We start from the raw sequence: 72,089 nt of genomic DNA, 5'->3' as shown, positions 1-72,089 counted from the left end.
CTGACACAAAATAACAGACAGGGGTACATGAACAATTCCATCTCCATTGCAAACTGAAGCTGTTGATATTTAACTAACATTTAAGTAAAGCAAGGGTGAGACACAATAATATATTTTTGTGAAATGGATCCAAATTGGAGTCCACCTAAGATTGCCTATCACATTAATGGTTAAACCTTTTAACAGTTACTAATGATCAACAAGACGTGAACGAGGATTTTGTTGTTGTGTTTAAACTATGCAATATCATGTGAACCAAAAGAATAAGAATGATATCCTTGGCTGAAACTGACAGAATATATATTCTGCCTATTTTACTCAGGATTACTGGCTGTGCCCTTTTCCATATTTGGCACAGAGAAAACTACCTTGAGTGGAAATTCTGTCACTTGTCCTTTTGATTATTGCATGATTTAGGGCTGGATTTACTATTTTATATTTTTTTGTTTTAAAACACACACATATATTTGTATGTTTACACATTTGCACACATAAACACATATGTGGATTTTTAATTATATTTTTGCGATCTATGGCTATACTCACGGGTATACACACACACACACACACACACACTATGCCTGAAGATGCTTACAGCAAATCAATAATTGTTTATATGGTAATATTGTTTTATTATTTTAATGCTCTCAATAAGCTGTTTAGGATCATTCAGACAATGAGGGATTGAATGAAGACACAACCAAACAAATCACAAAGAATAGAATTCACTTGATTTTTCTATTTGTGTCTTCAAGAAAATCCTTCTGAGATCGGAAAGATGATGACAATATTTAAAATATGAGCCATTCAAATACCATATGATTTTGCTCATCTGTAGAATTTAAGCAGCAAAAAAAGGAACAAAGAAAAAAGAAGACAAAACAAAACAAAGAAACAAACAAACAAAAAACCAGTTCTCTTAACTATAGAGAACAAACTCGTGGCTGCCAGAGGGGAGGTGAGTGGAGGGATGGGTGAAATAAATAAAAGAGATTAAGAGCTCATTTTGATGAGCACTGAGTGATGTGTAGAATTGCTGAATCTGAAACTAATATAATACCATATGTTAACTTCACTGGAACTAAAATTTTAAAATAAAATAAAATGAAGTATGAGCCATAACTTCTTGAAATCTATTAATAATCAAAATTAAATTGTTTTTGATGTTGAACCAAACTTGATAATGTTACTGTTTCTGTCTGATCTTGCTAAAAAACACAGGCTCTTAACATGGTTTCTCAAGCAGCAGTTTTCTAAGTGATTCTCTTTCCAAGACTTCTTTTTATGGCCTAAGGAAATGTTTAAGTTGTCTCTTTTGTTTTGAAGGATATGGCCGTACAATGGAAGCTATTTGGATTTCAGGAGGCAAATGATGATAAAAGTCAAAGAAACCATTTGGTTTGAGGGCCACAGAGGATGGTATCCCCTACTCACCTGGGCTATCTGGGCTGCAGTGGTACCCTGGGTGCCGAAATACACCATGGCCAAGGAGGTTGAGATGCCCCAAGGAGAAAAGAAAATATTTTTGCCCTCAGCAGATTCAGCTATCTTTTTGCTAAAATCCAGGGCAAATCGGTTGATTGATTTCACTAGAGAGTCCATTGGGAAAACCTAAGAAAAATAAAGTAGGGATGGAAAACTTGTTAATCGTCTCCACTTATTTTACTTCTGAAAAAAGGATTTGTTGGCAAACACAAATATCTCCCTTTAATCACCCCTTCCTGCAATGACAAAAAATAAATATTATCGAATTCGATTTTATATAGTATATAGAATGCATATATTTCTATCCATTATGTACACATATGTTTCCATTCATCCTTATATGTGTACCTATTCATGACAGCTGAATGAACTGTAGGAAAATTCCACACCAACACTATCCGTTTACATACTAGAAAACTGAAGTCCAGGGGCACCTGGGTGGCTCAGTGGGTTAAGGTCAGGTCACGATCTTGTGGTTCGTGAGTTCAAGCCCCGCGTTGGGCTCTACACTGACAGCAGGGAGCCTTGGGATTCTCTCTCTCTCCCTCTCTCTCTACCCTTTCCCCACTCATGCTCTAAATAAATAAATAAATAAATAAACTTAAAAAAAAAACAACAAAGAAAACTGAAGTCCAGAGAGTTTAAGAGAATTGCTCAAATTTTAGCATGAAGGCATAACAGAGAACAATAGGATGCTGTCAGTTGGCGGCTCCGTGTTAAGAAAACCACAACGAAAGAGGTAGTGGAACCAGGTCTCCGGCGCTGTTAGCCTTGTCCTTCTTTTCAATGCACCACGTGACTGCTGACTTTCCGCAGTAGATGAGAAATCATCATACACCGTTCCAAGACACTTTATGCTTTTTATCACTTACCTATCGCCCATATTTGTACACGTTTTAACCCTATTTACTCATTCACGCCGTTACGTGTGACATTCCCAGTTCCTGGAATGCCTTGACCCTCCTTGACTCTATTAAAATCCAATTCTGTTCGAAGTTTCTCTTTTTCTTCAGAAGCTTTAAGGGTATGTCCTACAACCTCATTTTTTGCCCCTTGCTTGACATTTCTCACACCACTAGCTCTGTCTTCGTATGTTCAGAGCTTTCCAACTCCAGAGGAAGTTCCTTGAGAGTGAAATTTTCTGTATGTCCAATGACACCTTGCTCCGGACTTCACACAAAATGGATGCTGACAAATACCTGTTTATTACTTCTTTACAATGTTCGTTGTTTGGCCTCCAGCCACCATACTTTCTTCATTTAAACTTGAAACCACACACAATTTAGTGGGAAATGCTCTTAGAGAAGTAAGGAACTCCAGGCTCTTTGCCTTTACTCCCACTCACTTGAGAGTCTCTGAAACTGGTCTTTTTGAACAAAAGAGCTCAGGTTTTCTCATTTTTTTTTTTAAATTACATTCAACCTCTAAATTTCACCTCAAATTATGCTGACACTGTAAGTCTTTTAAGACTTGGGTTCTATCAAAGAAATAACTACTTCAATCTGTTGTCATTTTATAGCCAAATAATTTCTCAAACTGGTTAAGTGATGAAACATAAATCAAATTCCTAGACCTAGAAATTCCCAGTAGTGCCAATGACTGTATAGAACTTCATCTTACACTAATATCACCTAGCCCTCAGAACTTTAGAAAGGCCAGGAGTTCTCGCTGGTCAAACAGCTGAATCAAGGGAGAGGCATGTGTAGGCAAAGTTTTGGTTTCATCATGAATTGGATTAACGGTGATCCCATTGAAATCCCTCCTAACCGTAGGCTTACATCTAATTCCAGACTCTGACTCCTGCCTCAGTTGTAGCTTCCGCTTACTGCTGAAGATGATGATAATCCTAGGCTAATATTACTTGACTAAAGAAAAAAACCACAACCTTGGGGTTGCAGTAATTCGAAACTTGCCAATGTCTATTTTTTTCTTGATAGATCCATTGCCATCTTGGAAATAACCTCCTTAGTCTCTTTACAGCTGTGTTCATTCAAATGATGCTCTGTTTACTGCCTCTATATCAAGCTTTATCTCTTCAAATCTCATGAATTACGTTCATATGAAAAATGCTTGAGTCTTCCAAAACGTACTGACCATGAAGACAGGAGAGAGTAATTATCTTTGGGCCTGAGATCTTTGTCTTTCTACCTATGGTTTACAGTTATTCTAGAGTTTAATTCTTTGTAACAAATTCCTGAAAACAATAATTTTATCTAATGAAAGAGCTAATTTCTCGTGCAAAGTCAATATCTAGTTATCTTCAGCTTCATTAATTCTCTTGTTAATATCATCATTAATATACGAGGTATAGCCCAGAACATAAAAGAACAATTCCTGCCATTTTTTTTAACAAAAAAACTTGTAGAAGTGGTAATCCATTAATGAAATTTGACCCAAGAGTAGAAAGTACCTTCTGAAGGAGGCAGAATTTTAGGATGATATTTTACAGGAAATAATTGATCCATACAAGGGTAGACAATGATTTTTTTCAAGGAAGAGTATAAACGTGTAGGTCGGAATCCTACTATGCTATTTTCAGAATAAATTATTCTTCTGCAGTTTTCAAGAGTTATAGCTGTATCAGCTTACATGTATATAAATATAGAAAAATGTAACACATACATTATATATGTTAAATATGTAAATTTCAACCTGTCAAGGGCTTAGAGAAGAAGCTGGAGAACTATGAAAATAATAAAAGGACAGTGTCATTCATCAAAATATCACATCATAGATACCCACAGTCCCAAAGAACCTCCCAGTCCCCTCTAATTCAATTGCCTTGTTTTATCTGCTAAGCAACTAAGGCCCAGAGAGGTTCAATGTGCTGCCCCATATGCACAGCCAGCTAAGAGCAAAGCTATCACTGCAACCCCATTCTCTGGACTCTGAATGCCATTGCTTTTGTCATCTCATTGTCTTTAAGATTTTAATGGTAAGGGGCACCTGGATGGTTCAGCGTCTGACTCTTGATTTCTGCTCAGGTCATGATCTCATAGTTCATGGGATCAAGCCCTTCATCAGGCTCTGCGCTGATGGCATTGAGCCTTCTTGGGGTTCTCTCTCTCCCTCTGTCTCTCTCTCTCCCTCTGTTCCTCCCCTGCTGTGCCTCTCTCTCTCTCTCTCTCTCAAAATAAATAAACATTAAAAAAAATTTTAATGGTAAAAGGGAGAGATTGTGTGATAAAAGAAGGTGAACAGGAGGAATAAAGGAGAGAAGATGGTGTGAAGGAGGACAGTGTGGGAGAGATCCTCGCCCTGTTTTCCATAAGAGGATACTCAACGCTCCTTGCCTTCCCGGTGATACTGATGATACTGCCTGCTTTGTGGGGCTGTGTCTACCAGAAGATAACATGTCCCTCCACCACTTCTATATTCACCCAAAGCCATTTTCTAGGGGAAGCAATAGTTTGGGGTGTTTCATGATGAGTGCGTAGTGGAAGATTGGGGCTTAGACTCTCCACGGAAGAGAAGGAAGCTAACAGTCCCTAGCGTGTGGTGATCGGGACAGGATGTCGGCTGGGAGATCAGGGACAAAAGCCAGACCGTTAGTTCCATACATTAATGAGTGGCCTCAAATACATGTTGCCAGGCCTCTCTTCTAGAAGGGTTAGAAGGGTTAGAAGGGTTAGAAGGGTTGGGGCTCAATTATTCTAACAGTACTCTATTTCTCTTTGCCTAGGTTGACGGATACGGAGGTCATCCATCTAGAAATGTGACTAAAGGAGATTCCGTTTAGTTTCACTGTTCCTGGTAAAACAGTAACTCCTTTTAAATGAATGCTCTCTCTCCCCCTTTGCCCTCTTTCCCCTACAAACTTTGAAGCAGATTGGGGTTAAATCTGACTCGCACAGAATTCTTGAGGGGATGAAGCTTTCTTTACTTATTATTTCTGTCTGAGGGAGCTCTTGATCATTTGTTACTTACCTAGGCACTTCAGCAAAGAAGGGGAAAATAAATAAACACTTTAAAACAAAGAAAGTTTTACCATACCTTGTTTTCTTCCACACAAGCAGAACTGGCAAGTGGCTCCTTCTGTAAGCGATTGTGGCTGAGTTAAGTAACCTATAACTGTAGAAATCTTCTTTAAAAATTCTAGCACCTCCCTTTTCTTAGCCCCACCCTCTGATTCACTCTCAGAAACCCAGACACTCTTCCTTTCAAGTTTATCTTGGCCTAGAGCTCAAATAAAAAGACAGAGCTAGATGATTATGGTTTTGCCTGAATTACTTAATTAGCCACATTTTCCACGTCTGTCCGCATGTAGAGACCTGAACGCTGACAAATTGTAACCCACACTTTCCTTGCTTAATCTCTTCTCTAGGCTGCCAATTGGCAGCAATTACAGTGGTTTTCCCCAGTAGTCTTCTTAATTAAAAAAAAAAAAAAATAGAGGGGCACCTGGGTGGCTCAGTCCATTAAAAATCCGACTTCAGCTCAGGTCATGATCTCGCGGTCATGAGTTTGAGCCCCACATCAGGTTCTCTGCTGTCAGCATGGAGTCCGCTTCAGATGCTCTGTCTCCCTCTCTCTCTCCCTGCCCCTCCCCGCTCACTCTCTCTCTCTCTCAAAAATAAATAAACATTTAAAAAATTGCAAGAATTAAAAATTTTTTAAATAGAAAACTCCAAATTAGTGGAATGGTAATGGGCAGTAAAACAGAAAATATTATGGGCGAAATATTTGCTGTTAAATCGTCAAAGCTGCTTTTTTTTTAAGGTGCCGTGTGTGAGAGGCAGCCAAGGAACATTGGTCCTCTTCTCCTTTGGTGTGTTGGTGTGGAACCCGGGCATAACTCCAACACGTTGGATGTCCATTCTCCCACCCCAGGGACAAGGGGACTGGATTAATGTTTTAGACACCGTCACCGAGTCAGATGCTGGTTCATCATTTTTTGATTATCTTTTACTTCTTCCTATGAATGTCCCCTCACTCCTCCGTATTTATTCCACAGGGAAAACAATAGTTGTTGTTTCATTTTCTACCGCTGTATGCCTGTGCTTGGCAAGGTGGTGAGAGGAACGGAGAGCAGGAAGGACAGGGGGAACATTCCAAAGGGATCGAAGGAGAGAAGGAGCCTCTCTACTTATGACAGATTTGGAACGTCCTTCATGCACTTTGCATCTGTATCTCCATGGGACACACGTCTCGTGGGAACCTGGCTCAGCGTGTAACATTTGAATGTTAGTGGGGAACCCAGCACCGAGTTTTTCTCTGGACTTCACTAGAGAATGTGACTTGCGGCGGGAAATTCCGTGGTGCCTGCCTGACATGTGCTGAGCAGATAGTATTATCCACTGGTGCCTCCAGACTATTTTCAGCTGAAAGTATCACATGGAGGCTGGAGATTAAGGGGGCTTCTTTACCTTGTAAATGCAAGAGGTAAGAACCCTTAATTTTCTTTTTTTTTTAAACGTTTATTTATTTTTTTGAGACAGAGAGAGACAGAGCATGAATGGGAGAGGGTCAGAGAGAGAAGGAGACACAGACTCCAAAACGGGCTCCAGGCTCTGAGCTGTCCGCACAGAGCCCGACACGGGGCTCGAACTCAAGGACCGCGAGATCTTGACCTGAGCTGAAGTCGCTCAACCGACTGAGCCACCCAGGTGCCCCAAGAACCCTTAATTTTCAATAATGTCTGATTTAGAGGAAGTAAACTACTGTTCAAGACTTTAAAACTTAATTTTTTATAATTTTCTGGGATTCTACATTTTTAAAATTATTTTACTGTATTTAAGTAATCTCCACACCCAACATGGGGCTCAAACTCACGACCCCAAAATCAAGAGTTACACGTTCTACTGACTGAGCCAGCCAAGCGCCCCTGGGATTCTACTTCTGACAAGCTGACAGTGTAACAGTTTTATTTCTGACAAAGGTAATGATCACCAACACTAGTATTTATTAAACACTGTACGCGATCTACATTATTTTAATTGCTTATGATGTATGAATTCATTTAACCATCATGGCAACCTTATGGGAAAGCCTTACTTTTTCTAGTTGACAAGGAAAGAAAACCAAAGCATATAGAAGCACCATTCCAGGCCCATGGTTAGATGAGTCATAAGTGCCAACACTGAGAGTTTAGGTGTGGACAGTCAAGGGCCTGAGGTAACCTGTTTAGCCACCATGTTCCAGTGGGTCATCGGTCCCTGTCTTCCAATACAAGCAGGGGGCTGCCTGGGAAACATTCCCAGGATCCAACCACGCTCCTGCAGCCAGACTCTGCCACCAGGTCAGACTCCCCAAACTAGACCTGCCTTAGTTCTCAGGACTTAGAATACATTCTGCTCTGAGTAAGACCCACTCAAAAGCTTTCAGGGCTATTTTGAAACAAACACCCCTAAAAGAAGCCATTTGTATTTCTCCTCCAGCCCATTTCCCCTCCTCCGAACTCTCAGCTCAATGACCTTGACCTTGGTTCTATGTCTGAACCACTGGACTTGGTGTTTATTCCTGATATCCTTGAGTTTAAATGTGAGTATCCCCTAAGCACCAAGCCTCAAACTCTTCTGAATCACTGTGCCTTTGACTGCTATGAGAAGGCATCTCAAAACCGTTTTTCACACGATCCCACCCCATTCCCAACAGTGGGGCTCCTTGCAGGATCAATTCTCCCCTTGTCTCCTTTATTGTGTGGGGTTTTTTGGTCCCCCAAAATGAGACATGATGCTTGATTCCTGGGAATTGAGGTATAACGGTCTTATGGTCTAAAAACCTAGTGGAAGGACAACAAACAAATGGTTGTGTGGAGACATGTTTATTTTTTATATATTTGCCATTTCACATAAGTTATAGACACAACCATGTGATACATTAAGGCTGGAAATGCACATAACATACATTTTCCTGTCGTTCACTGCTTTCTTCTGGGTATTTGTTATAAAGGGCATGGAAGGACTACTACTCATTCTTCATTATACAAATGAGCAAATCCATTTTTTTAGGTAGAAAAGTAACTGATCACCTGCTTCTCTAACTATATCAGCTTCAGCAACTGGCGGTGAACAATAAAAAAAGCCATTATATAAAATAATAAATAATACAGTAAAAGTCAATGTTACAAAATAAACTAAATAGTAAGGAAGAACTAAATGGAACATCCTTCCACTTAGAGACCAAATGGTTAACAGGGTTGCAGAGTTATGGTTGACAGTGGTCTAGTTATTTCTGTACTTATCATTAGCGTGTAGTAGAAGTTGTTCAGAGGGGAAAAAAAAACCAGAAATAGGTAGAAAAAGTCTCTAAATGTTTGGCAACTAACAGCAATTCCGAGGCTTACAGTTCATACTACAAAATCCTGTGCAGAAACAGAACTTTTCCACTTTAGGGTGAGACAAACCTGCCAAAAAAGAGAATGTTCTTAGTGATTTTGTGCAGGATAAAGAAGAGAAAAGGATGATCCGCCACAAACTGTGGGCCACCGTGGCCAGTTCTGCCTGACATTGTGGCCCCGGTGCCAGCGGCTGCCTCAGTGCCCTCCTCGTTCACATCCACAGTGGCCTGATGGAACACTTTGGACAGAAACAGGTCATTCCTTTCAGACATTCCAGAGAAATCGGCCTGGCTCTTGCTGAAGGCATCCTCTAGGCCCATGCTCCTGAGAATGGATTGGAGCTCATAACGCTCTTCTAATTTGAACTGGGGCAGGTACACTTCCACATCATCTTCGGCCATCGTGTCTTTGCTGGTCCACTTAATGAATTTATCATAGGTTATTTCCCTTTCGAGCTACAAATCCACACATTAAAAAAAAAAAGTCAGTAAGTGCTCGCAAAAGAAGGAAAACAACTTAAAAGTCTAATGTTAAAAATCAATGACTTTAGGGCACCTGGGTGGCTCATTGGTTAAGAGTCTGACTTTGGCTCAGGTCATGATCTCGTGGTTCATGAGTTCAAGCCACACTTTGGGCTCAGCTCAGAGCCTGGAGCCTGCTTGGGATTCTGTGTCTCCCTCTCTCTCTGCCACCCCCCCCCCCACCTCCGGCTCATGCTCTGTCTCTGTCTGTCTGTCTGTCTCTCTCTCTCTCTCAAAAATAAACAAACATTTAAAAAAAATCAATGACTTTAACTTTACCACATTGTGGGTGATATAAAAATTCAATACACTGGTAAAATTTTTGCAGGAAGTTAGCCTGTGTGACATATTTTAATGCTCTGAATGAAAGTTTGTGACGTGCACATTTATTACTAACCAATTTATGTGTCTGTGAGAAACTGTATACCACTTTCTAAGGTGCAGACATGTTTATCAGGGAAAGTAAGTTTAGCTCCAGAGGTTTAAACCAATACAAGCTGGAACAGCTTACCAACTCCAAGCCAGTAGACATATTCCCAATTTCATCTGGAAGCAACAGGAACATGCTAACATCTCCAGCGTATGGGAGTTCTAGAATCTGAGTCTTTAGGTCCCCTATGTATCCAATGTTCAGGTCTTCACGCAGGTACATCATCTGAACAGGTGTGCGCTGAGTCTAAAATTATTAAAAAGCAAAATAAGGAAGTTGATATTAAGATGTCAAGAGTTTTACAATTAGACATAAAAGAGAATAGATTCGGCTTAGGTGTTGAGGAGATATATTCTTAAAAGTCAACAAAACAAATTATTTGTATGCCCTTATAGTTATTTTTAAGATGGACAATAATAATAATTATAATAACACTAAAATATTTGTTTAGCACCTGCCATGGGCCAAGAATTCCTTGAAATCTCATTGAAACCTTACGACGGCCAAGTGTTATTGATCACAAAAATGGAACACATGGAAGATAAATAAGGTCTTGTCTGGTCAGTGGTAGAACCCTCGCGGCGGAGCCTACATCTACATCCACGATTGTATAATTACAAAGCCCATGGTCTCCACCACTATTCATATGGCCTCTCAGAAAATTACTGAGTGATACTCAGTAGTTTGAAAGAGTCAACCCACTGTCCAATGTGCATAATGTATGACGAGCAAGTCAGTGTCATGTGACCAGCTTCCAAACGTCCACTCAATATATCCCCCAGGCATCACCGTTCTTGGCCACTACTGAAAACTGCCAAGGCTTCACTTAACTTTGTGACATAAGTGACAGAATGAATGTGGTCATTAACAAATAAACAGAGAATTCCCTCAAATTATTATAAAATTGGGTAAAAAAAAAAAATCAGCCCGAAGGATGGCTTGGCACTGTGACGACATAATTCCTAGATTCACAGCCACTGAAGGCAATACTTGAAGAGAAACAGTTTATGCAGACTGTTCAGTTGATGCATGGTCTTTAACTTTTCTTCCTCTGTCTTGGCTAAGATCCTAAAACATATTTCAGGAAAATTCATAATTCATCTTGTCTCATACCGCATTCACACGGAAAGGATAAAGCCTGTTTAATTTCTTCTCAAACGGAGTTTTCCACTTTCCTTTGAAGTAGACAGCATTCACCAGGACCATCTTGGTGTCCCTGTCTACAGAACCTTCAGGTAACAAGTCTGGGATTTTGCCTATGGAAAACATGACACATGTTAGGTTTCATGACCAAGAAGCGTGACCTTACTATGATTTGAAGTCCTTGGAGTCACCATCAAACTCGTCATCTACAATTGTCAAACTCTGCAGAGGTGATGGCCTCAAGCTCAAGTTTTTCTCCCAATTTATTCAAAGCATAAATAAAGCAGACCACATTTCTCAGAAGGTTTGCAAATTCCAAGAGAAAATGGAGGAGTAATGCATCGAAAATTTAGAATGACCATCAAACTTGGAAAGACTTTCACCTCCTTTGTTCTCTCAAAGTCTCTCAAAGTTTGGTGCTCCTTCTAGATCTGGTCCAGACAATCAATGGGTCTGATCCATGGATCCATTCAAAAACTTTTTTTTTTTTTTAAAGTCCTGCTAGACCTTCACTAGGAGTCATACAGAAACAAGAGGAGAAAAAAGGAAATACTGCCCTGGTGGGGCTGAGAATATTGGAAGAGGCATTCAAAACCAGCTGTCAAACAATGTGTAAGAAACTATGAGATTGCAAAGTCCCATGGCAATGCAGAGAAGGGAATACAAGAGTGTGCCCGGGAAGGAAGGTTCTCAGAAATTGGAACATCCAAGGATGGCTTGGCATTGTGACAATGTAATTCCTAGATTCACAGCCACTGAAGGCAATACTTGAAGAGAAACGGTTCGTGCTCTTCCAAAAAAGCAAAACTTCCACATGTCTCCTGAATTCTGCAGTTTTTACTTTCATTTCTGTTAATCTTCACGTTCTCTGCTTCCTGTGTGTCCCCAGTTCATCACTATTTTAGAATAGTAATTTCAAAATCCACAATAGAAATGAATAACAGAAGTAGATGGACTATTTTCAGAGAAACAAAAATATTTTTGAAATCCTACAGGGCTTAATTCATATGCTTTCTCCCAGTATGGGAGCCGGGAAACCCAGCCACGCCAAACTATTGCCAGAAACAATGTTTTACACACAAGAGTCACGTGAAAAGTTGTTTTTTGCCTAAGTTACCAAACAAACTCTTTAAACATCCAAATGAAGAATTCCAGAATGAGACTAGGGATCAAAGAAGAGGAACCCCCAGCTTCACCACTCACTGAGAGTGAAATCTTGAATGAGTTGATTAACATCTCAGGGGCCTGGAGTCTACAACCCTAAAGGGGTAAATTTGGATAAGTTATCTCCAAGGACCTTTCCAGTCCTAACAGCTCATTAATCTATGAAATACCAAAACAGCTCTGCCTTCATAATAATCTCTGTTTTTCTTCTTAGAAACCCATCTATATGTTGCTATTCAGTAATTATTTGTTTAAGACCTATAATTCTACGTGGAAATTTGGAAGAATGAAGGCTTTCCATTATCAGCCAAAGACTGTGCTAATTTTTGCGAGGACACAGGAGAGGTGGACATATTGGCCCTCCCCGCGAGTATGGTGGTCTATGTGGGATGGCAAAGTTAACAAAATCAAATCCATTCGGTAACAGTTCAAGGCTGTACAAGGCAAACCTTAACAGGCATCATGAAGCTGACAAAGCACCAAAGGAGTGGAGAAGAGGGGGAGATGAGAACGTGGCTGGGAGATGCCTCTAGGCAAGGCTAGGACTTTGGTTTGCCACTTAAACTCTGAAGTTAAGGAACGCATAAAAAGTAAGCATGGCGGTAGGAATGAGCTCGAGAGCCAAGAGTGGTGAAGCACAGGCTGTTGGATTAAACTAGAGTCTGGGTTCTGTTTCATTTGCCATTTTCAGCCTCCTTCGCATGTTCAGCGCCTGGCACATAATATGTGATGGATAAATACCATTGTTGACTGAAGGATTGAATTCAGGAACAACGGACGGAAGGTTTAATTAAGTTTGAGTCCTTGTGACGAATACAAAGTGAGGCAGGAGCCTTCACAAAGAATTGGGGGCTTGAGCTGCAACAGCAGAAGTGGTTTATCAGGGACCAAAGGAACTTCACGGCAGATGGACTCTGAATGGTGAAAAACAGTTAAAATAGTTTTCTGGCCCCTCTCTTTCTACTGCCGATGGTCTCACACCGGTTACTCACTGGAGGGTCACGTCTCTTTTCTTTGTTTTTGTCCACAGTGGACACAGAGCACAACGATTTCAGTTCTGATTATTTCCTACATTGGAAAACATGTCTGTCTGCAGTCACAGTCCATCCCAAGGTCACATCCAAAATCAGATTATTTAAGTACCGAACTTACATCTTCCATTAGTTAGACCTCCACTATCTTTCTCACTTAAAATGCCACTCAGCTAAACAAGAAAAAGATTACATTAAGCAAATAACTAAGATTGGGTGAATTTTAAGGGAGTTAGGGCTAAGTATAGGAATGATTTTTTTTTTTTTTTTTTTTTTTTTTTTTTTTTGGTAAATAGATCAGAGTTTTGTAAGAGAAGAACAGAAAATAATTGCTTTGGTTTTACCTTTGGTTTGAGTCTTGACCCAGGAATTAATCTCTTTTCTGGCTTCTTCTGCACATTCTAGGAAGTCAAGCGCCTGGGGTTCCGTAGAGTAGTATTTATTGGACAGTTGTATATATTCCTTTAAAACAAGAAATGGGCCAAAGGTTACATCGAATATATACCGAACAAGTCTTAGTATAATTGTAAATCACGAGCTCTCCTATCAAGACTCAGGGGCCTGAGTAGGTAGGGGTAGGGGTGGAGGGGGATAGGGGGGTGGGGGGCTGGAAGAGGAAATGGTGTGGATTATAAGTGCTCTGTTGACCCTCTTCCCCACACTCATTTGCCCTCCTGCACTGTGCGTTATAGACACTAGGTAGGAGGGAAAGGCTGGGCTTGTGGTAGCAGCTCTGGAAATCACTGTGCCTCTATATTTAGGACTCATTCTGCACACGAGGCTTTTGCAGCCATGGGAGGGGTCATCCAACAAGGGGAGCCTGCCACGACCAAGGGCGTTCAGGAGCCTTAGGGAGCTTGCGTGGAACTCTGATTCTCTCCACGACTACAGATTCTCTCAGACTATAGCTTTGAAAGTGACCTCATGGCATGTTGGGGGCCTTGCAATTTCAATTACAGGTTTCACTTACTTCCTTGAATCTCGCAGACTTCTCTCCAAACAGCTTATTGACAGTCTCCAATAAATACCCCCCTGTGGATGCGTTGATTGCAGAGCTGAGCGAATGGAAAGATGAATGGATTTTATCTCCAGCTTGTGCCTTAAACAGAAAAGAGGGACTCTATTTATATAACACAGGACGACTAAACAAGTTATTTCTTAAGCAAACATTTTTTTTTCAATGCAACAATAAAATGCTGTATTAAGGTATACTTTTTTCTGACGCTTTAGAGGAATCTCTGAGGAAATACTTTTGATGCAGTGCATTAAAACTAATGAGGTAATGTTTCACTTGTTTCAAATTTTGCTGCGCCTACAGGTTGTACTTAACCGTGAAGTGACCGACATCTTAAAGAAAGTGAGGCTTCTTTTATGATTTCCTAAACTTCCAGGTCTCTAAGGAATTTTATTACATTAACATTTAAAATCTAGAGGGGATCTAGAAAAAGTTCATATAATGCCTGAAAGTACCCATTTTACAATTAAAGGGCAGGCAGTTTGTGCAGTGGAAAATCTGGGTTTTCGGAAGCCTTGAAAACAAAGAGGAATTCTGATCCTCAACCCCGAGTTTGTAAGCATGATGGTAGACAATGGGGCTTAGTCGCTGCAGCAGCCAAGCCCGGAACCCTGCAGATGGACTGTCCCGGGTGTCACGGGAGACCTGGCTGAGTCTCCATATTGAAGGGGGTCTCTCCGCTGCCTCTAGCCCATAATTCCTTGGGCAGTGGACAGATGGAGTACCATTCCCAAGAAGGAAGCTATGGGAGGTATCTCCCCCGCCTAACTCACAAGCGTGATTATGGAAGTTGTTTATTCAATAGGAGCACATCTATGCCCAGTTCTTGTAAGTTAGCTGGATAGCTTGTGTTTAAGGAAATAGAGTACTGAGAAAAGATATTAGTCTGAGATAGACAGATGATAAATAGATACATACACACACACACACACACACACACACACACATTACACACATGGACAGATGATAGATAGAGGGGTCTGGAGGGAGATCTAAGTGTCGATGGTCTCTCACAAAATCACTGGGCACGACCTACCCCACTCCTCAAGTTTTGGTCACTCCTTACCTTCTCCTACCTGGAACTCTGCATCCGTGCATGTGTATTCTAGGAGTTGCTACCACAGTTTCAGAATAAATTACACATGCCCAGCTCCGGGTGTGATCAAATTTAGACTCAGTCTTGGCCTGAAAGTCATAAAGTATAGCTTCTACCCCGGCCCTGCCCGTGCTTCGCGGTGTGCCCGTAGGATATTTATTAAGGGTTCTGAGTCTCAGTTTTCTTTCGATGAACAGGGGAAGTTGTACTAGTTTCTTTCCTTGTCTAACATTGTGACTTTAAGACAAGAAGATTCCAGAAATAAAATACAAAAGAAATTAGGAACCAGTGAGTCAGATACCTGCAAAATTGCCTCAGGATAAGGGCCCTTCTGGATCTGCTGCATGAGTTCACAGCCCGTGAACTTCTCCGGGGTCACTGCAGGGACGTCATGGGCTCCAACTTTGTTAAACTGAAACACCTACAATTGGAATTAGAGGGAATAGATTTATGAGTATATTTTCCTGCTAGATTACTTGACCTGTAAACCAGTGGCAATCAAGTACCTCTTAGTGGTCCTGTCTGTTTCCCTGCCTTTGCGTCGGGGAACGAGCACAGATACTCTTTATACAAAATATACTAGAATATATATTGTATTATAATATAAAAATAATATATATTTTTACATAATATATAAGAAATTTCCCTCATAGAAAACAGCCTGAGTTATTTTATATTAATCCATATGCTGGCCATTTTGACAACAATTTGTTATTATGGAGATGATTCATAACCTCTTCACGAAATCATCTAAATTATCATCCAGCCCATAAGTTGCCTTGATAAAAAAATGCCAGTATTTTGAAGAAAGTAATAAAGTTAATTCGTGACCTCCCTTTTCAACGGCCTTATGTACTACATACTTTTAATCTGTCAAAAACTACAAGACAAAGTCAGTTTGAGCATAAAAACAGCTAATCTTAACAGGTATCGCCTAAAATACTCGCACATACCATATTACACATAGAAATGAACATCCAGGTGGGGGGCAGGTGACAGGGGTCAGTTGACATTATGAACCTCTTTATGTTGTAGGTGGCAGATCCAGATATCACAGTGAAGCTGGCAGGTGCAGACTGGCCCTCTATGAAGCTGCCTCAGACTCCTTCCCAGCATTACAACTTCCCAGCCTGGCCTCTCCAGTCTCAGCACCCCCAGGCTGGCCCTGTACCCAGGCCTCCCGCCAGCCTCCAACAGCCCTTGGGTCCCACTGGTCCTGCGGCACATCCCTTGTGGGGCCCACGGTGAGGAGGAACTCATCTGGTAAACAGACTGATGGCGGGGACTCGGCTACCAAAGGAAAGGCAGGCTTATCCAGCCAGGGGATGAGTGTCTGGGTTGGAAGGAAAGGTGGCAGGGGTTGTGGGATCTTTCTCTGCTCCTCAGATTCTACACCATAAGTCCTAGCTGACCTTCTGAAGAGAAGTGGTCCTACTCTGTCCCTGAAACAGCATTTCTGGTTTTCATCCCTCCTAGGGAGGTTGATGCTTAAATCAGGAGTCTCCTGGGTAACACTAAAGCCTTCCTGAGACACTGCAAAGCCTTCCTGAATCATTGCAAAAGCCCCTGTAGAAACTGGGAAATGGGAGGGGGGACCCTGGGCCGTGCTGAGTCATGGAGTAAATAGGGAGGCAGGCACACTACCCGGATAGGCAGCTGAGCCGGGGCGGGTCTGTGGCCTTATCCTGAACAGAAGAGCTGGAAGAGAGGCACCTGGGTGGCTCAGTCAGTAGAGCGTTCCAACTTCAGCTCAGGTCATGATCTCACAGTTCATGGGTTTGAGCCCCGTGTCGGGCTCTGTGCTGACAGCTCAGAGCCCAGAGCCTGCTTCCGATTCTGTGTCTCCCTCTCTCTCTGCTCCTCCCCCACTCATGCTCTATGGCTCTTTCTCTCAAAAATAAATAAACATTACAAAAAAAGTAAAAAATAAAAAGAGCTAGAAGAAACACTCCTTGCTTGCATGCCGGTCTCACATAGATGTGTGCTACCAGAGTTCATCCTTTCGATGTCTTCCTTTCTTCCCACTACAACACCACTGTCTTTACCAGCCGCACCAATTTTCAACAATGCAGCCTCTTCCTGCCCCTGCTTCCTTATCTGCAAAATGAGTATGGTGATCATAGCCTCTGCCTCATAGGATTGTGTAGCATGGGGGCAAATTCATAAAACGCTCTTAGAAAGGTGCCTCGCTAAGGCACTAATAAAGCATTAGCTGTTAGATCAAGGACTGCCAGCAGCTGCTTTTCATGTTATCTCTAATCTGCACAACTGTCTTGCAGGCTGGGTATTTCCATTCTCATACTGTAGATGAGAAAACTGAGGTGCAGGGACTTTCAATGCCTTTCCTCACACACCTCATAAAGAGTGGCAAAGCCACCGCTCAAACCCAACCTGGCCTGTCCCCCAAGTCCTTGCTTCCTCCTCCAAGCCAACCAGCCTATTTTTCTTTTTAGTAGAGAATTAACCAAATTTGCCTTTAAAGTTTAAAATCCGTACATGCAGCGGAGTTACAGGAAAACAGCATAAAATCCTTGCATAGACCCACGAGCTTAAAGCTCTTTCCCAATACGGAAAAGCTGTACTGTGCCCAGAGTGACCAGCAAGTTCATTTGCCTTTGGGATCAAAATCTATTTTTCCATTTTAACAACGTAGAGTACTTACTTCACTTATCATTTTCCCTCAAAACATATTGCTTCTGATCCCTTCTTCATCAAAAAAAAATTGAGACCCAGGGCGCCTAGGTGGCTCAGTCGGTTAAGCATCCGACTTCAGCTCAGGTCATGATCTCAGGGTCCATGAGTTCAAGCCCCGCGTCAGGCTCTGGGCTGACAGCTCAGAGCCTGGAGCCTGCTTCGGATTCTGTGTGTGTCTCCCTCTCTCTCTCTGTCCTCCCCAACTCGTGCTCTGTCTCTCAAAAATAAATAGACATTAAAAATTTTTTTTTAATTAAGACCCCGCCATTTTCTAAAGTTTGCAACGCAGCTCACGGTTTGTCTTTTTTCAAGGGGAAGAAAATTAAGAGGAAGAGGTGTTGCCAAATGTTGCTGGTATCAGAGTTGAGCAACCGAATTTTGTTGAAAGTCTTGATGGCTAAACTACCAAACACACACAGGGAGTGATGGTTTTTTTCTTCCTTTCCTCCTGCAGTGAGATTGGCTAACACTCTTTCTGTGAACCACCTCAACCAAGGCCCAAGGTAAATGGGTCACTGTGCACCTGAGGACGCATCTGCACTCAGCCACGGTTCTCATGGGAAACGCAAACATGGCCAGGGGCACTTTGGTGTGACTCAAACACAGTCCGTGCTTGTGAGAAAGTGGAGCCTGGATTTCAAGCACACAATGTCAAGGTTTGTGTGTCTGTGAATCTGAAAGAATCTTAATTGCGTGATGACCGTATCTGGCTCATGGACCGAGGATGTCTCAGGAACATGTGCCTTTTAAATGTACCGAATTCATCCCGTGGGAGCGCCGTGGTGCGGGGTTCAATGTATTTCCAAGGCCCTTGACTCAGCGAAAGTGTCCCCTGACTGAGCTTATGTCCCTTCACCAAGGACTGAAGCCAGCGGCCTTGACGTAAATACCTCACAATGCTGCTGCACACCCTGCGGACCTCGATTTGGAAAACGGGGCCGTCGTGCCACACCCCATTTTGTTGACATGACCCCACGGGGTGGATAACGTGGCCGAGGCCCTGTGATGTCACACGCTCCCCTTGTCTCTCCAGCAGTGTGGTGACCAACTCTTCATGACACTCTCTTAAAACCACTGGAGGGATTCTTTGATTGTGTGAGGAGGGACACATCACAGCGGTAGAGCCATTGAAAGAGCCTGATCTAGGGGCGCTTGGGCGGCTCAGTCAGTTAAGCCTCCGAATCTCGTTTTCAGCTCTGGTCACCGTCTCATGGTTTCATCAGTTCGAGCCCCGCATCGGGCCGTGGGCTGACAGCGTGGAGTCTGCTCGGGATTCTCTCTCTCTCCCTCTCGCTCCCTGCCCCTCCCCCGCTCGCACTGTCTCTGTCTGTCGCGAAACAAATGAACAAACTTAAAAACAAAACAAAAACCAGAGCCTGATCTAGGAGTGAAGAAACCGCAGGAGACCCTGGGAGCTGCTGGGCTCACACTGCCTTGTCTTCCAACTGTAAAATGACACTTGTCTTAAAGCCAAATGAGATAAAGCACGCAAGATGCTTTGGAAAGTATAAACATTATGTTATAAGACACCGGATGTTGTCACTGTTTCCAGCCTTGCACGAGCAGAAACTCTGGTGCGCCCTCTGCACTCGACTCGACGGTTGTGAGTTTCTGTGGTTTAGCGGTTCTGCAGATTTGAATCTAGGCCACTTGTGTCGTAAGGGCACGTTACGATTGTTGCAGTCAAGCTACCTCCGAACCATGATATTGCGATTCTATCATTCCACTCAGGAATGACCCAGTCCTGGTTTGGGGCTTTCACAAACACTTACCCTGGCCATCTGGTCTGCAGTGTTGCCCCTGGCACCGAGGTAGACCATGGCCATGGTGGATGAGATACTCCAGGGGGAGAAGAAGAGATTCGGGGTGGAGCTGGTGTTTGCCAGATGCTTGAAAAAATTGAGGGCGAATATCGTGTTTGCCACATAAAGGTCTTCCATTATTTCAGCCTAGAAGGAAAGTGAGGAAGGAAAAAAAAAAAAGCAGCTCTAAAATGTGACTCAATATTTTGGGTGATATCAGCAGAGTAGCACAGGGTGTACCCTGCACGGGACAGGGGCTCCCTCTCTGCTCTTCCTTTATGGAACCACATGAAGTAGAGGCCGGAGGGCGTCATGCTCATGTGACCTGTGCAGCCACAAAGGGCTCCGTGCTTGGTGAGATGCTCTGCTCTCACCAGCTTGAGTAACTTACTCATAAAATAATGAAACTTAGTCATTTTAAACAGGGGGTTCTGCATTTTCTTTTTGCATTGGATCCTGGGGATGATGTGGCCGATCCTGAGATGTAGTGAACAGCTAAAAGATGAGTAGTGATACTCCACACAATAATAATAACAATAAACAGCGTCCATTAGATTCTTACTATACAACCGATGCTGTCCTAAACATTTTACCAACTATTTAATTCTTGCCAAACCCCGTTGAGAAAGGCATTGCTATTCATGTTTTACAATGGAAGAAACTGCTGCCCAGAGCATCAGAGAAGTGACCAGCGTCCCTCACCTGGGAGGGGCAGGACTAGGCATTGAAGCCAGGTGGGGTGGCCTCCACGGTCATGCTCTCAAGCTCTGAGCTGCATCCACAAATATACAGCACGCACAGAAGCAAACACACACATATTCAAACGTGTGCCACATGCACACTTATTCTTGTTGGCCCCGGGTTGAGACTGTCAATCTTCTTTCAGATTCCCTGCTTCTAGAAGCGGCTTAGAGTCATTGTTTGAGGGTTGGTATTTTCACCCAGCTCCTACCTCCCGTCCCCCCGACCCCCACCACACACACACCTTCATCTGCAGCCGGCTATGAAACAGCTCCCTCTGCTAGGGAGTTCAGTATGGGGGTGCTGGAAAGGCCACCTGCTTCTCCCGACACCCTCTAGCAGGAAAAACCATTGTAGGCAAAACCATAGAGATCATCCTGGGAGCATGAAACACGCACGTGCACGCGCGCACACGCACACACACACACACACACCCTATCACCACCTGAAGATAAAGGACAGACACACCTTCCGTGACCCAAGACTCCGTGTGCAGAGGAATGCATGGACACACCCGAGGTGTGTAGGTATCTGTTAGTACTGGCCAGTGATCATTTCTCGACTGTGTATTATGCTCTCACGGTGGCTTAAAACACACCCTATAATTAACCAAAATATATAAATCTACCACATGACGCTGACACTCACGATCCCACAGGAAATCTTCTTGTGACCGTGGCTTCTCAGAGCTGAGGAGGGGCTGAGGGTAGGCCCCAAGGTGAAGGACATCCTGCATCTGTAGGCTTGGCTCACTCAGCAGGCTTCCGAACAAGGGCCAGCACTCACTTTCCTCCCAAACAAGGGCCAGCACTCACCTTCCTCCCCATCCGTGGCTGTCTTAGGTGACCACTTGGGTCATGAACCCTTCTTTTTAAGAAAAGTATTGCCATTTTGTTTCAAGGTTTCTCATTTGTATTTTATCAGGACACAGTTGTAAATTAAGCAAAAGTTGTCCCTGAAACTGTCACCTCTTCTCATTCAATCCTCACAGGATCTGCAAAAGGTAGATACTTTGCCTTATAGGTTACCTCCTGATGCTGAGAGAGGCTAAGAAACTTGCATAAGGTACTTGCAATGGTGCAGGGGTTCAAGCCTAGGTCTGCTTCAGAAACCCACTCGAGCCAATGCCCCCCACTGCCTGTCCTGCTGGTGATGAACTGCACTGTTGTGTGTAAGAGTTTGGGCAAGTTACTAGCTTGAGAAATGCTAGAAAGAGGAAATGAAAATAGGAAAGTAGTGAGTCTGTTATGCTCCTAGAAGGAGTATTAAGTGAAAGAAAGAAAGAAAGAAAGAAAGAAAGAAAAAGAAAGAATAAAGAAAGAAAGAAAGAAAGAAAGAAAGAAGGAAAGAAAAAGAAAAGAAAAACAAAACAAAAAACCTCACTTTTGTTTTTTCTTGCTTCATCACTGAGATTAGATTAATTTGGGTGACTCAGAAATTTGTTTCCTCTTCCTTCTACTGATGTAAAACCATCTGTAAGTTAATTAGGCTTATTGGGCAGATGATTTTTGTAAATTATATCAATAATATTTTGGAAACAAACTGAGAATTAGCATAATAAATAAAATATTTCTCTAACCTCGTATGAAAAATGTAAATAAGGCCCCAGAGCCAGAAAAACGAACTGTAGGCTTCTCCTATATCGAAATCTTCAGAGTCTCCTGTGTAGTAGGTCACTTTGACACTAACAAAACTTAAGTGTAAGTTTAAGTGTCAAGACAAGCTATTGGGGAGGCTTTTAATGCCAAGTTAGATTTCTGGCGACTGTATAAAGAAAAAAAAAGTAAATAAGGACAAAATTCAATTGTCCCATACGCATTTGCTTCTTTTAAAAAGTCTAGCTTGGGGCGCCTGGGTGGCGCAGTCGGTTAAGCGTCCGACTTCAGCCAGGTCACGATCTCGCGGTCTGTGAGTTCGAGCCCCGCGTCAGGCTCTGGGCTGATGGCTCGGAGCCTGGAGCCTGTTTCCGATTCTGTGTCTCCCTCTCTCTCTGCCCCTCCCCCGTTCATGCTCTGTCTCTCTCTGTCCCAAAAATAAAATAAAAAGCGTTGAAAAAAAAAATTTAAAAAAAAAAATTAAAAAAAATAAAAATAAAAAAAAAATAAAAAGTCTAGCTTTTATTTTTTAGATAAAGTGCAATTAACCGCACGTAACATAAAACAGTAATATGTCACGTCTATACTGCCGTTACTAAATTCCTTCAGAAGCGTTGTTTTGTTTAATTTATGTAATCACTTGCCCAGGAGAATCTAGTAATATCTAGTTGCCAAAGGATAAACATGCAGTTTGCCCAGCTAGTGAGCTCCGAAGCCACGAATCTCAGTCTTCTGATTCCGAGCCTGGTGCTTTTCAAATGGGGTTTGAGAAGCTTTTAGCCTTCCGAATCTATCAAGGCTTACGGAGAGTGCGTTTCCTCTCAGACAAGTCCACGGCTCACATTTGGGAGGGAATCTGCCCAAGACAATGTCAAACTGACATCCCAGAATGACATCAAATAGCATAATTGCCCCAAACAGGTAACACCTGTTGGGATTTCTTAACTCCCACAATTTACAGTTTCATTACCTTCCAAATATCATGCCGCTAATTAAGGTTTAATATTATCACGGAGAAGAATAAATGGAGAGCATATGTGGGGCTGGGCTCCGTGACAGCTGTGTCACTTCCTGCAACACACGTTGACAAGTGTGCACTGGGACTCGGCACACTAACCAAGAGGTGGGGAGGGGCCCCCAGGCACACCATCACAGTCCCATGGACACTGGATGCCAGATCTGAGTTTGCTGTGGCCTGTGAAACAGTTTTGCGACTACGGGATGGGAGTACTTAGAAATTGACCACAAACATCAATGCAAACAAAGAGAAAACAGTAACTTTCAGGAAACCTCCCACCCAAACTTATACATTCCCTTCCCAACAAAATCAAAAGCAATTCCTGTTGTTCGGTGACTTTCATAATGAATGTCTGTTTATGGTTATTAAATTATTTATGAAACTATTACTTCCACCAATCCAACAACTAGTTTGGCTAATTCTTCTCTTTCACTAAATTGACCAATTATAAACTAAACTTCAATAGATAACACTCTGGTGTTAAACTGACCCAACCCAGTTTGCTTCATTTCTGGTTTCTGATCGTTATAAAGACCGTCATCTTTTTAAAAAAATTTTTTATGATATTGATATACAATTTATAGTTTACCTTCCCTGCCTAAATGAATATATGTTAATCAACCTAACTCTTTCCATCAAATTCAGTGCCAAAACCCTACTTAGTAAAGAACATCCATATTCTAACCTGTTCGATGAATTTGGCATCATCACCTGTGTGTGCACTTTGGTTCGGTTAATGCTACACAGGCATTTGCTGGCTCCTGAGATTCAAGATTAAGTCTTAATTTAGTGCCATATTAAATGTCAATTTGGTTCAATATTAAATGTAAATTTAGTTCAAATCTTAAGTGACAATATTTTCACTTAAAAAAATCTAAACGAGAGACATGCCCCTACATTTTTACTCTTTTTCTAAAGACATCCCACACTTTAATTTTCATTATATTAGTAATAGCAGCAGGAAAGAAGAAGAAATGAAACCATATTTCATGGAGATGGCCATGAAAATCAGTGAGATACCTGGTTATTCCCGGAGGCACTCCCGACAGGAAACAGTCCTCAGCGAGCTGTCTGAGTACACACATGGAGAAGGCTGGTTTTATAAAGCTCTGCCCCTCCCACGGAACATTTTTTTTTCCCTCTCTCTCCCTTTCTAATCTGTATCCTTTGAGTGATTCAACATTTTACTCAGAAAGACATCACTATTATAAAAATGCTTGTTTGCTAAGGCACCCTTTAAGAAATTTGTTCTAGAGGATGACGTCATTCAGAAACTTAAGAATTTTGCAATACCTACACATGCCTGTTAAAATTAGCTGAAGTCTGTCAGCCTCAGGTTCAAGTGTCCCCCTCTACACATGCGCCCAAGGACAGTGCCGAATTCTACAACGTCCCTCTTATCTTTGTGCAGGAAAGGCTGGTGGGTCTTTGCAATATTTAAAGACAATGCAATCCTTTTTCTCTCTCGAGTGTAAGCAGCCCCCAAGCGACTCCTGGGCATGGAAAGGAAAAGAAAAACCACTATTTTTCCTCCTTGGAGCTTATTTTAAACTGTCTTAAATTTCTCCAACTGTAATTTCCTAAATGATTCTGGTTCCAGCCTAGTCCCCTGTCACCAGCCACACCCAAAGAACTTTCTATTTGCCCATCTTTCCAACGCAGATCTTATCTTCTATTATACAGATAAAATCCACTGTGTACTTGAAATTGACTTTTAACTGTAGAATCACGATGTTGAAAACTTGATTGAAGAAAATCACTAGGTGTTTCGATACAGCCAAAGGAATTTGAGGAACAGAAACAGATAAAAGACACAGTGAAAGATAATTTGGGTCTAAAACTGTTCGTAGTGCTGTAGCTTTTTGAAAAGTGCAACACACTGTGAAGGTGGCTTCTCTTCTCTTTGCTTTCCTGTTACATATGGAAATCCCCAAGAAGGGATGAGTGGAAGTAAAATCATATCTCTTCTCCGCTGCTATGGGGAGCTCCATGGCCATGCGTGGGAGCTGGGTTGACAACCTGCATGCCGATGAAACCAAGACTATGGATTTGAGCCCCGTGTGAGCTGCTTATCTTGGCTGTGGTTCACAGAACCAGATCGACCCTCACCTCATCTTGCTCGGTTGAGTCTCTGGCCATAATGAGTGGAGGTGCCTTAACCCAAACCCCTCGTTATTATCAGAGGGACAATGGGATAGGCGTGTTCTTCAGAATCTGTGTCTGGCAGCCAAAAGCCAAATTATGTGATTTTTTTTTTTTTTTAATTGCTGGAAGATCTCAGGTCACATGAAAAAAAAGCTGGAATCCCACACTCAACAATGAGCTTTCAACTCCTAAGTGCTCCCATTACATCAAATGAAATTTTCAGGTAGCCGTTGACACTTTTCCAAGTTATTCTTCTCAACAGGAATGCCTCCTCCCTTCTCCCCACTGACCCACATCTGTGAGGTTCTACTCGCATCCCAGAGATTCCATGAAATCCAGTTTGATTTCTACAATCTTCAGTGAACTCATGCTATGCAGAACTGTACCTCTCAGAGCTACAACATGAAAATGTATTATTCATTGATTCACCATCTAATCGTGTGTGTTCTAAGTATTTTATTTGAGTGAACTTCTATTCCTCAGTAGATTCCACACTGGATTCCCCTTTAGCAGCAAGAACAGTGCTGAGCATCAAGTCGGTACTTACAAAATATCTTTTGACTGAGTGAAATGTCAAAATTTTCGAGAAAAGCCCTTTAGTGTGGTGAACAATGATAGGGATCCTGAGAGACTCAGAAAGCTCTAATTTGAATGTTCTTTCTGCCACTTATTAGTTGTATAATCTTGCACAAATTTCTTTCTCAACCTCTGTGAGCTTCAATTTCCTAATAATGCTGGTACTGTTCATTGCCTACACAGAAGCAATCCTCTTTGCTATTCTTCTCCCTGATTTTGTTTAGGTGTCAAGGGATTCCTTTATCTCGGGGCCTAGTTGTTGGCCAAGGGGGGTAGATATATAACCACATTCTGGTCAGTGAGGCTTGGGAGAAATCTGCTGGGGAATGTCTAGGCACATTTTTCCTTCCTGATAAGAAGGAGGCACGCAAAGAGATTTTCCCTATCCTATCCCATCCCCTTCTACCTGACTTTGAGCCTGACTGTACGAGGATGTGATGCCAGGAGATGCTCCTGCCATACATCAGCTACACAGGAAGGCCAAGAGGTTTGCAGAGATGCCAAAGCAGGGTCTTAACACCAGAGCACTCCCAAGTCAGTTCTGGAAATGACCTACCTCTAGTCTTCATTCTTGTTGTTATTGTTACACGAGATGATAAATAATAAGTCTATATTATTTAAGCATTCCTAAATGGCATAGACTTTTGTAAAGAATCAACGAGATCATGTTTGCCAGATGCTTAGCGTATTATCTTTCACACAGTAAGTGTCCCACAGGGTTAGCTAGTACAATGGAGTGATTGTTGGTGGCCAGATTTGGAAGTTGCCTTCCTGCCTAGATTAGAGAAATTTTATGAGCTCAGTATAAACAGAAACTATGGCCACACATCAAACCGCTGGAGGAAGCATAAAAGGCAATTTGTGATAAAAAGCCAAACTGAGTGGCGGAAGGATTGATAAATGTGTGTGAGGGCCTCAAGGAAACAATAAAGAGAAATGAAAAAAAAAAAATGAAGATTGAAAGGGGAAGGCACTAGAATTGCAGAAGTGGGAAGCGAAGACCGTTGAGCAGTTGTCTGAGATCTGCTTGGTGCAGCCGGTGTTGTAGGGGAAGGAGAGAGAGGAGAGGGGACCTGATATCAGACTGAGCTGAGATCTAATCTAAAGACATCCCGCGTAAACTCTGGGGAAGGGAAGTTGCTTGTAAAAAGTGGAAGAAGAAGAAGAAGAAGAAGAAGAAGAAGAAGAAGAAGAAGGAGGAGGAGAAGGAGAAAAAGAATCTGAAAAGTCTAGAAGAGGGAGAACCAGAAGGCTGAGACCCCTACCAGGAGACCACTGAAATACTCCAATCAGTAAGTGGTTTAGAAGACCAGAGCTACGACACAGTGACTCTTACCATCATAAAATCAACAAGGTGAAGTCTCTCGAACCTGAAATAGTACTTGCAGCAGCTGTATGTCAGCTCACTTCTGTGGAAGTTGGGAATAAGGAAACAGCAGATTCCTTATCTTATCCTCCAGGAAAATGTGTGAGATCATCATATGGGGAAAATAGGATGCAACATTATACATGCAGTACAACCTCAACTATAGAAATAAAATATGTGCAGAAAGAGGACCTGAAGGGAGTGTGCCAAAATATAAAGTGACTCTAGTAAGTTTAGAGATGTTTGTCAATTTCTTTTTTTACTTTAAACAATTCCCCCCATTTTCCACAATAGGCGTGCATTACTTTGACAACCAGAAATACGTGATCAAAGTGTCTATATCAAGGTGTATCTTTTCTTCCCGGGAGCACTACAGTGAAACATGCAGAAAGGACAAATAAGATCCAAAATAAGAAAACAACTGTTTAATAAAGTTCTAATGTTCTACTTTGGAGATTACAGGCACTGTGTTTTTTGCTCGGAAACACCTGTCCAACTGTGACTGAGGGAGCTGCCCTTAACCACCACTCAGTGTCTGTCTCCCCGTACGTGGTAAGTACCATGACTCTATATCCACGACCGTCTTCCCCAGTGACGGAGATAGGCACTTGGCTCAAATTAGAGTGCTCACTAGGTGTTTGCTGAATGACTTCTTCATGCCCAGCGCCTTGCAATGTTACTTCTTTTCTCTTTTCCACTTTGAATGAACAACCACTGGTGCTTCCACAGTCACCCTTCCCGTGTGATTTGCCCGTTGCTGGGAACTATCTCTCCACGAGCAGCAATGTCACCACTGAAATGATCCAAGGCGTGATACGATTGCAGGCCAAAAGGGAAGTCCCATTCTGACATAAAATTCCATCTAAGAATCTTATCTTACCAGTGACTTTCCATGAAATATCTTGAAACACTGTTTTTACAACGAAGATCGTTAACATTAATCAGCCCTAGTATTTCTTTTTTTTTTTTAATTTTTTTTTAACGTTTATTTATTTTTCAGACAGAGAGAGACAGAGCATGAACGGGGGAGGGGCAGAGAGAGAGGGAGACACAGAATCGGAAGCAGGCTCCAGGCTCTGAACCATCGGCCCAGAGCCCGACGCGGGGCTCGAACTCACGGACTGCGAGATCCTGACCTGAGCTGAAGTCGGACGCTTAACCGACTAAGCCACCCAGGCGCCCCAGCCCTAGTATTTCAATAGCATGGTGCACCCTAGAAACTTCAGTAGCTGTCACCGTAAGCAGGAGCAAATGAACGTGAAAGTAGCCACTTCTTTGGTGTTACTTTGGGGCCACCTTGACTAAGACATCGTGTGGTATATACTTTTTGAAATACCTCTGTCAGAGAATGAACACCTCCTTCTACAATTAGCAATAAAATTCATCTTGGCTCTAGGAGAAATAATACATGTTTCTAAATTCCTGCAGAAAGCGTTTTGACAGAGTGGGGAGAGGTGGCCAGGAAAAGGAGTTTCGGGCTGTGTGAGGAAGAGAAGCAAAAGACCGAGGTGGCTTTGAATGAGTGAGCCAAAGCCACAGAAAGGGACAGTATCCTCATCCAGGGCAACAGAAAGCAAACCTTGCCTATTTTAAGGTATTGCCCTGGGCTAGCCACGAGTGTGAGAAAGTCTGCACGCGAGACAAGTTCTGTTAGGGAGTGTAACACTTCAGTCAGGGTATTTATCTTGTTGCCAAGTGATAACCCCAACATAGATGCCACGGCTGGCAGGCTGTGGGAACAAATATCCAGTGTTCTGTGATTCAGCTACTTGAGAAAAGCAATAACCTTCCTACAACCTGTCATGCCAAAAGCATGCAGAGAGAGATCAAATTTCCAGAGCAGCCCCCGAATGCATTGTGAGTCATGAATTCACTCATTCTACACACCAGATGAAACTCTGTGCTTGTGGTGATGCATTTCCGTCAAGGATCTAATGATACAATACTGGATCCGTGTAACCTGTTACCCTTGTGGATTATTTTTGGATAAGTGGATTATTTATATTACCTAACAAGTCTTAATTTAGTCTCTTTTATCTAGTGTGTGCTGAGTACATCTAGGCCAGTACTGTATGCCTAGGAAAAGTAACACATTGTTTTTTAAAGATACCTTAAAGTTTATTTATTTTTGACAGAGAGAGAGAGAGAGAGACAGAGCATGAGTGGGGGAGGGGCAGAGAGAGGGAGACACAGAATCTGAGGCAGGCTCCAGGCTCTGAGCGGTCAGCACAGAGCCGGATGCAGGGTTCGAACTCTAGGACTGGGAGATCATGACCTGAGCGGAAGTTGGATGCTCAACCGACTGAGCCACCCAGGCGCCCTGGAAAAGTAAGACATTTTAATGGTAATTTTCATAAAACATACTTAGAAGGTAAAATAATAATAATAATAATAAGGACATAATCAGAAAATGCATTCCAAATCCAGATGTCGATTACTTTTGTTTTACCCTCTTTACCAATTTGCGTATCTTGTTTTTTCCCCCATTAAGAGTACATAAAAAGACCAGAGACCAATTGACACTTACTACTAAAATACATAAATGATTTAGACACAGATTTCAGATTTGGTCCCATATAAAATGACTGGGAGAATCCCTGATTTCTAGAAAGGAACTGCCAAAAAAAAAAAAAAAAAAAGTAGATATACGGGGGCACAGTGATGCATCTTATCACAGGGTGGGGTCAGAGTACCTACGTCGCCTTCAAATGAAGACAGCCTTATTTAGACTTGTGTCAAAGTGAGGAGAAGGAGGGGAAATGATTGCTCAGTTCTCCCTCTGTTAATTAGTCATAATTCACGGAACGCGTGGACAGGAATACGGGAATGTAAGTGGGATGCATGGGTGACGAGAGCAGAAGGGGTGGAAAGGAGACAGCAAAGGCTCCTGCAACTCTGTCTTCAACCTCGACCTCTCCCGGGATCCCGAGATGGCCGGATGAAGACTCCTAGTGGACACCCTCCCTTGAACGCCTGTCTTTGTCCATCCATCCCTGACCTCTGTCCCCCTGTTCCTCCTCACCTGCTTCCCATCTGCCTATCAGACACCCAAGCCAAAACTGAAGCAACATCCTTGATTCTTTTCTTTACATCCACTTTCACATCTATCATTTAACTAGCCCACTAACTTTAGTTTTGAATATTTCCTGAGTGGATGTGCTCTTCTTTTTTCTCTGAAACTATTACTCTTTGGTCTCCGTCATCTCCGCGTCTCTAGTGTCTTGTCGCTTAAGCCGTAAGCCGCATCTATTTAATGTAAATCCGACCTAGCTATGACTCTTCTGAAAATTCTTCATTGGGTCCTCAGTAAACACAAGACAAAGTCCAGTCGGAGTCCAAGTCCATCTGTGATCTGGCCTCTGCCTTCTTTTCCAATAACATTAATTTAAATACTGTGAAATAAGTCTTTAATACCTGGCACTTAACGCTCAAATTTGTTAGCATTAGTGGTCCGCTTTATTGCTGTACTTAGAAAACTCTTAAGTTCTATTTTTACACATTTGTCTCCCTGGTAAGGCTCTTACGAACAGAAACTGTGTATGTCAGTTTCTATTCCCACAATTTTAATATAATATGTGCTCACTTAATGTTTTTGGACTGAATTGAAGACAAACTTGTATTCTAAGTTTGATCCTCCTTAGCACTACTGAGATAGCCTCAAAGTGTGGCCTTCCTTCTCTTCCTTCCTCCTTTGCTATGAAGATAGAAAACTTTATCTTCTGGGACAGGGAGCCATTAAGGGTGAATCCCATCAAACGATATGAGTTGAATGTGAGGATCCTGGGTCAGGAGTTTGGAGAACTTCAGCGGCAGGTGCTGAGATAGGTCTCCATCAGCAAAAGAATAGAGACCTTGATCGTGACTAGCTACAGTAGACACAGAGAGGGTCAGGCCTGTGGCAGGGAAAGTACCTCATCTACTCCAGGGTTCAAGTGAAGGCATCTTAGGAGTTGGGGCCCCAGGAGCTGTAAGCAGTGCTCAAGTATCAAGCACTAGGAAAGGAGACTAAAAGCTAAGAGAAAATGAGGGTGGGGGTGGGGGTGGTTAAGGACACAAGGGAAGAAGGCTACTTCATTTGCCTCAGTTTTCTAAGTTTTGGACATTTGACTACAAACAGAAATATATAAACTTTCAATGGGAAAAAATTTTTTGAAGATGCTGCTAATCACCATGCTACTAATAGAATTGCAAGAGTATTAACTTCAGGGAAAGAAATGATTTAAATGATTTATGTATTTGACATTGAAGTGAGTAGGCTAATGAGATCATACAAAGATCAGAACATCTCAGATTTCCATCAGGTCAGGGCTTGTGATGGCTGTGTGTGCGTGTGTGTGTGTGTGAGAGAGAGAGAGAGAGAGACAGACAGAGAGAGACAGAGAGAGAGACAGAGAGACAGAGAGAGAGGGAGAGAAAGAGAGAGAGAGAGAGAGAGAGAGAGATTTCATTCCAGACTTAATCTATCCTTTTACAGTGTTTGTTTTTTATCTGAAGTCTGAGTCAGATGAATTATCTGAATGAATTATCTCCCAAAGTATATCATTTCTCGGTGAGTTTTGCCCTTACCATGCTTCCAGCACTGTTTCAATCATACTTCTTAGTCATTTCAATATTTTTACCCATATGCTTGTTGCCTTAATATGAAAGTGCTTCTGTCTCTTTTCATACACAGGCAAGGTGTAGTGCTGTGTTCCAATTTAACTTTTCTATAGTAATGACTTCTTAGAGTGCAGAGGCTCTTTGATTTATCAGAACTGGCTATAGACTGTATCAGTCTCATATTTCATCAAGTGATGCTAAGAAACCCAAATATGTGGAGGGATAAAGAATCAATCCATACCATTTATTCAAGGAAAGTTCTAGACTTTTCCACAACACTCAAGGACGCATATCTTTGTGGCCAATTCCTAGGGTTACAAATGCTTAACAACTCTTACTCCATAACAAGTTCCTGTTTTCCTGGACATGAGCACATAAAACCCATTTCAAAATTTTTTGGAAAACTTTACCATCAAGGAGGAATCTTTGGTCATCACACTTTTTTAATGAAGAGTCATGAGCATTTAGCCTGACTCAAATTGAAATTATGTTGCATGATATTCAAATATAGCATCATGATCTTGAAGCATAAGATCCTCTTTCTTATATTAATGTAGAGAGTTAAGCACATATCCTGCATTTCCAAAATTTCTGCTATAGTCATATAAAATATAATAATGTTCACGAATTCCGTCAGCTCTGGATAAAACTGAGAGATATAAAAGGAGCCTCGCCTTCTACGTGAAAGACTAAAATATTTTTTGTTATATATGAAATAATGTAGAAAAAGTGAAAGGCAGAATGTCTACTCATAATAAGCAATTGATATTATTATTATTATCATTATTTTTACTGCTGAAGTGCTGTTGGTAATTATCTCCACTTGAATGTTATACTGACATCTGATAATACCCAGTATGATCTTGGGTAGGTCATTTCACTTTGGGGGGCTTCCTTTCCTTTTGGGCTCCCCACATTATGATGGTCCCATACAGCTTACAAAATATTTCAATGCACATGATCTTATTTAATATTTTCAGCGATTGTTTAAGTAGGATAAGTCATTGTCTCACAGGTAAGAAAACAGAACAGTAGTCAAGTGATTCGCCTCAGTGTTAATAAATGGTAAGAATTAAATTAAACCCAAATGTTGTAGGTCGATGTCTGTTCCACTGACAATAACTTTGATGTTCTTTCCAGTTTTGAAATGTATTATTCTATGTTCCTGTGGGTAAGAAGCTATTAGAAACTCAAGGACAGAGACAATGTCATATTCACTCTTGAGTTGCCCAGTGTTTCACAATGTAAAACTGGATCCTCCTTTGTCCATGCTGCCTATGACAAGGCATCATCCAGCATCCCACCGTTCTAATGGCTGGGCTTTGCTCTGCATTGGTTGCTGTCAGAAAAGGGAGGAGGTGTAATTCCTTGATTGGTATCTCCATAAATCTTATTTATAGGGAAGATAAAACTGTAAATGGTAAAGAAGTAGCAATCAATCATTTTTGGGTGAGAGCCAGGTGTGTTTGCTATTTAATGGACAGCCGAGTGAACTTGCTTTTGCCTGTACTTGAACAAAATTATGACATGGGCTTATGTTGTCTCATTTTTGCGTGGTCTCAGAGTAACTTGTCTGAGGCTGGGATTCTGTGACAAGGTTTATGTCTAATAGAATGACATGACCTGGCTGCTGTGTCAGACCAGTTTCTGAGTGTCAGAGCAGAGGATGCTTCCCCCCCCCCCCCCCACTTTCTGACTGCCAAACAACACTTGTTTCTGGAAGAACAGCTTCACATGAATGGAAAGATTATGTAATGTGCTGAAGACGTTACAAAAAAAAAAAAAAAAAAAAGCATCTCATCCTCGTAGATTCAAGCTGACTTGTTTAATTAATTTCTTTTAAGGGAGAGGCCAATTCCAGATATCGCTGTATTTTCTTGGTTAGTTGGTTAAACCGGGAAGGGATGATCCTATTTAATACATCAGATTTTGGTCTATGGTGTCATTTTTGTAACTTATTTTTAAAATTTTAATTAAAAGCATACAGAATTTTTCTTCTCGGATTTCTCACTCCGGAAAGGAATTCTTTTTAACTCCTTTAGCTAATTCTTTTGGTATTTTCCTCCATATCTCTCCTAAAACTGTTTAAGAAGTAGCCATATAACCATGGTCTTTAGAGATACACATGTGCACACCTCCCATCCTGCCGTATATAATAATATCTAAATTTTTGTTACATTAATATTTGCTTTTTAATTATTATGACTAAGTGCATGGAATTCAAGTTGGGCCATATTCTATAATTGTACTTTTTGCACGTTTTGTTTTTCTAGAGTTCTTAATTATCTTGTCTTTTAAATGTATCTAGGGGCGGCTGGGTAGCTCAGTTGGTTAAGTGTCTGACTCTCGATTTGGACTCAGGTTATGATCTCACAATGCTGAGATTGAGCCCCATGTAGGGCTCCATACTGAGTGTGGAGCCTTCTTGGGATTCTCTCTCTCTCTCTCTCTGCCCCTCCCCCACTCACACACTCTCTCTCTCTCCCTCTTGCTCTCAAAATAAATAAATAAACATTTTTAATGTATTTAGTTTATATATACTTATTATTAACTCAACCACAAATCTCTCCCAGCAAGATAAATCTTATTTTATACATTTAATGAGACAAGAAAAAAAAAAAGCAGGAGATATCACACTCCCAATTACAAGCTATACTATAAAACTGTAGCCATCAAAACACTTTGACACTAGCATAAAAACAGACAAACATATCAATGGAACAGAATCAAGAGCCCAGAAATAAACACAATAATACATGGTCAACTAATATTTGACAAGGGAGCCAAGAATACTCAATGGAGAAGAGACAGTCCCTTCGATAAACGGAAAATTGGACAGTCACGTGTAAAAGACTGAAATGAGCCACAGCTTATACCACTCACAAAAATTAACTCAAAATTGATTAAAGACTTAAATAGAAGACCTAAAACCATGAAACCTCTAGAAAAAAAACATAGGAACAAAGTTCCTTGACAAGGATCTTGGTAATGATTTTCTGGATATGACACCTAAAGTACAGGCAGCAAAATAAAAAATAAAAAATTGGACTACATCAAACTCAAAAGCTTCTGTACAGCAAAAGAAACCATCAAGAAAGTAGAAACACAACCTACATAATGGGAAAAAGTATTTGCAAACCATATATCTGATAAGAGTTAATATCCAAAATATGTAAAGAACTAATGACACTCAATAGCAAAAAAACAAATAAATAAATAAAAATAAATAACCCAATTTAAAATGGGCAAAGGACATGAACAGACATCACTCCAAAGATATATGAAAGATATATGAAAGGCAGATACATGGACAGATGTTCAACATCCCTAGTCATTAGCTGTGCGCAAATTAAAACTGCAGTGGATACTACCTCATGCCTGTTACATGGCCATCAAAAGACAAGAGATAACAAATGTTGGTGTAGATGTGAAGATAAGGGAGCCCTTGTCCACTGCTGGTGGGACTGTAAATTGGTGAAGCCACCATGGATAATAGTATCAAGTCCCTCAAACAATTAAATATAGAACTACCATATGATCCAGTAAATCCACTTCTGGGAATATATCCAAAGGTAATGAAAACACTAAATCGAAAAGACATCTGTACCCCCATGTTCATAGCAACATTATTTACAACAGCCAAGACATGGAAACCACTTAAATGCCCACTGATGGATAACTGGATAAAGAAGTTGGGTATGTATATAATGAAATATCATTTAGCCATAAAATAGGAGGAATGGCAGGAGTATTGCAATATGGATGGACCCACGGGGCATTAGGCTAAGTGAAATGAGTTAGATAGAAAAAGGGAAATACTATATCATCTCACTTATACATGGAATCTTTAAAAAAGAAAGAAAAAACTCATAGGAAAGGATATCAGACTTGGGTTTACCAGAGACAAGGGTTGGGGAGAAGAAGGACTTGAAGAACATGGTCAAAAGGCACACACTTCCAGTTGTAAGACAAACGAGTACTATATGTAATGCACGTGAAGTATCTAATCAATTTCATTTTCTTAAAATAACGATGCTCAGAGCCTCTGATCTGGTTCAGACCAAATAGTTGGTCTCAAGGCTCCTGAAAGTCTGTCCTCTTGTGATGACTTAGAATCTGAGGATTGTGGGTTTTTCTGTTGTTCTTTTTTTTTTTTTTTTTTTTTTTTTTTTTATGTCTCTCTGGGATTGGATTCTCTTTATCCTACATTCTTCATCATCTTTCTCTTGGTTCACTAACCCAATGTTGTCGAGCACATGCTCCATTAGCAACTTGAAAAAAGTGGCACAGGGAGTAACTTTTTAGATCTCGAATACTTCAAAATGCCTTTCCCTTCCCCTTTGCTAAATTATTAGTTTGGTGTTGTATAGGATTCTAGGCTAAAAAATATTTTCCTTCTGAAATACCAATAGGCATTTTCTGTCATAGTCTAGTATTTAGCCTTGCTAGTAAAAACTCAAAAGTTGTTCTAATTTCTGATCTTTTGTCTATGACGTTAACTTTGATCTCTGGAAGCTTACGGAATTTCTGTCTGCAATGTCCTGAAATTTCATAATGGTGGACTTACTCTTGTACAATTCTACTGGTACTCAGCCTCTTTTAATCTGGAAGCTTATGTCATTCTGTCCTGAGAAATTTTTCTGGAATTATTTATTTTGGTTTTTTAAATTTACTTTTTGTTATATTTCTAGTACAATATTTAATGCATAGAAGGAATAGTGCCATTAACTTCTATTTACTATGTATGTCTCCCCATTCCATCCTCTACCTTCTGATTCCTACGTGAAGAAAACACTATTCTGAATTTTTATTCATCATTCCCTGGTTTTATTTGTATATCCTTATCATGAAAATATGAGAAAACAATAGGTTGTTTATTTTCGCTTCTTTGTGAGCTTTGGTAACATTTGGCAGTATCTAGGGGAGGCTGGGTGGCTCAGTCGGTTAAGCGTCAGGCTTTGGCTCACGTCATGATCTAGCGGTTTGTGAGTTTGAGCCCTGTGTCAGGCTCTGTGCTGACAGCTCAGAGTCTGGAGCCTGCTTCAGATTCTGTGTCTCCCCCATTCTCTGCCCCTTCCCTGCTCACGCTGTGTCTCTCTGTCCCTCAGTAATAAATAAATGTTAAAAAAAAATTGGCACTATCTTACACGTACTGTAGCATAGTAGGGGGCAGCAAATGTGTTTGGTAAAGGGCCAGATAGTAAATATGTTAGTCTTTGTGGGCCATCTGGTCTCTATTACCATTACTCTGTCACTGTGGTGGGGAAACAGAAATGAACAAATGGGTGTGGCTGTATTCAAATACAATTTTACTTGCAAAAGCATGTGGTAGGCCATATGCTGTAATTCACTGACCCCCGCCCTAGAGAGACTCTGCATAGGTACACAGATAATGCAAGAGTTTCTCCAGGGTATGTACAATACAATGCCAAATTGTTTATTAAAATTCTACATATTCCGTAGTCTTCTGGATCTTGGTTGTTCCATTCTACATTATGTTTCTAAAACTCAGGTTGTTTCTAGGTATAGTTCTTTTCTTTTTTAATGTTTATTTATTTTTGGAAGAGAGAGAGAGAGAGAGAGTGTGAGCTGGGGAGAGGCAGAGAGAGGCGGACAGAAGATCCAAATCGGGCTCTGTGCTGACAGCAGACAGCTTGATGCAGGGCTTGAACTCATGAACCGCGAGATCATGCCCTGAGCTGAAGTCCAACGCTTAATCAACTGAGCCACGCAGGCATCCCAGTATAGTTCATTTTTTCCATGGAATAGCAATGAGTTGAATGAATTAAAATATTACAAATTATTTACGCATTCGCCAATTTCCTAATACATATTCTCAACAGCACTATACAAAGACATCCCCGTCACGCACCTCTCCAGAGCTTGATATTGTCAGATTTCTTGATTTTTGACCATTGAGCACGGTTAAAATGGTATGTCATAATTTGCATTTCCCTGATTGCCAAAGAGATTGAACATTCTTTCATAAGACTGTGACGATGTGGATTTCCTCTCTTGTGAATGTGAAATCCTTATTTGAAATTTATTTTGGTCAAGGAAAGTTTGGAGAAACATTTTTTTTTTTCTAATTGATTTATTGGAGTTCCTTCTATATACTGTTGATTATATACGTTGCCAAAATACTCTAATTTGGCGTTTGAAAGTGTTTAAGATATGTCTTGATACTGTTAAATATATCTGTATTCTCCTTATGTGCTTAACATTTTGTATCTCTTTAAGGAAATTTTTTCCATCTCATAGTCGGGAAGATGTTCTCCTGTAGTAACTTCTAAAACTTTTGTTGCTAGAGACAACTAGGGCTACTTAAAAAAATACAGTAAAACCTTGGATTCCGAGTAACTTGTTATGCGAGTATTCCTCAAGATGAGCAAACGTTTCTATAAATTTCAACTTAATAAGTGAGCCATGTCTTGCAATATAAGGAAGACACGGTGCTCAACAGCACGTGGTCGCAACGGAGCCAACGGTTCTTGAAACCAACCCGTGTTGATATACAAGTGCTTTGGATTACAAGGCATGTTTCCAGAATGAATTATGCTCGCAAACCAAGGTTTTACTGTAACTGATTCTAGGCCCGGGGCCGGAAATACAGGATGAATATGAGTATCTTGTTATGGCAGAAAGCAAAGAGGCCATTAAAGACTACTGGGGTCATGTCAAAAGGACCCAGAAGCCAACGTGAAAAAGTTCCCACTGACCAAAAATAAGGCAATTTGAGCATGAAAGAAAAATTAAAATGGAAATGAATTTAAACATTTCAAATACATTAAAATTTATGAGTTAAAATGATACTTAGAGGAATTATATATATGTATATATACATATGTATATATATGGTGGACTTAATTTGAATTAACCAACTACAAAAGGAGAAAATTCTAAATCAAGTCGAGAAATTTAAAGAATGTTGGGTTTTTTTAAATGATATGGAGAAGTTATTTTTTTAGTTATGATAAAAGGTATTGTGTTATGATTTTAAAGACCCATCACCTTTAGTAAGAGACACTTAAGTATTTGTGGGTAACATGAGATGATGCCTAGAATTTGCTTCAAAGCCATCAAAGTTGAGGGAGAAAGAGAGTAGAAGAATGGGTGAGCCAAGAGAGGCCATGGGTGACAATAACCAAAGCTACCTGGTGAGTATATGGAGGCTCATTAAACTGTTCTCTCTGCTTTTGTATACATTTGGCATTTTCTGTAATCACAGGAAAATAAAAATCAATAGCTTCATGCCCTAAAAGGCTGCTTTCAAATCCTCCAGAGGCCCATGTGAACCAGTGGGTAGAGAGTGAACCATCTGCTCTGTGTGGTCATTCTCAGGCCTGGGTGTAGTATCTTGTGTTATCTGGCAAAAGAGCCTAAGGAAAAGCTCGCATGTTCATGGGTCTTGTACGGTGCAATTCTGGGGCATCCAGGGGGAAAGAGAAGGAAAGTGATACAGAGGAAGAAGGGAAGCTAACTTCCTCGTTGGCCAGAGCTTACAAACCCAACCAGGTACTCATCCACCCAGCGTATTCATCGCAGAGAAGCCGTACGGAAATAGCATACCTTGGGACAGTCCTTCAAAGTGAACAGAGAGGGATTCCTCTATGGGTTTATCTCTTCTCCTGTCCTGTCTCTGGTCCAAGTTGTTCTGTGGAACGTTAACTCTTTTAGCTTCTGAACTGTTTTCCAGCCCCTCTGGACAGCTGCTGGGAGAAGCATCTGAAGCGTGGAAAATGCTTTGATGTTCTTTCATTATTAGATACCGCGGGAAGGGGCTTGATCTTACCCTGCTTAGCTCCCTTGATTGTATGGTCTGTCTCCAGTCTCACCGAGGCTACGGTTGAGAGAAAAACGGCCACCCATGTAATGATGTTATGGAAATATAGACCTCTAAACGAACATGATGCACTTTGACCCAAAATAGAGGGGTCCGAGCATCAAAGCGGGGGGAGGTGGTAGGGTCCCCTCCCTAAGGAGAGAGGAAAAAAGGGAGAGAAAACTTCAAGATAACCTGGCTGTGCGCCTAGGTGACAACATCCCTCATGACCTTGTAAACTGAGACCACTTAATCAGACTGCATGTTTATGTGTGTTACCATTTACGGGAGACAAAGAAATAGAAAATGTATACAAAAAACTATGCCACGTGACGTTCGGTGCTCAGTTCTTTGGGTATGAACCCAACTGAGCAGTGCCGGCACGAATAAAAGTTTCTTGCTGGAAATTAAAAAGCCTCAGTGTCACGACCATCTGTGCGAGAATCCCGCTACATCACTTGTAGATACCTGCTAGTCTGCTCCTGGTTCAGAATGGAACATCAAAAAGCTAACCGGAAACTCTGCTCGGAAGGGAGCCTGGCCAAAAGGGAGAAAAGTGTGGAATGTAGGGTGATCAATCTGGGCTGTGTCTTTGGGAGATCCCCAATATTACTATCTTTCAATGCCTGGAGAAAACTGTTCTGATCTAATGGCTGTGGGATTTCTGGGTCCTATGGAGACCTATCCAATTCAAAATTTAAACTTTTCCTTACTCTTCTCTTTTCATTATGGCAGCCTTGAGCTTAGCTGTGTCTGGCGTTCGGCTGTCTACAGGCTACCACCATCTGTTTTGCTGTCTCTGGAGAATCAACTCCCAGTCACCTGCCTTCCTTACTAGAGGGGGAGGGGCGGCATGCTGATGCACGGACCGTGGGAGAGGATCGGAATGCCAGACTGAATCTTCAGCAGACTACCAATCGGTCCGCTGGTCTATTTTTGGCTCAAGCTTCCATCCTTAAGGTACCTGGTGCTGCTAATTCTTCAGCCTTTAGAGACATGCTGTGGATACATTACATTTATTATCAGTCTTCCTGATTGCTCACTTTCTAGGATTCAGGTTTCTTGGTTCTCCTAAGTCAACCACCACCCACAATAAGCAACCTACTTTTTGCCTCCTAAAAGTTATTGCTGTTACATTCTCTTCAATTCCCTTTGCCTTCCTAGCTCACTGCTCTAAATCAACAGCGGTCAAAACTACGATGTTCGTGTGTCATTTTAGAAATATCCTGAGGTTAAACGACTGTGTGTCATCTGAGTCTTTAGCCAGATGGCCCTCAAACTGTGCTGCAAGCAGCCCTCCAGAGATGGTGTCCCCTCGGAGATGGTGTCAGCTGACTGACTACAGTGTGACTTTAATGGCAGGAAGTTTCAATGTTGCGGAAGAGACATTTTTGTCCTGTTGGGGGCCTCCTGGTGACCAACATATTTTACCCCAGAGTATTCTCCTCATGCATGACTTGTGCCATGACTCCTTTAATGATGCATAACTGAGTCAAGTGATTTACCTGCTGTGACTTTTCAATATGCTTTTCAAGCTTAGATTGTGGAGTCAACTCTAAATCTTGCATTATTTTATATTTTGCTCTTTCCTCTGTCAGTGCCCAAACTTTTCCTCCTCATCCTCTCCCCACTTCCCTCCCCAAAAGATCCTAGTTCTTGCTGAAATAATGGAGACTGAACAGTCTGGAAATTTGGGACCTGCAAGCCTGGTGTGATAGAGCTCCAGGTAGGGAAGCGAGCACTGCCCTGCCCGCAGTCAGGAACGCATTCTCTTGCCCCTGGTTTCAGCTGCTAGGCCAGAGGGCCTTCAGACTAAGAACTTTCTAAGCCCACCATGTTGCAGCCCAGATCGTGATGCTTATTCCTGCCAGTTTAGGAGGTCTGTAGATCATCTTTTCTAACATTCTGGAGCCAAGACCATTGGAAGTTAATGTGCATACCTATCTCCCGGAGATCTTATTAATATTTGGTTTCTGATTAACTAGTCTTCCATTGGGCCTAAGTCTCCACGTTTCTAACAAGTTCCTTGTTGGTGGATCCCATTAGGCCAGATGCTGTTGGTCTGAGGCCACAGTTTGAGTAGCAAGGTTCGGGGTGCTCTTTTCTTCTTTATGACCTGTCTACCACCTCCCCCGCTGGTGGGTGGGGGACACTGTTGGTACCTTGCCCGCCTGCTCACCCTCTAGCTCTGTCCACTTGCTGATACAGGCTTGCAACGGAACATTCAGAAAATTTCCAGTGGGTGGTAAAGCCATGTCTCCAGTAATGAGAGCTGGAAGTGCCTGTGAGTTTTACATCTCCCATGGGAGGCCCTAGCCAATAGCTGCCGGATGTGAGAATACAGAAGCCCAGCTCCTGTGTCCTGAGTGTTATGTTCTAGAGCTCCCCGCGGGATCAGGTGAGTCTGGGACTTCCCCTGAAACTCCACCCTGGTGTGGCTTCTTCTCCTTCCTCATCCTGCCTCCCCTGAGCCCTTCCTGGTTTCCCCTGGAGGTCTCTCCTTAAATAAATCAGCTCTCCAGGAATCCTAGGCTTGAGGTCTCCTTCTGAGAGAATGCAACCTAAAACAGGTGGCCTCCTCCAAGAGAGAGATTAATAAGAGAAAAACTCCACGTTAAGAAACTGTGTGCTGCTCTGTCCCAGCACCCAGCCTAGCACCCAGCATGTAGGAAATGCTTCATCCATTTTCGTTTGATAAAGTTCATTTATATATCTGGACCCACAAGATGGGAGTCCCTAGCCACTGGCCTGGCCCACATCTCAAGGTAAACCAAAGTCAACCTGCACTTACAGGAAATGCCTATCAAGGAAACCTAACCCAGACCAATCACGATGCTGCCATTCAGCTCTAGGTAGCTTACTTTACCCTAGAAAATCCCTTATAAGGAAATCCCCAGCTTCCTAGCCAATCATGTCCTGTTTCCACATTGCCTCTCCTAATGCTCCATAAAACTCACTCTTGCCCCCACTCCAGAATGGCCCCCCACTGCCTGTGATCCATACACTGGTTCCCTTGAATGAAGGACATCAAAGTCTTTCCTCAATCGTTTTCGTGTTGCTTTTGGTAAGCTGAATGATTTGCATGATTGAGTCAACTTTCTCAATAAAATTGATTTAAAACCTTACGTGACTTTCTGATCCTGTGGTCATGGCAGAGCCTGAGCCCTCCTCCTACAGGAATACCTGCCCAGACAGGGTTGGCCCATTTACTCCCACACCTCTAAACCTCTCAAACACTACTGGGATCTCCAGCGGTATAGAAGCTTCAGCCACAAATGTCCCCAGATCCCACTCTTTTTACATAGACCTGTACTGAAGACCTTGGTCGTTGGCAGGCCTGCCTCAACCATTTCGCTCCAGCCTTCACGCCCGCTCCAGAAAAGAACCCCAGGATATCTAGTAAGTTGCCACATCAACGCAGAGCTGCTGACCCAGCACTCCTCCTTGATAATATGGCTTTCTAATCATGAGGAAACACAGGAAGATCGCTCCACACGCAAACCCATTTCCTGCATGTTGGTCATGGCAGCACATCATGCAGCTGCTGAATCGTGTGGCAACCCCACGGTGCACGTATTCTTGCAACATGTTTGGAATGCAGACCCAGCAAACACGCACGTGGAAGGAAACATCGTCATTCTAAAGACAATGAATCTACATGGAAAGTTTTCAAGCAGATGTTCACAAAATCTTCTATTTTTTATGGTCCCTTCAAGTTCCTGCCTAGCTTAAGAAATGAAGCCGAAAGTCAACGCGTATCACGGCCCATGTGGACACAATGCGAAAAATACAATTATAGAGGTAGTTGGCCACAGAAACACCCAAACATAAAAAGACAGAACAAATGGTTTCTCAAGTAACAATCTCCATCTCCGAGGAGAGGTTTGAAGCATTTTATTTTGGCTTACAAACGAGTGAAATCTGGGCGCCTGGGTGGCTCAGTTCGTTAAGCGTCCAACTTTGGCTCAGGTCACGATCTCGCGGTCTGTGAGTTCGAGCCCAGCATGGAGCTCTCTGCTGTCAGCTCAGAACCTGCAGCCTGTTTCGGATTCTGTATCTCCCTCTCTCTCTGCCCCTCCCCTGCTCATGCTCTGTCTCTCTATCACACACACACGCAAATAAATAAACATTAAAAAAATTTTTTTTTTAATGAGTGAAATCAGTGTCAAAGGATGTTTGCCTAAAACACTCTCCCACACACCTGTGTGGCAAGTGATTCTCTCTGTCTCACATTTTGCATTACTGTTCTTTCTTGGCTCTTCATGCAGTTTTCTCATTTAATGTTTTTTGGGTTTTGGTGGTGTTTATTTTTTTTTTTGTTTTATTTGTTTTTTTGTTTTTTTGGGTTTTTTTTGGTAGCCTTGGCCCACATTAGTTCATTTCTAATTATTCTTTCACGCTTTTATAATAGACTATGAAACCTCGTTAGTGTGGAAACAAACAAACAAAAAAAAACCTGACACTGTTCCTTGCTTCCAGTGGGATTCAACACCTTGCATACAAGGACAAACAGATGGCATCCTGAGATCATTAATAACACGCTCAGATCTGGTGATGGTCCCTCAAAGAATAAAACCCTGAATAAGCCTGGACCCCCGTAAGAGAACTTTGCTATGTTGACACTTGAAGCCCTGCTCGTGAATAGGACAGGTGTATGAATGTGGTTTCCTCACCATGAGTGGATTCACGTAAATTCAGAAAACGTGGTGAGTTTGCACATTATTTCCTTGGGAAGCTTAAAGCTAACTTTTTCTCTCCCTTTCTGAATGTCTGTGCTCTGGTCATTTCCTGAGGTTCCACCCAGACAAAGCTGACCTGAGTTAAACACTTAACGCCAGGAACATGTGGTTCACGGCACGCCTTGTGCCGACAGTGTAGAGACCAGAAATAACCAATTCCACCCTTTACTTCCATCTCCTGGGAGAATATTAAAGGGTTTCCAGTTGGGAACCCAGAACATGACCTGGTAAGTCCCTTTGCCACTCTTTTTTTTTTTTATGTTCATTTATTTTTGGGTGGGCAGAAGGGGCAGAGAGAGAGGGGGACAGACAGAGGTTCTGAAGTAGGCTCTGTGCCAACAGGAGAGAGCCTGAGCCCCATGTGGGGCTCGAACTCACTAACAGAACAGTGAGATCATGACCCGAGCAGAAGTCAGATGCTTAACCAACTGAGCCACTCAGGCACCCCTGCCATGATTCTCCCAGCCCAGTCCCCTCTTCGCCCAAGCTCCCCGCTCTGCTGTCCTTCTTTCAGCCCGGACCTCTCACTGGACAACAATTCATTCGGCCCCTGTCCTCACCTCTCTTTGGTCAGCCCTAAAGGACTGTATAGGTTCATTTACCCTCTGGCCTCTTTTCATTTCCTCTTTGTGATATGCATTACTCAGCTTCTCCTGCCTGGAAGCGAATCTGTGAGGCAAGAAAGCTCCCCACCTGACAGAAACAGAGAGAATAGAGGGAAACAGGGGTGGAGGGAAGTTGTGAACACTCATTCATTGACAATTTATTGTTGTAATTAGTATTAAATTTTTGTTGCTTTATTTATTATTTAATTTATGCATTTGATTCAATAAGTCAAAAGTTTTTAATCCGATTTACAATGAGGGTTTACATTATCTTTATTGGAGAGTGTTTTATTACTGTCTTAAAACTCAGCCAAGGGCACACACAGCTGTGTAAAGTATCCGCCACTCCCGACTCCCCACCTCACCCCACCCAGCTACTCTCACTCGTTCAAACATGTTGATTCCTTCCTGACTCTCAGTTTCTGCCTCCATATCCCAGTTTTTTTATCATTGCTTTCGGCCTCCTTTGGCTTTGGCAATCCTTAAAGTTCCTTTTTTGGCTTTTTTGGGTGGGGAGGGGTGTAAAAAGTTGCACATCTGACTTCTAGTGCGTCTTGCTCCTTGTTCTTGCTATAACCATTTCCGGGGCTGAGAACTTCCCCTAACCCTTCAGCACATACCTGGTTCCTTCCCCCCCAAATTCCAACAGGCAATGGTTTACTTGTCTGTCTTGCCCTCTTGGCCATGATTTTACAGTGTATCATATTTATCTTTGCTTTGAGTAAAGCAAGCATTCGGTGACTGTTGAGTGAATTTAATTCAACTGAGCTATTTTTTGTGGTGCTCCCTCAAGCCCCCCCAGCCACCCAAAGCCACCCTCCACATCCTTTGCACCGCCATTCCGGCACCTTCTCTGTGAGCCCTCCAGGAACCACTGCTTCCTCCTTCCCACCTCCACCCACAACCCCCTTCCATCAATGCTGTGCTGAAGGACCCACCTCATTTCTGCTTCCCCTACTTTTGTACTTATATACAGACAATATGTTTTTCCAGTGAAAAGAGCACCAGCTTCGATGTAATTAATAACAATAACAATAATACCACAGTGACAAATAACAGTTGTAGAGTAGCTACCGTATGCGTTCACTGTACTGAGTGATTTACATGTGATCTAATTTAATTTATACAGTAATCAATGCATTTAGTACTATTGTTACTCTGTTTCAGAGGAGAAAACAAGTTCAAAAGACATTAAGGCTACACAGATAGTAAGGATCAGAGCTGGAACTCTAATACTCTCTGGGCACGAAGTTAAAGGTGTTCAGATGCCTGGATTTGGGTTTCGGGGGGTGGTAGGTGTTAGGAGACACCCCTGAGAGCCCAAGATCAGCAGAGGATGTGCCTCCAAGCCCCAAGAGCATAACACACCATCTAGTTCCACACTGCTCTACTCTGTTGACTACACCACCTTTAGTTAAGTCTCATTAACTCCACTGAAAATCCACCATCAACGCAATGATAAAAGAACAGCGTGATAGCTAAACCCACAGGCTACAGAGGTAGGTAGTGGATTCCAAGCCTGGTTTTGCCACTTACTAGCTGTGTGACTTTGGGCAAGCTACTTAAACTTTGGGGTACCTGGATGGCCCAGACAGTGAAGTAACCGATTCTCGATTTCAGCTCAGGTCATGATCTCATAGTTTGTAGGATCGAGCCCCACACTGGGCTCTGCACTGACAGTGCAGAGTCTGCTTGGGATTCAGTTAGGTCTTGAACCCAGTTGGAATTTATTTTTGCGTACAGTTTAAGAAAGTGGCCCGGTTTCATTCTTTTGCGTGTTACTGTCCAGTTTTCTCAACACCATTTGTTGAAAAGACTGTCTTTTTCCAATTGGATATTCTTTCCTGCTTTGTTGGACATTAATTGACTTTATAGTTGTGGGTTCATTTCAGTTTCATTGATCTATGTGTCTATCTTTGTGCTAGTACCATACTGTTTTGATTACTATAGCTTTGTAATATACCTTGAAGTCCAGAACTGTGATGCCTCCAGCTTTGCTTTTCTTTTTCAAGGATGCTTTGGCTATTTAGGGTTTTTGTGGTTCCATACAAATTTAGTGTTATTTGTTCTAGCTCTGTGAAAAATGCTGCTGGCATTTTGATAGGAGTTACATTAAATGTGTAGATTGCTTTGGATAGTACAGACATTTTAACAATATTTATTCTTCTAATCCATGGGCATGGGATGTCTAAAGGAGTTCATGACCACTAAACCATCCCTACAAGAAATATTAAAGGGGCCTCTTAGAGTGGAAAGGAGAAACTGAAAGTGACAGAGACAAGAAAGGATCAGAGAAAATCTCCAAAAACGGTGACAAAACAAGTAACAAAATGGCAATAAATACATATTAATTATTACTCCAAATTACTCTATTAATAATTACTCCAAATGTAAATGGACTAAATGCTCCGGTCAAAAGACATAAGGTGTCAGAATGAATAAAAAATCAAGACCCATCTACATTCTGCCTACAAGAGGCTCATTTTAGACCTAAAGACACCTGAAGATTGAAAGTGTGGGGACAGAGTAATATTTATCAGGTAAATGGATGTCGAAAAAAGTTGGAAGAGCAATATACATATCAGACAAGCTAGATTTTAAAACAAAAACTGTAAGAGATAAAGAAGGGCACTATATCATAATAAAGGGGACAATCCAACAAGAAGATCTAACAATTGGAAATATTTATGCACCCAAAATGAAAGCACCCAAATATATAAAACAAATAATAACAGACATAAAGGAACTAATTGGTAATAATACAATAATAGTAGAGGACTTTAACATCCCACTGACATCAATGGACAGATTATCTAATAGAAAATCAACAAAGAAACAATGGCTTTGAATGACATACTGGACCAGATGGACTTAACAGCCATATACAGAACATTCCATCCTAAAACAACAGAATACACATTCTTTTCAAGTGCACGTGGGACATTCTCTAGAATAGACCAATACTAGCTCACAAATCAGGCCTCAACAAATACAGAAAGATTGAAATCGTACCATGCATCTTTTCTGAACACAACATTATGAAACTTGAAGTCAACCACAAGAAAATTTGGAAAGATCACAAATACATGAAGGTTGAAAAACATGCTACTAAACAACAAATAGGTCAACCAGGAAATCAAAGAAGACATTTTAAAAATACATGGAAACAAATGAAAATGAAAACACAATGGTCTAAAACCTTTGGGATGCAGCAAAAGGAGTCTTAAGAGAGAAGTATAGAGCAATACAGACCCACCTTAAGAAGCGAGAAAATTTCAATAAAAAGCCTAAGCTTACACCTAATGGAACTAGATGAGGAACAACAAATTAAGCCTAAATCCAGAAGGAGGGAGGAAATAATGAATATTAAAGCAAAAATAAATGATATATAAACTAAAAAATAAAATAAAATAAAATAAAATAAAATAAAATAAAATAAAATAAAACAAAACAAAGCAAAAACCCCAGTAGAACAGATCAATAAAACCAGGAGCTGGTGCTTTGAAAAAGTTAATAAAATTGATAAACTTCTAGCCAGACTTATTAAAAATAAAAGAGAAAGGATGCACACAAAACCACAAATGAGAAAGGAGAAATAACAATCAACACCACAGAAATACAATTATAAGAGAACATTATGAAAAACTATATGCCAACAAATTGGACAATCTGAAAGAAATGAATAAATCCCCAAAACTATAAACTACCAAAACTGAAACAGGAAGAAATAGAAAACTTGAACAGATCAATAACCAGCAAAAAAATTGAATCACAATTCAAAAAACTCCTAACAGACAAGAGTCCAGGGCCAGATGGCTTCAAAGGTGAATTCTACCAAACATTTAAAGAAGAGTTAATACCTATTGTTCTCAAACTATTCTAAAAAACGGAAAAGGAAGAAAAATTTCCAAACTTATTCCACAAAGCCAACATTACCCTGATACAAAAACTAGATGAAGATTCCACTAAAAAATAGAACTACAGGCCAATCTCCCTGATGAACATGGATGTACAACTCTCAATAAAATACTAACAAACTGAATCCAACAATATATTTTAAAAAATCACTCACCACAATGAAGTGGGATTTATTCCTGGGTTGCAAGTGTGGTTCAATTATTTTAAATCAGCAACATGATACACAACATTAATAAAAGAAACGATAAGAACGATATGATCATTTCCGGAGATGGAGAAAAAGCATTTAACAAAGTAAAACATCCATTCATGATTAAAAAAAAAAAACAACACCTCAACAAAGTAGGTTTAGGTTTACAGGGAACATACCTCAACATAAAAAGTCATAGATGAAAAGCCCGCAGCTAATATCATCCTCAGTGGGGACAAACGGAGAGTTTTTCCTCTACAGTCAGGAACAAGACAGGGATGTCCGCTCTCACAACTGTTATTTTTTTTTTTTTACGTTTATTTATTTTTGAGACACAGAGAGACAAAGCATGAACGGGGGAGGGTCAGAGAGAGAGGGAGACACAGAATCTGAAACAGGCTCCAGGCTCTGAGCTGTCAGCACAGAGCCCGACACGGAGCTCGAACTCACGGACCGCGAGATTATGACCTGAGCTGAAGTCGGCCGCCCAACCAACTGAGCCACCCAGGCGCCCCTCCCAACTGTTATTTAACATAGTACTGGAAGTGCTAGCTACAGCGATCAGACAACAAAAAGAAATAAAAGGCATCCAAATCACCAGGGGAGAAGTAAAATTTCACTACTTACAGATGACATGATACTGTATGTAGAGAACCCAAAGACTCTACCAGAAAATTGGCCGAACTGATACTCGAATTCAGGAAAGTCACAGCATACCAAATCAACATACAGAATTCTCATCCATGTCTATACTCCAATAATGAAGCAACAGAAAGAGAAATTACGGAATGGATCCCATTTACAACTGCACCAAAACCAATAAGATACCTAGAAGTAAGACTAACCGAGGTGAAAGACCTGTGCTCTGAAAACTATAAAACAATGGTGAAAGGAATCGAAGATGACACAGAGACATGGAAAGACATTCCATGCTCATGGATTCGAAGAACAAATATTGTTAAAATGCAGCTTATTGTACAGAACATGCCAATAAGTTTGTAAAAAGTATACACTTTTTACAAGGAGATCAAGGAGATATGAAAATTTTCTCATTAGTTAGTGCAGAAGTAAGATCCTCACTCATACCCTGCCAGTTCCAGCATCTGTCTGCCTCCTTCTACCACCTCCATACTCTGTAACTTACTAGTAGCTGACATTGGCTCTTGGTAGTTTAAGTGCAACACCTGTCCTCTAGGGGTCAGTCTTGTTCCAGAAAAATAATTCAAACTAGTAAATGCGCTACCTCACTTTGTGGGAAAGTAGCCTTAAGATGTATTGGAGGGTGTGTGTGTGTGTGTGTGTGTGTGTGTTTAGTTTTGCATCAAATAAAAAGACTGGTGTGTTTTAGTATGATAGCCTCCTGCCCTACCATTCTCAAAACAAAAAAAAAACAAAAAAAAACAAAAAAAAAAGCATTCCCCTAGAGTAAATATGGTGACAGTTAACATTTGATGGGAGAACTCTTTAGAGAAGTCTAAGAAGGATATAAAATTAGGAACTCCTGGTTCTATGCAGGTGTTAAACCAGAAGTACTTTGGAAAAAGCAGGCACACGTAGTTATTCAGGTTATTTTCTGCCAGAAGGGAATGTTGGAACAACTTAGTAAAGAACAAGCATTCATTGAGGGTCAACCGTGTACTGGGACAGTGATAGGTACATTATACGTGCCACCATGTTAATCCTTACAACAGTGCTCCAAAGCTGGCACTAGTCTTTCCTATTTTCACTGGAGAAGCAGAGAGCCAGAGAGGCAAAGTAAGTCTCCAAATTCCCATGGCACTGGAGCCTGGCTTCAATCCCTGGTCCTCTTACCTTCAAAACTTAATTGATTACCACTAAAAGATATTACGTTTTAATTTTAACAAATCTTCTCAGGCATTAACCCAAACGTATTGTTCATTAATATAAATTTCTGGCCATAGCTGAAGTTTTTGGCCACAGGGTTTTTAAGGGCTACTGGTATCCCCCTAAAGGGCAAACAGAGCCATCGGCTATGTTATTTAATGACTACCAAAGGCAGTGATGACCAGTTGTTTGAATTCGTAGATGACACGAATCTAAGAGGAAATATGTTCCTCTTCTGTAGGTAAGATAATACATTCAGAATATATCAAATCCAAAAATGTAAAATTTAATAGGGATAGATTTTTGAAAAACCTGGCAGAGATTTGCAAGAGCAATGTAGAGGGAGGATTTAAGCATTTGAACATGGGGCAATATTTATGAAGGTGTGGGTCTCCAATTCCCACATCCTATAGGAGATCGCCCCAGACTAGAAAGGGGTTTACCCATGACTCCCAATGAAGCTATTTGGAGGAAAAGGGGTAATTCAGAGCAAATATTCTCTATGACTTCCCTCCTACATAGATACCCAGGACAAGTGATGGAATTTGGAACCAACTGAGACCCACATCAACACAGAGGGCCTATCAATAAAGGCATCCAGGATCCTAGAATGCTTATTTCTTAGTTCTTCATGAAGCCAAGATGATGTCAAATTGCCAGTTCACTTAGTTAATCAGCTCCATATACTTTATACAGTGTAGGATCATAATGCTCAGGGAATCTGGTCATAGTATCGAATTCTTCCCAGGTCAATCTACAGGTAGCATGTTCTAGTCAAGAAAAGCCCCTTATTGGATCAGCCTAGCCTCTAAAATCCTCATTCCTGAGTTGAGGGCTTTGCCCTCAATGATCTTAATCTCTTTATTCCTTTTTTTTTTTGAATCCTCAAACTTGGCAGGATTTCCATTCCTTCTCTGAGGCAAAGATAGTATTGCGGTCAACTAGAAAATTAAGAACAGTAGGGGTTGTTAGCAATGTCTGGAGACATTTTTGACTGTCACAACTTGGGAGGAAGTGGTGCTATTCGATTATGTAGAGGCGACAGCTGCTACTAAATCTATGTAGCTCTCAATGTGCAGGACAGTCAACCACAACAAAAATTCATCTGGCAGAAAATGCCATTAATGTTGAGGGTGAAAAAACCGGAGGTACAACCGGCAACCCTTGATGGAGAACCATTTGAGAAACTACAGAAGCAGCAAAGAAAAACACTAGGGGTCAGTAAGAACTCACGAAACGTCCCTTCCTAAGTAACCTTCAGCCTGTTAACAAGAGTTTCAAACTGATTCCAAAATATTTTTGTATGCATTATAGGAAGTAAGTAAATATATCGATGTTTCCGAGAAGCAGGTCTTTCACTGTGGGAGAGCGATTTGCAAATAAAACATGGAGCAGGGTGAAAACAAACCCTGCAGGGCTGGATTTGACACGTGGCTACCGGTGTAAATACACATTATGATATGACATGATACGATACGCTATTAATTATATTTGTTATTACATTTGTTATATATCATATCACTTCATGGTACTTTTCTCTCTCTGCCTACCGAAATGTCTTAGAAATGAAGATACCCATAAAGCAAGGAGCACTTCTGGCACCCAAATCTTGTTTTCTAAATACCATTCTCTAATAAAAGGAACTAGAGCTTCTCAAAGAATTGGCTGATTTGGGAAATTAGACAGGGAAAGTACAGAGTAGTCCTGGGATATCTTGTAGGACCAAGGAGTAAGGAAGTGCTTCAAACATGATGAAAACATGTCGCAATAACTTGGGATCTGCCTTGAGGGGGCTTCAAGTGGCCAGATTTAGGGCAGTTTGTGCCTGATAAAGAAGAACAAGCTAATGTATATAATATCTAAACTAATTTAAATGTGGTACAAATTAATGAAAGAGAGACAATATTATCATAAGGAAAGTAACTCCTTTTAAAAAATATTTGTTGGTGTGCCTGGGTGGCTCAGTCAGTTAAACATCTGACTTTGGCTCAGATCATGATCTCATGGTTCATGGGTTCGAGTCCTGCCTCCATTGGGTGAGCTCTAGCCCTGCTTCAGGTAAACACAAGCCCTGCTTGGAGCAAGCCCCACTTCTCTCTCTCTCTCTCTCTCTCTCTCTCTCTCTTTCTCTTTCTGCCACCTTGCTCATTTGTGCTCTCGAAAAAAAAATTTTTTTTTTGTAGAACAGTCATAGGGGTAGAGGGAGGGCTCTTTTCTAGAAAAGTATATATATTTCAATCAGGAAAAATAAGATATTGTACAAGTTATAGTCCATAGCTTTCATGGTTCTTTGTTTAGAAACATTTCCTAAATAGAACACTTGTTAAATTATATTTCTCAAATATTATTCTCCATATGGAAGTATATGGTTTTCTGCTCTGAAATTTTAATTACTCCCATAAAATTATTTACAAGTGTTTATTCCTGATCCTTTGGCCTAGATGTCTTGGTCTAAGATAGAGCCAGGTGAAGCTTATTTTAAGTGTTCAACTTAATGATTTATTCATCATTTTGACAGATTTTCTCCCTTCATTCCTTGTTCTCAATTTTTCAATGTCAAGACCAAGGAGATTAATTCATAAGACATTTCATTTCAAATTTTATCTTTAATCTCATGCCAAATTTTTCTTAAAACAGCAGTACCTATCTGCTAGAACAGAGTTGCACAGGGAACAGCCCTCAGGCATTCTAGAAGGAGAGCTGTGTGAGGGAGCTGAGGTTTTCTTGTGCAATGGAGTCTCCTTGTTGCTATGTTGAAGGTGGAAGGAGAAATCTTTGGGTGGCGCCATGTTCCCTAATGTTCAAGCTACAGGTGGTGGCTGGCTTATTGACTCAACTTCATGAATATTCTCAATTCATGTATAGATCTAAGTATAGCTTTCCAAGGTGAAGCATAGAAGATATAAATTTTGATGAAGAGAAATGAAATATTTTCATCAAGTATGAAGTAAGGAATTCCTCTGAACCCATTGTTTGTGCTATTATGCATCTCCATGGTCACTTTTGCCTGTCTGTGTATATTCCACACACATTCCAGACTCTTCTGAAACAGACCTTCTTTATTTGATGTAAAGGCATTTTTCTTTAATCCATCTTATCTACCAGAAACCATTGTTGGTTTTTTCAAAGCACTTATTTTCAAAAACAGATGCTTGTCAAAAGTAATTCTAAATAATATTTAGGTTTCTAATTTTAAAAAACTAGTAATTGATTTATGGATGTATTCTTTTTTCTTTTACACAGATATTTTCTCCTCTTAATGGGTACATGATTTTCTGTTTTATTTTGACTTGTCCTCATGAGGCAGCTGGGATTCACATAATTCTATTTACAATTGCCATCTTTGGATGTTAAGAAATTTAGTGTACCCATGGGTGGTAGTTTCTGTATATGATTCTTGGTGTGTCCTATATGCAACATGCTTATCTATTTATATCTCTTTCCAGGAAATAGAAATTGCGATCTAATTTTTAAAACAAATTTAAGTTTATTTATTTTTGAGAGAGATAGCGACAGCCAAGTGGGGGAGGGGCAGAGAGAGAAGGAGACAGAGATTCTCAAGCAGACTCTGCCCTGTCAGCACGGATCCCGATGGGGGGATTGAACTCACAAAACTGTGAGATCATGACCCGAGTGGAAACCAAGAGCCAAACGCTTAACTGACTGAGCCATCCACGCTCCCCGCGATCTGATTTTGATTGCATTGTTTCCTTCTATCAAATGGATGTTATCCTGTTTAAAATAAAATATATTAATCAAAGGTGTCAAACTACTTCTATATTCAGTAATGATTTTATGATTAAAATTAAGCTCTCGCACATGATAGTGGAAAGAAAAACGTCTTATTCTCATATTATGTTTGACATCAATTAGTATCAATTTGGGGAGAGAGTTAAGTCTATAAGGGAATTAGTAATACTCTAGTAAACCCAGAAAAAATTTACTTCCCCAAAAGAAAAACAGAAAGAAACATGCTGACAGAATAAAAATGGAAGAGCAGAAAGTGGCAAAGAATGTCATGAGACAAAGAGTATGGAAATTGTGTGTGAGGGTTGCAGTGACGTAGTTTGGAGGGAGAAGGCAGAGGAATTTGAGGTATAAAATAATGAGGGTACAGAAAAGACACAATTACAGCCCCCCATTATCCAATCAATATCGAAATGCAAGTCTAGTGAAAAAAGTCAAAATGGTTTGAATTTGAAGAGAAAAAATCATCAATGAACCAGGACACCTGGTCAGATAAGTGATGATATAAGCCAATGTAGAATTTAGAAAGTATAATCAATGGAACCATTTGTGGACAAATCCACGCATTCAGCAAATTCATTTATGAGAGATACTAAAATGATTTAGATATCTCTTCTTTTTATCACACTTTTTCATGAGCAGAACCAAAGTCACCATATTAAAAAAAATGGCCAATTAAGCTTCTTGATTCCATTTGTTGGGAGAGGAAGGGTTGGCATTCCATAACCAGAGGGCTCCCTCAGCAGAACTGGCTGCTACACCCTCCAGAAGCATATCCCTGGCAAGAAAAGGCTTCAGGAGGGGGAACTGATTGTCTTGTTTCCATTAGAGATACAATGGCTTAATATTCAGCCTCTGTACATTCTGTTTGAACTAAAGGTTAGGCTCCTAGAATGTTAGAACGTTATGTTCGTAGAAAACAGTTCACAAAACTGTGTGAGTCCCTCTTTCCACTAATTACATTTTTTCTTTTCTTTTTCCTTTTCTTTTTTCTCATCTTTTTTTTTTTCTTCTTTCTTTTCTCTTCTCTTTTCTTTCTTTCCCCTGCATAACTGATTAGGGGCAAGGATATGAAAGTTGAAAAGGAAGAAAACCCCGCAGCATTAAAATGAAAAAACCCCATAGTTAAAATGTTCCAACATACTGTATGCTTTGCTCCCCACCTTTTATTTTTTACTTCCTTGGCTTCTCTGGCATTAATTGTCTTCTTGTACCTCTTTGGCTGCCTCCAACAGCACTTCATATGGAAACTATGAGGACTCAAAGGTCAGCTGAGACAATGGAAGCTATTTACAACAAACTCTGGGAATGTGTTATTAGCGTGAACCAACCCACATGGGTTGTGCAAAGTGATGCACTGGAAAACACTCTACGCAACAGTAAACTTTTAATAGCGCAGCATCACCAATATTTCCTCAGTGGTTATATGTTGCGGAATTTTATTCAGTCCTGTGAAAATATAATTGCTATATCCAACCTAAAGCAATTAAAATCTAAATTGTGAGGTAGTGGAGATTGGGAAACAATCTCATTACAATGAATCCGCATCACTGGAATGACTCACCTGATTCAAAGTTACCCATCAAATGAGTTAAGGGAAGTGGTTAATATTAGATTTATTATATCAGCAAGTTTAAAGGTAAATGGCAAAATGAAAAAAATAATGTTCTGTCATAAACAAAGGGATTGAACTAGTTGTGAGTTGGAATGTGTCCTCAACTCACTTAAAAAGAGAGATACAATTCGAATTTTAAAAATCTGAGAAAAGTGCTCAAAACTGTTTCTCTGAATCATTCCCACCAGACAAAACTAGAAATTCAGAATGACTGCAAAATGACACCACTAGGGTAAGTAAGGAATTGGCATTAGATAATCAAGCCTGCAGACAACATGGAGAAGGAGTAAGCAGAGAGAGAAGTAGGAAGAGACACAACAAAAGAAAGCATGACCCAAAGAGCATTCTTTGGGGCCCTTGTGCAGGGCCCCAGATAGCTGTGCATTTTGGCAGCCTGTAATTTTTTTTTTTTTATTATTTACAATAGAATTATTTATTTATTTATTTATTTATTTATTTATTTATTTATTTTTTAATTTAAATCCAGGTTAGTTATCATATAGTGTAATAATGATTTCAGGAGTAATTTAGTGATTCATCACTTACATATAATACCCAGTGTTCATCCCAAGTGCCCTCCTTAATGCCCATCATCCATTTAGCCCATCCCCCTACCCAACACCCCGCCAGCAATCCTCAGTTTGTTCTCTGGATTTATGGTTTGCCTTCCTCTCTGTTTTAGTCTTATTTTTCCATCCCTTCCCCTATGTTCACTTGTTTTGGTTCTTAAATTCCACATATGAGTAAAATCATATGATACTTGTCTTTCTCTAACTGACTTATTATTGCTTAGCATAATATATTCTAGTGCCATCCACGCTGTTGCAAATGGCAAGATTTCATTCTTTTTGATTGCCTAGTAGTATTCCATTCTGTATAGTATATTTTCTACATATACCACATCTTCTTAATCCACTTATTAGTCAATGGACGTTTGGGCTCTTTCCATAATTTGGCTATTGTTGATAGTGCTGGTATAAACATTGGGGTGCGTGTGCCCCTTCAAATCAGCACTTCTGTATCCTTTGGATAAATACCTACTAGTGCAATTGCTGGGTCATAGGGTAGTTCTGTTTTTAATTTTTTGAGGAACCTCCAAACTGTTTTCCGGAGTGGCTGCACCAGTTTGCATTCCCACCAGCAGTGCAAAAGTGTTCCCATTTCTCTGCATTCTCCCCAACATCTGTTGTTCAACACCTGAGTTGTTCATTTTAGCCATTCTGACGGGTGTGAGGTGGTATCTCATTGTGGTTTTGATTTGCATTTCCCTGATGAGGAGTGATGTTGAGCATCTTTTCATGTGTCTGTTAGCCATCTGGATGTCTTCTTTGGAAAAGTGTCTGTTCATGTCTTTTGCCCACTTCTTGACTGGATTATTTGTTTATTAGGTGTTGAGTTTAAAGTTAACAGCTTATCAAGCCCTTCCTTTAGAATCTCCCAGCAGCCTAGTGAAGGAGGCCATCTTGGAATGTGCATTCTGCACAGGAAGGAGACTGAACTCTGAGAAGCGGATGCCTTCCCCCCAAGCCCGTCAGCTTCTAGGTGCACAGAAACAGGATTTCAACTGAGATCTCCCGACACCAAATCCAGGGCTCTTTCCATTCCATTCTGGAGAGGGACTTGCGACAATGAGCCCCTAAAGGCCAGAAGAAAGAAGAGCGTGACGAAGAGGAAGTGAGAGATAAGAACTGCAGTTACACACAGAAAAAAAGAATGCACATAAAATAAAGCACACTTGCCCATGAAATGATTTCAAGTATGAAACTTCTTTGGAAGCTTGCAAATCTTCCATAAATGTTATTTCTAAACTGTGCCCATTCCTGCATGAAGGAAAGGAGGAATAGACTCTTTTTTTTTTTCCTTTCTGCTTCATTTTGTGCCACAGAGGCCCCGGTTCTGAGTCCCACAACACAAAGCAGTAAATAGGGCAGGGTTTATCATGGTCAAGGGCTGAGGTCTTGTATCAAACTCTCTGGGTCTGAAAATCCAGTCTGTCACTTTTCACTTGTGTGTTAAATTACTAAGCCTAAGCCTCGGTTTCCCATCTGTAAAATGCAGAAAATATGGCTCAGTCGTTTAAGTGTCCGACTTCGACTTGATCTCATGGTTTGTGAATTGGAGCCCTGTATCGGGCTCTCTGCTGTCAGCACAGAGCCTGCTTCGGATCCTCTGTCCCCCTCTGTCTCTGTCTCTCTCTCTCTCTCTCAAAAATAAATAAACGTGTAAAAACATTTTAAGTGGAGAAAATAATAATTCCTTCCTCTCAGAGTTTCGCTCTGTGCCGGGTACGTACCCATGCCCAGCGAAGGTTAGCTCCTCACTGATACCATAGTTCAGCTGCAGATGAGGGAAACAAGTTTTGAAGAACTACCTTGGTAATATAATCACACTGAACAACACTGTTTCTTTGAAAAAAGGCATTCTGAGTTTTAGCAACCTATAAACGAGGTTCTGAGTAAGTTGAAGGCTATCAAAGAAAAGAATGGTGTTGATCATAATTTTTTAGTAAGTACAACTATTGGTGGGGCACCCAGGTGGCTTAGTCGGTTAAGCGACAGACTTCGGCTCAGGTCATGATCTCACGACATGTGAATTCAAGCCCCACATCAGGCTCTGTGCTGACAGCTCAGAGCCTGGAGCCTGCTTCGGATTCTGTGTCTCTCTCTCTCTGCCCCTCCCCTACTTGTGCTCTCACTCTCTCTCTCTCTCTCTCTCTCTCAAAAATGAATAAACTTAAAAAAAATAAGTACAATTAACAGCATGCTGTAATTCGTTTAATCAGTGTAAGCCAAACCAAGGAAGAATGGGTTGGGTATTCTACATGAGATAGCTGAAAGAAAAACATTGCTAAGAAGTATGGTTTATCTGTTTCAGTTGCAACTATGTTAAATGCTTTCTTCCAGTTCGTACAATCCAGCTAATTTAAAGAATCAGTTATTTGAGTATAAATTCATTATCCCTTCCTTAAGCGGTGGAGAGTCTGCCAAAGAAGGGAATCATCTTAGTTTCCTAAAACTAAGGGGAGGAAAGGCCAGTCCACCTTGAAGATTTCAGGATTTTCCACTTTGCATGTTTGGCTGGTAAATGTTCACTCTGAACCACCCTCAGTGACCTCTAGCACGACCTTATCGATGATCTTGGAGGCCACAGGGCCTCCACCTGCAATTATGCCAGACAAGTTAGCCCCTGAGGGGGTCAAAGACATCAGTCATTCCCAAAGCCACCCATGTGCAAGTTACACCCTCGTGACACCCGTCAAGTCTGAGCTGGGGCAGAGGCAGACCACAGCAGTCTCTTTCACGGTCACTGAAACGATTAAGTGTTTCTGTTTCTCCTAAGTGATTTGCGTGGTAACCTATGGGAAAGAATGCAGGAAGCAAAATGTGAAAAATTGTGTTTAGACAAAAACTGTACCCAAATGTGAAGCATTCTAAGGGCTGGATGTGAGGCTATGAATAGGCAAGGCTACTTTCCCTAGCCATTTTGGAAAGCAGGTTCTATAAGAACAAGAGGGAGAAGTGCAGCCGTGTGCACGAGCTGCAACTGAAAGCCCCGGAACCTATGCCTAGACACATCGTCCAAGACTCACTTGGGGAAAAAAACCAAAACAAAACTAAATCATCATAGGGAATTCCTACTTTCTTCCTTTTGTGATCACTCTATAACGAGCACAACATGTATTATAATTGCACACTTTCTGTAAGTGCCTACCGTTTTCCCTCATCCACATTCAGAGACATCTTTGGAAGCTGAGATCTTCCAGTGTTGACAACATCAATTCGAATTCTAGACTGACCGACTTACGTTTCTACCTCAACTCAAACCAACATTCTCATTAGTCAGGCATCCATAGAGACTGAATTTAAATCACAGTAACATCGGTAAAGGATTAGAATCAAATAATCTGAAATTTGAAAAAGGCCATCAAGGAGTGCTTCCCACAGCATTAGTGACACCAGTCAGCACCCACCGGAGAAGCCCTTGTGTTGGTGGTTCGCCTCTTTAGAAAACAGCCAGGATCCATGGTGGCACAGCTCAGCCCTCAAGAAAGACCCTTCCCATTTGGACCATAAACCTTCTTCCTTGTAATTCCCGCCTATTGGTTTTGGTTTTCCCTCGGGAGCCGCACAACTTATCCATTCCTTCTTCCAGAGAGGCAGGAGATATTGTGACACAATGAACACACTCCCGAACAAAGTGCCCCTTTATTCATTCATTCTTAACAGAGCACCTTCTCTGGCTTATCCTCATTCCAGTTGTCCTTACTAGGAGAAGGCTTAAGTGTTCCATGACTCATCTAGACTATGTTGGGGATGGAGTCTATCAGGAAGTAGGCAGACCAGACACTAAACAATGCAATCTCAAGCAGAAAAAAAAATTTTGTTCTGCAACTCACACTCATTTGAGAAACCAGGGCTGACTGTCCATACCCACGAAGATGCATTAATGTTAAGTACCGTAACAGGAAAAAATTGTTTGACTATAAAGACCAACTAATTCCACCCCCATTCCCTCTTTAAGATCATTTTATCCAACTGCCATTGTGCCTCTGAATCTGCTTCCATCTCAGAGCTCTTAACATTATTCTAAAATGTTCCGATGTTACGACCCAGGTCAAGGATACTGAAGTACACCACAAAGCATTGTCAATGTCATTGTGCACCTTATATTAGATGGATGCCATTTCACTGACCTTTCATAAGATTATCAAATTGAAGAGCTCAGAGGAACCACAGGAATAATTTACTGGACTGTCTTCATGGTGTGAATGAATCAAGGTTTGGAGAGGTTAAATGACCATCTCACAGTTCGATAGTGAGTTTGTGGCAAAACTATAGTCAGATTCCAATGTTGCCACCTATAAATTCAGCATTTGTTTTATTTTCAATCCATGAGTTAATCTGCATTCTGGCTTCTACTAAGTTATTTTTGAAATCCAAGATTTCATGTTTCAATTTATATAATTGTTCAATGCAGTCTAAATATTCCTATTAAGTGAGCATAGAAAAAGAAGAGAGGTGGTAAATAAATTATGATTTTAATCCATTTAGACCATACATGGTAGAAATCATATGTAAATAGAGGCAGAACTATACAAAATTCAAGTATGCAGGACTAGGACCAACTAAAAAACAATATACATTTGTCATATTTGAGGCATATTTTGAAGTAAAATGAACAAATTATTATAGGATGTTATGTCAATGACAAAGGACATTTATCTTTCTTTTCAGCCTCTGAGGGTGTACTTTATACCATAACTACATAATTAGGATAATCTGACAGAAGAATTAATGCCATCAGTAATTAGTGTCAGATATCTTGGGTTCCAAGATACCAATTCCTTTTTTATTACCGATATCAAAATTTCATTAGTGTTGTCGCTTTTAATCATAAACTATGTAAAATGTATTCTTTTTATGCTTCAACCAGGCTCATCTGAAACGTGACTGAACATGTCACAAATTAACATTTGAAAATTAGAAGCCTAAACCCTTGTGTATGAAATAAACTCATATATATCTCTTCTCGGCCTTTTGGCTAAGATCAAGTGTGAAATAAACTCATATATAAAATATATTGTATGTTCTCCATATAGCAATATCTATCTCAATGCGTACATTATCTCTTGTTTATTTTCCTACAGTTTTGATAATACAAACAATGCTAGAATAAATTAAATGAAGGAAGGAAGGAAAGGCTTCTCTACCTTCCTTCTGCAAACATGCTTTGTTTTAACTCAGAGGCATGGATGGGCTCCTTCTGCCAATAGTCCACTTGCCATGTGGACTTGACTGGACATGTTGATTTCTGACAGAAGTGTTTGAATGTGTAAATGGACCCCTGTTTCTTGTTCACACTAGGGTGAAATTAGAAAACACTTGAAAACAGGGGCCATATCATCCCCACTTAAGTATCAGCTGAGGTTAGACGAGAGGGTCTTGGGTTTGCATTGGACATGCAATTTCAGAAAAACAAACAAACAAAAAGATTCAAAGACTACTCGTTCCACCATTTGGATAAATTGAATTTTTTGCCTTTCACTGACTCTGACAATGAGACCATGGTCAGAGAGCAGGTGCCACAGCATGTCACAATCACCCTATGGGTGTGAGGGACAATGGCGCAGTCCATGCCCTGGTCGGAGCTTGCCCTGTCTCCTCCACAAGATGGTCCTGAGCACACATTCATACAGACATACTAATTTTAGTATAGTTGGCATCAGAAAAAAATGTGTTTGCTATATTTTGTAATAAATAAGAATTCTGGGCAATGAAGTTGGGTCTTAGTAGCCCACCATAGGTAACAGTGGTCTAGAAGGTCACATCTTCTAGGAAGTTATAGACCCCCTTACATAAATGAAGGAATGTATTACATTGTTTCTGTAGAAATTACCAATAAGAAAAAGGCATTAACAATAAATCTCATAAAGATAAGCCATCTTCAGTTACCTTCTCAAAAAATAGTATATTTACATATTTTGAGCACTGACTATGGTCCAGGCACTTCTGTCTGGGTAGCTTCTGGATTCCATTATGAAGTCAGTCTAATACTAATCTCCCCTCTGTACTTATTGTTCAAGGAAGGAAATAACATTTCTTCTTGAAGACTGTCTCTTTCTCAACTTTTTTTGACAGTGTCCATTTCATCATCTCATTTGTCCAAACCTCAATGTGATCATTTTAAAACAGCATGTGCAGGAGTTTCGCTATCTAGATCTATATTCTAGACTGAAAGGGCATGTGAAATAAATACCCTGTTTTATTGCCTTAAACTTTTAGCCCTCCTCCTCGTGGACTAAACATGAACTGCCATTAAAAAAAAAAAAATGAAAAGAGAAGTAGGAACTATGCATACCTTTGTGTTTAAGGAATTTGCAGTTCTTGTTAATTCATTCAAGCATCTACAGTGGGAAACAAAGAATTATTTACAAAGGCTGTTCAAATGCTGCTCCAACAGACCAGATGGTGATATAGGAAATCAATTTCTTGCCATAAACGTTAAGCTGTTTACATTTTTATGAACTTTCTTTTCTTCATCACCTCTTTCTTTTATCTGTTTCTTAGTCTTGTTCCTCATGGGGGAAAAAAGGTATTATTTCAAAGAAGAAAGGTGAGTTTGGAAAACAAAACCTTTCATGTACTCTGAAACAGGAGTGAATGTTACTGTGTTAGAGACGTGTTGTAGGCACTTACATGTGTGTGTGTGTATCTTTATAATCCCTGTGATAGAATGCAAGATGAAGATTTTTTTAAAAGTTTTAGGAAGGTGCTTAAAAATCATTTCGGCCTTATTCATTTGTGTTGTCACTTAACTGTGTTCATCCCTACATTCCCAGTTGTGAAACATAGTAGAAATCCCATAAGTATTTGCTGAGTGAAGAATGAAATGATTGTGTGAATTAATGAAGGGATCTTAACATCATTTGCAGGCAGTTAATATCATTGGTTACTCACCAAGCATGCAAAGATGATGATTAAATTAATACAATGGATAATTATTGTCAAATTATTTTCACAAACTGTATCTGATTTGATGATCACAGTATTCCTTGGAGATTCCAGTAGCTTGTATCATTTTCCCCACAAAGGTTAAGTTTCTTACAGTCCTACTGACTAACCCAAGGTGTAATTGTAGTTTCCTAAGACCTTTATCAGAAGACAGCTGAAATAAAACATTGGAATGCTCTTCATATATTTAAAAGGTTAGTAGAAATGTGATAAAGAGGCAGTTGATATAGGACAAATATTTCAACTTTCTTAAAATACACACGGAAGAGGATATAATTTTTGTGCATGTCTTTAAGACAGGCAAATGAGCCAGTAAAGGGCCAATGGTAATGGAGAGGTAGACTTTAGCTGAAGGCAAGGAAGAACTTTCTACAATGTGGAATTTTCTGAATGTTCGTTAAAAAGTTACCTCACACTATTAAGCTCTGCCTTGTTGGAGGACTTCAAAGAAAAGAGCCACCTCTTGCCTGCTGGCTTCCAGATGGAAGCGTAGAGTGGAGAGTGGGGGCTGAATGACTCCTGGTTCTGAGCTTGCCTGTCAGTGTCCGACATCATAGGACATAATATTGCATAACTCATGGACTCTGCATGAATGGCGCCCCCTGGTGTAGCTTCAGTGCCCAGCATCCTCCGACTCCTCAAAAGAAAGCACGATTGTTGAACCTGGAACTCTTGAGCGTCCGCCTCTGTCTTTGAATGTTGTAAGAGAGAATCATTAAGAGGATGAAAATATGAGGGATTTTCCTCCATTCTGTATGTGAAGCAGCAAGAAAAAAAAATGTGAATTCTTTAGTTCTCTGCTAACTCAGGCTGCTTGGCAGAAGAGGCAATAAATTATTTCTGCTCCAGACTCTGCCTGACTTGCGCCCTCAGCACAGTGGGCCAGGCCGTCTCCAGTTGCAAAACCTGAAGCAAGAACAAGGGTAGATGAAGCCGCCGGCGAGCAGGCTATCCTTCATGTTGAAGGAAGGGTGACAGGAAGAGATGACTCTGCACATACTCATCCCATGACAACTTGTGAAGAGCCCTCAGCATCCTCAGGCACGACTATTTCTCCCTGTCCACAAACAAGTATTGACTGAACATCTATGGTGGGTAAGACAGTTGGGACCTAGTCTTCCAATGCACAGAAACAGAACAAAATTGAACACGAGAGCTTTTACAGGTAATTTTTCTTGAGTTGAAATGTCATTAAATTCAGAATTTGACTCCAGCTTTTCAAATCCATTTCCACTTGAAATCCTGACTGGGGAGAAGCTTTGTTAATCATTTGAGGTAAGCATTCCCTCTGTAATAAGCAGAGAGATGATTAAGGCATGTTGACTGAGGCCTACTAAGAAATGTTTCTTCCAGTCACCCCAAACTATTGGTTGAATTAAGGCGCTCGTGATCGCTCTGAAAATTTCATGGCATAGATTATAAATCCTTGAAAATATTCTTTATGAGAACCTCAACAGGAAGGGCCTGTTGGGTGGGTGGGGGTGGAGGTGGGGACTCTCGGTTCTGTAATGGCTAAAGCTTACCTGGCTCAGTGTGCCTGTTTGGCCTCAGCTGCGTTCCCTTACCCCTGGCCCCTCAGAACAGAGCTGTGGAAAACCTTACCTTCTGAACCCTTTTTGAAAGAGCCAATTTGATAGATAACCTGAAATGAAGGTGGACATTCTCCTATGTTTACAGAGTGGGGCAGCTATGAAATCTCCTGACAAGTGCTTGATATCCTCCCATGATTTTCTTCTAGACATGGCTGAACGTGCCTTTGTGACATAACCTCTTCCATCTGCCATGCATCATGGCCTCCGGCCCCAAAGAGCACTGCAGCCAGGATGGAGAGGAGACTCAAGGGAGAAAAGAAGACGATTGCATGGTGAGGTCATAGCTCATCTCGTTAAAGACATCAAAGCAGAAGGGGGGGCCCGGGTGGCTCAGTCGGTTAAGTGTCCAACTCTCGATTTTAGCTCAGGTCATGATCTCACAGTTCATGAGTTCGAGCCCTGCATCGGGTTCTGCACTGGCCGCACAGAGCCTGCTGGAATTCTCTCTCTGTGTGTGTCCGTCCCCTGCTCTCTCTCACACACTCTCTCTCTCTCAAGATAAATAAATAAACCTTAAAAAAAAGACATCAAAGCAGAACCGATCATTCCTTCACTGAGTTCTGGAATACAAGTGCACACACAACAAAAATGCACATGCAACCGGCACTATTTAGCAGTTTATTTCACGTTAGGCAAAGAGTTACTTCTATCTCGTGAAATCAAAATGCTCTAAGAGGGGCTTTATGGAAGCAAAAAGAACACAGATTTGGAACAAAATGCCTTTCCATCTCTGCCACAATCTAGCTTCATGACCCTAGGAGAGTTACTTCAGTTCTCCTGGTCTCTCCTTTCTCTCTGGCAGTGGCTAAGCGACCGCTTTCTCGCAGGATTCTTGTGAGGATTAAATTATGTAATAGCTGTAAAGTAGCCAGGACTGTGCCTGCAGATAGTGGGTGGTCAGATAGGTCAGTGACTATTGTCATTATTGTTGTTGCCCTTAGTTTAGTGTAGTTCATTTGGTTAGGGTAATGACAAACAGGACAAGGTTATAGCTTTGATCCCAGTAGACACATGACCTCACTGAGTCTTTCAAAAGTGCACAAAAGGGACTGACTGAGTGAGAGGGTAAGGACACATGACCAAAAACCCATTTGCCTCACTGGAAAAACATCTCAAAGTGCATACCTCCCACAGTGGGATTTCAGCTCAGGTCCTGATCCCAGGGTCATGGGATCAAGCCCCACGTTGGGCTCTGTGGTGAGTGTGGAGCCTGCTTGGGATTCTGTCTCTTTCTCATTCTCTCTCTCTCTCTCTCTTTGACCCTCTCCCCTGCTCGTGTGCTCTCTCTAAAATAAAAAATAATAATAAAATTTGTTTTTTCAATCCTCAAATATTTGAGAAAGACAGAGCTCCCTGCTCTAGGCTGTCGGGCTGGAAGACCTTACTTTGACTTGACGCTTTCATGTGGCCACTCACAACCACAGCAGGGCTTCAAAGCTCTGAATCTCTCCAAGGGAGTTATGCAAAGTCAAGTAAGTGGAGCATTCTTAGATGAAGGACAGTCTGTCATTCCTTCTTCATTCACTAAATTCTCCCTTCCCCTGGGCAATGTCTAGAGAAATGAGGTTAAAGAACAATGGGGAGGCTCAGGAGTTTTGCTCCTATTGGTGCTTGGTGGAATCAGATAATGGGACCCCATGTACTGTGTAGGGCTATTCTGAAGAACCACTTGGAGTCTGGGCCCCCTGGGATCAGTGTTGGGACAAGGATGAATGAAGACCCGAGGGTGCAAAATTTTGGGAAGCACTCACTTTACTGTGATGACCCTCTGCTTGTGTGGCCCTGTCCCTGGCAGTGAGTACGTCCTTAAGAAGGAGCCACCCACTGAGCAAAATTTCAGGAGGCACGGGCACTCAGGGTCATAAAGTCGTAGGGCCTGCACCTAAGAATGAGTGCTTCCTTAAATTTTGCTCCTTTGGGAACCTTGCTTGCCTGTCCTTGCTCCTGGCCCTGCTTGGGACACCAGGTCAGGGTTTTGGATACAGGAGGCTGCAGGTCTGTGTTTCTGGTGGCTGTACTGTTCTATTATACTACAGACACCTTAAAGGGTTTCCATTAAGATATCGGAATCAGAGTGAAATTCTCCCGTTGTCTGCTGTTGATGTCAATGGAGTATCTTACCCTTAGGAAAGTCAAAGTGTTTTAGGAAAATGCTTTCTTTTTCCTGCACATTTTAAAGGGGAAAAAACTCAACGTGGTACATTTCCTTAAAAAACATCTGAAAAAGAAAAATATAGTTGCTGAGTTTGAGTAAAGATATAAATATCTTTATATTTTCCACCGAAGTATTTAACTTATACAACATCGTCTTGCCAATATCCGGGGGCCCAGAAGCAATTTTCCCAACCCAGGGGTGTGGTTCCAATAAAACAGCCTTAAGAGTTCCTACACAGAGAGGATCAAGTTTAAACAATTTGGCTAGCTAGGAAGCTGACGTTTCATAGGGACCAGAAATGTTCTGACTTGCTTAAAAGCTACCACTCTCTTCCCATCAACAGGGATGTAAAATTCTCTAAGACACCAGTATATTTCTGTATATTCTGGGGATCGAGTTGGGGGAGAAAAATATGGGTCAGATGGGGTTCAAGTTTACAAGAAAATAGAAACAGATGTACAGGCTAAGATCTGTTTCTCAGAGTTTGTGAGACACTGACCCATTGGGTTTTTTTCCTCCCTCATTCAACTGTTTGAGAAATCTACCTCCTGGTAACCTTTCATGGCCACCCTACAAGCAAAAACAGTCCTCTGGCTATACCAGTTAATTCTAACTGGATCCACAGAATCTGAGAAATATGATTGCTGAAAGGATAATTAGCTGAAATGGCCAATCACGGGTCTTGATAACAGAGAGCCTTTAAATCTGACAAACTTGAGTTCTAATATGAACTTTGCCTTCTGCTACACGTGTGAGTAACTTCCTTAACTTCTCTGAACCTACCCATAAAATAAATCTCTGAGTGCAAAATAGGAGTCACCCGACCAGGTTGTGGTGAGTGTGAAATGTAGATAAAGCCTCTGAATAGAAACATTATTCAATACTCTTATCTCCCTCCCCCCTTCTAAGGATTATGGATTTAACTCAAGGAAGAGTCATAGATTTGAGAAGGAAAGTATCAGGTCCCCAAATTAATTCTACAAATGGGGAAACTGAAGTGAGCCTAGCAGGGCTGCATAATTTACTCAAGTCCACACAGCTAGAAAACATCCAATTCACCAGGAACACCCAGTTTTCCTGACACACTGGCCAGCATCTTACCCTCTAATTTACCAGATAGATACACAACGTAGAAAAAGAAGATCTAACGTTGGCACCACAGAGCACAGTTTCTTCGTACATGTTGTAGCCATCTACGAGCAAATTTCTCACTCAGCCTGAGTTCAGTCACCATGAAAGTCCTTACCTTAACCTGGGAATAAAGATGGGTGACAGCAATGGCTCTCTCCGGTGTTGGAAAACATGACATCAAAAAGCTCCCTCAGTGAGTGTGAATAGTGGAAAACAGAACCACAATGCCTTGTTTTACATTTGTGCCTCCCTTCCACCCGCCCCCCCCCCTCAAACCATGGTGCTTCTCACTGTCCTTTGATTACAACCAAATACATTCTCCTGTAGTTTCTCAGACGACTCATCAGCAGTTATAAACATCGTGTCAAAGAAGCTACGGTTTACTTTGCATTTATACCTTGTCTTCAGATGGGCTGAAATTCTGTTCTGTGCGCCCACAGCTGTGTCTACAACACAGAGACAAACACAGTACTCCAGTACTCACCACCCAAAGTCTTCTCAGAATTTGGTTGCACAAGTCATTTTTCTTTGCATTGTGAAGTGATTTAAAGTATTTATGCAAAGGAGTAGAGAATAAGCCAGCTGATGTATGCAATGTAAAACACACTGCTTCTCTGGTCAACGTAGTGACTCAAGAGATATGGAAAATCTTTTTTTATTATTTAAAAAAACATTTTTAATGTTTATTTATTTTTGAGAGAGGGGGAGAGAGAGAGAGAGAGAGAAGAAGAAGAAGAAGAAGAAGAAGAAGAAGAAGGAGGAGGAGGAGGAGGAGGAGGAGGAGGAGGAGGAGGAGGAGGAGGGGAAGAGAGAGAAGGAGACACAGAATCCCAAGTAGGCTCCAGGCTCTGAGCTGTCAGCACGGAGCCCAATGTGGGGCTTGAACTCACGAACCATGAGATCATGACCTGAGCTGAAGTCAAATGTTCAACTGACTGAGTCACCCAGGTGCCCCAAGATGTGGAAAATCTTAATGAAACATTTAATGCCATGGATTTTATACAATAAATTGGGTGCTACTTTATAATTACAGAATATATTAGATGTTCAAAAATTAAATGTAATGTGCGTATATTTATTACATAGCACCCTCTGGCTATGACAATAAATTACTGATGTTTAAAAGGCAGAGTGGAGGCATTTTTGTCTTGGGAACTGGAAACACATTTCTTTCCTTGACTCCTAAGATGAGACATGATGAAGGAAATGTTGTTCTCTCTGAAACAGAGGCATCCAAGGATGAAGTAACCCTTGTTGAGTATTTCAGACTTCTCATGGCAAATGTAGCCAGGATTCCCACAGGGAGAAAGTTACAGATCAACTATAGCTCCAACTCAGAGGAAGACCAATGTGGTATAAAATCAGAATGTGAGACATGAAGGGAACTTAAACAGGGTTTCTTCAGAGACTTTTAAACCCCAATGAAGAAATACTCCTTACACTGTGATCCAGAATAGGTATTCAAAATGGAAACAAGAGTTGCGCAAAAAATACTTCCCCTTAGGACTAATGACTCATTCTGATATTTTCTTTTCTATCCTCTCCTTTTTGATGTTTTAAACACTGGTAGCAATTCACTAAATTGTTTTTGCAACCCACTAATTGGTCCCATCCCACAGTTGGAAAATGCTGATCTAGCCCAACTGTCTCATCTTACACAAGAGGAAATAAAGCCCTAGATAAGTTTAATATAACTAAGTATGCATTTAATACAGTGCTTAGACTAGAATGGATTCATGTTTTCAAATTGTTTAGTAGAGGGAAGTAACTTAAATAAAAGATGATAATTCTGGGTGTTTGCGTTCAACTGCAGATTTTACCTATATATTGGTACTAGGCTTCCCGGTTGAGTTCATTCATTTCATCTAAATTCCCTAACACCTTTTGGCTTTGATTTTACCCCTACAAATTAAACCACTATAGTATAAATGCATTCCTTGCTAAAAATAAGGCATACATTTTTGCCTTTTTCATAAAGAATCACCGCAATAAATTATTATCTCACACTAATTAGGTGCAATTAGAGTCAGATCCAGCCATTTGTACCAACTCCTTTCATACATAGAAAAGCTTCTGCTTTTTAAAAATGATATCCAAACTACAAATATGTCCAGAGGAAGAAGAATATAACTCATGGAAGAAAAAGATTCAAGTTCAAGGCAATGAAAAAGAAAAAGTAAAAGAAAAAAAAAAAGAAAAAGAAAAAGAAAAAAAGTGGGGGGATGGGGAGCAGGATTTAGGTCCTTTGTATTTCCATCATATGACCCCTGATTTGTGCAGGTAACATAAAAATAGACACAAATTAGAGTTGTAACAGGAAACAAATCCAATAGTTCCCTTTATACAACTTTATAGTGAACTGATAGAAAATTTTATAAAATTATGGCACATCCAGGAATAAAAACTTGGATTAGTGTCTTCACAAAACCGAATTGTCAAACACCCATCATATTAGATTAGTGTCAGTGTTTGGCTTCACCCTAATGAGTGGGAAAAGAAAATGGCACACAAGCCAGTAGGAAACACCCCTTTGTTCCCTTGGGTTCTCAGATTCTCAGAAGGTAAAGGGAAGAAATGAAGCAACTTAATGACTTATGACAGATGAGGCATCCTGGATGCTCAGACTGTATTCTCAAGAGTCCACTCACCTCCCCGAAGCACTCCAGGCTGCAATCCTCCCTTCGGGGTAAAGACTCATTTAAAAGGGATGCAGGAGACGTGGTGTCCCTTGTTGAGGAGTGGAGAAGGGCACAGGGACTCTTGAGAAAGAGAAAAGGGTCAATATTCATGCTCTGGAGAGAAATGAACTTCCAAATGACTGTTAAAATCTTCTTCAGTCTCTCAAAGAAATACATCTTGAAATATTTTGTCTGCCAATACAGACAACTTGACTTCTCTCATGTAGAAGGATTTGGATTCAAGGAGGAGAAGGGGTCCCAGTGAATAAAGAAGTCTATCAACTTCACAAGACTTTCATCATCTATAGATGATGTTCAGATAAAGTATCTGCTGAACAGATATTTTAAAAGAAAAAGTAAATTATTCACTGGTTGGCTAGTCACAGAACCATGGGGCTTTTTGCAAAGAGTTGGCTGGGTGTGTTCAATGACTTCCTGTGCTGTTGTTAGCTGTAAACACTACTAACAAAAGGGCATGTACTGGTTTATCTTGCATATAAAGCCTCTTCTCTATAAAGACTCTGATTAACAGATAGGAGTGAGGCTGTGTGTTCCTGCCTATTGTCCTAGATGGTTAAATGGACAGATAATTGTATACAGTCACCCCTGGAGCCCTAATTTCATAGAAACAGTACGCATTTAGTGGATCATGGCTCTTGCATTTAATTTTCTCTGTGTTACGATGGATGGCTTCCACCCAGAATTCATTAACTGACGTATATATATAACAGCGATTTTCCTTAAATTTTTTTTTAACATTTATTCATTTTTGAGAGACATACAGCATGAGCAAGGGAGGGGCAGAGAGAGAGAGGGAGACGCAGAATCTGAAGCAGGCTCC

The 72,089-nt window shown here is 41.0% G+C and overlaps 2 protein-coding genes and 2 long non-coding RNA genes across 4 annotated transcripts in view; 2 read left to right on the top strand and 2 right to left on the bottom strand.

Moving 5' to 3' along the window:
• The window catches only part of SERPINB10 (serpin family B member 10), a 23,783-nt gene extending 18,181 nt beyond the window's left edge, over window positions 1-5,602 (bottom strand). Inside the window, exons 1-2 of the mRNA XM_019463817.2 lie at window positions 5,479-5,602; window positions 1,435-1,611 (exon numbers count right to left, since the gene is read on the bottom strand). Coding sequence (XP_019319362.1) covers window positions 1,435-1,602 — 168 coding nt within the window. The 5' untranslated portion in view covers window positions 1,603-1,611; window positions 5,479-5,602. The remainder of the gene's footprint in view (window positions 1-1,434; window positions 1,612-5,478) is intronic.
• Window positions 5,603-8,232: 2,630 nt separating this feature from the next.
• On the bottom strand, window positions 8,233-24,149 carry SERPINB2 (serpin family B member 2). The gene is made up of 8 exons (XM_019463818.2): window positions 24,035-24,149; window positions 19,631-19,807; window positions 15,466-15,585; window positions 14,024-14,152; window positions 13,398-13,515; window positions 10,829-10,971; window positions 9,797-9,961; window positions 8,233-9,219 (listed from the first exon to the last, which is right to left on the bottom strand). The coding sequence occupies exons 2-8, from the start codon at window positions 19,796-19,798 to the stop codon at window positions 8,815-8,817; spliced, it is 1,248 nt and encodes a 415-aa protein (XP_019319363.1). The 5' UTR covers window positions 19,799-19,807; window positions 24,035-24,149; the 3' UTR covers window positions 8,233-8,814.
• A 19,770-nt stretch (window positions 24,150-43,919) lies between these two features.
• LOC109275611 (uncharacterized) lies at window positions 43,920-58,871 on the top strand. The gene is made up of 3 exons (XR_002084260.2): window positions 43,920-44,228; window positions 44,316-44,488; window positions 57,623-58,871. It is a non-coding gene; the product is annotated as an uncharacterized LOC109275611 (long non-coding RNA).
• Window positions 58,872-63,162: 4,291 nt separating this feature from the next.
• LOC109275612 (uncharacterized) lies at window positions 63,163-65,880 on the top strand. The gene is made up of 3 exons (XR_002084261.2): window positions 63,163-63,294; window positions 63,989-64,857; window positions 65,431-65,880. It is a non-coding gene; the product is annotated as an uncharacterized LOC109275612 (long non-coding RNA).
• The last annotated feature ends 6,209 nt before the right edge of the window (window positions 65,881-72,089 follow it).

This window comes from Panthera pardus, unplaced genomic scaffold (assembly GCF_024362965.1).
Source record: "Panthera pardus isolate Hobbes unplaced genomic scaffold, ASM2436296v1 HiC_scaffold_15, whole genome shotgun sequence".
NCBI classification, from domain to species: Eukaryota; Metazoa; Chordata; class Mammalia; order Carnivora; family Felidae; genus Panthera; species Panthera pardus.
Note: the sequence above shows the minus strand (reverse complement) of the source record. Positions and strands in the feature narration are given on the sequence as shown.

What these genes read in the sequence shown, in the direction of transcription:
- SERPINB2 (XM_019463818.2), bottom strand. Translation starts at nt 19,798, where the DNA reads ATGGAAGACCTTTATGTGGCAAACACGATATTCGCCCTCAATTTTTTC. An exon ending in ATCCTGAGGCAATTTTGCAG is followed by an intron (nt 14,153 to 15,465) that starts GTATCTGACTCA and finishes TTTCTGTTTAAG; the next exon opens with GCACAAGCTGGAGATAAAAT. An exon ending in ATCCTTTCCGTGTGAATGCG is followed by an intron (nt 9,962 to 10,828) that starts GTATGAGACAAG and finishes TAATAATTTTAG; the next exon opens with ACTCAGCGCACACCTGTTCA.